This window comes from Gossypium raimondii, chromosome 4 (genome assembly GCF_025698545.1).
Source record: "Gossypium raimondii isolate GPD5lz chromosome 4, ASM2569854v1, whole genome shotgun sequence".
Taxonomy (NCBI): Eukaryota; Viridiplantae; Streptophyta; class Magnoliopsida; order Malvales; family Malvaceae; genus Gossypium; species Gossypium raimondii.
Genome location: NC_068568.1, coordinates 46,375,473 through 46,436,420, shown reverse-complemented (window position 1 = coordinate 46,436,420; position 60,948 = coordinate 46,375,473). Strand labels below are relative to the sequence as shown.

The 60,948-nt window shown below is 32.4% G+C and overlaps 1 protein-coding gene, 2 long non-coding RNA genes and 1 pseudogene across 3 annotated transcripts; all 4 read right to left on the bottom strand.

Moving 5' to 3' along the window:
• Nucleotides 1-2,060: 2,060 nt before the first annotated feature.
• Nucleotides 2,061-7,310, bottom strand: LOC128040507 (ABC transporter I family member 10-like). Its single transcript, XM_052629280.1, has 3 exons — nt 7,110-7,310; nt 2,767-2,818; nt 2,061-2,248 (listed from the first exon to the last, which is right to left on the bottom strand). Exons 1-3 carry the CDS (start codon nt 7,308-7,310, stop codon nt 2,061-2,063), a joined length of 441 nt encoding a protein of 146 aa, XP_052485240.1.
• An 11,736-nt stretch (nt 7,311-19,046) lies between these two features.
• On the bottom strand, nt 19,047-20,304 carry LOC105779579 (uncharacterized). Its single transcript, XR_001129070.2, has 4 exons — nt 20,096-20,304; nt 19,650-19,890; nt 19,470-19,516; nt 19,047-19,387 (listed from the first exon to the last, which is right to left on the bottom strand). It is a non-coding gene; the product is annotated as an uncharacterized LOC105779579 (long non-coding RNA).
• A 13,153-nt stretch (nt 20,305-33,457) lies between these two features.
• Nucleotides 33,458-34,744, bottom strand: LOC128040599 (uncharacterized). Its single transcript, XR_008195390.1, has 3 exons — nt 34,632-34,744; nt 34,318-34,482; nt 33,458-33,628 (listed from the first exon to the last, which is right to left on the bottom strand). It is a non-coding gene; the product is annotated as an uncharacterized LOC128040599 (long non-coding RNA).
• A 22,252-nt stretch (nt 34,745-56,996) lies between these two features.
• Nucleotides 56,997-58,168, bottom strand: LOC105779577 (ABC transporter I family member 10-like; annotated as a pseudogene).
• Nucleotides 58,169-60,948: the final 2,780 nt, after the last annotated feature.

Below are 60,948 nucleotides of genomic sequence, written 5' to 3'. Positions count from 1 at the left end.
CTATCTCATTTATAAAAATTGTATTTTATTAAAGCGCTACAATCATTCAATTTCACAATTTCTGAAAAACTTGGTGTCTATAAGTTCTCGAAAGAATTGTGCCCTAACTTACTCGGCTTCAATTCTTCTCGATGAATTTGAATAGCCAAGTGTTTATTTTGGTAAAACCATACAATTTTAAACTAGCTTTTGAGACTTCAAAATGTTGGATCCTAACTTACTGGATATGACATTTTGTTATCCTGTTTTTAAAATAAGGGCAATGTTTGATGTTTGGGGAATTTCGAAAAATTTAACCCTAACTTACTGGATTCTGATTTCTCGTTTGACTTGAATGACCAAATAACCTTCTCAAAGTACATGAATTTTAAAAAAAAAATTAAAAAGACATATTTAATTTTGACGATTAAATTGTTGCACCCTAACTCATTGAGTATGGCAATTTATTTCTTCGAAATGAGTGCGTCTTATTATTCAACTTGGTTTATTCAATTTTAAACTTCAAAGGATCGTATTTTAAAATATGTTTCAAAATTTTGACCCTAAGACACTAAACAATCAATTCGGTACTAATTTTGGGCGTCACGAGGGTGCTAACCCTTCCTCGTACGTAACCGATTCCCGAACCTGTTTTCTCAAAATTCGTAGACCTAAAATTACTTTCAAGGTGATCCAATCACACCTCAATAAAAGATCGGTGACGACTTCCATTTTACTTTCAAAGTCGAAATCGGTTTTTCAAATTTAACAATTGCGTCATTGGATTTAAGTGTACAACAGCATTTCTTATTCCTTGGTCTTAATGTGGGCCCGCACAGAAAAAGAAGCATAAAAGCATCATTTATCCGTCAACGTCAACACTTCTTATCAATGCCACTTTGTCAATTCCTTTTTCCTTGTTATTTTCAAAAAACTGTCAAAGTTTTTTTAACGCGGTGCATGTATTATTTATTGATTGAATCTAGTATATTTGTATTTCACAAAAATTATAAATTTTAATATTTAAAATTAACGATATTAACTTTTTAGTGTATCAAAAAATAATGGTACGGTTTTTTCATTTGATGTAATTATGCATGAGGTTGAACAGAAAAAGAAGAGAGAAGCCGGCAAGCTGGATGAATGCCATAATTTTAGTGTCACCCTCCATGTTAATGTTGCTGGAGAAACCCAAGGAAAATCTTGATGATGAAGAATCCAGAGAAAATGCCATTGTTTTTCGGTGCTTATTAGGTTAAGAAGAAAGATGTGAATTCACTAAACTCTGTGCAACATGGAATATTTGGTAAGAGACGAAGGCTTTGATACAGTTTACTCGTAAATTGAGAAGGGAAGTTTTACAGGCAAAATTGTGCTAAGTTGTAACACCGAAAAAAGGAGGACTAAATGTGTCATGGGATTTGTATGACAATTTTGTTTTCTTACATCAATGTGGGCCCGCCCTTTAAAGAGAGTATCCGCCCTTTAAAGAACAAGGAATATTATATAAGTTGTTACATCAGCATTTTAAAGTCATGTGTCGACGAAAAATAATAAATATGATATAATAATATAAATTATATTTATATGTAAGTTAATTTTAAAGGTTTTTTGTAGAAATAATTTTAAAGGTTAACAATTATTAACATAAATAATTTAATTATATCAAACTATAATATATTATATCAAATTATATTAAAATATAATATATTGATTTTAAAAGCTATAATAATTTATTGTCGTTTTTGTAACAATTAAAGGTTAAATTTTAAGAGTTAAAGCAATTTCGGAGATTAAGATTCAAAAAGGAATTTAATTCCATCTATGAAAAGGAGCTTTTCTATAAATCTACCGTATCAATAAATTTGAACCCAAGGGAACTTGAAAAAAGATTTGAACCCAAGGGAACAAATTCCATTTATGTAAGACTTTATGCTTCGTTCTATAATGGTGTTTGACGGTGGTACAGTAGCTCCGGTCAGGAGAGTTTGATGGTGTGTTTGGAATGACAATACGGGTTAGTTTCCCCTGCCCCTTGTTTGTATTTCTTGTAGTATAAGATTTTAAGTGTATCATCATAACTATGGTTGCTTGGCTTTGATGAACTTACTTATGCTTGCTGCATCACCATGCGTAATCACTCTTCCATCTTCCATGTATACTGCACCATCGGCATACTCAAGTTCTTCAAAACAATGGGTCACCCACAATGCTGTCCTGTGACTTCTGATATATCCAAAAGATTCTGAACCGCTTTTATCACCCCCATCTAATCAGATCATACCAAGAGTTTTGATTCAGACAAAAAGCTTGAACCATCGAGGAATAAGTAACTGTTTGCTCATTTATATAATCAGTTATGTAGAAACATCCAATCGAAGGAATATCCAGGATCACATATAATACACACCACTCTTAAAACTTAAACTGCAACTGTACGGACCAGATGAAGACTATGGGTTCATTGTTGTTTCCCTTTTATTCCCTTGTATAGAATTATGAAAGTAGACCTCTAAGTTACTTAAAAGTAAAAGAAATATGCTGTTTAATCTATACAGTGCTTAATGGTGCGTTCATAGATAAGGCAATAACTGTTACTAGGCTTGTCTAACTATATGTTTTTGTTTCTTGTGCATTTTAACATGTTGTACACTTATGCAAAACTTGCTTCAGTAAATATTGGTACACATTCTACCTTGTGTCTACTATTACTCACCTGATCACTTTCATCCAAAAAAGTCATAAACTCATCCAGAATCAGAGCTTTACATGCTTCAGCTCAAGCACCTGCAATGGCAACCCTTTGCTCTTGACCACCGCTAAGTGTTTGAACTGGCCTCTGGAAGAAATTAAAAATGATAAACCTTGAGTAAGCATACAATATTCAACATCCTGTATTATTCTCCAAAAGCTGTTGCATACAAAATTTTACCTGTAGGCATTCAGACATGCCAACGGCATCCAAAGCTTTGGACACCCTGGATCTAACTTCAGAACTAGTTAAGTTTTAATCTCCCAAGGCCAAATGCAACATCTGCTTCAACTGTAGGCATCACAACCTGCATGGTGAGAGATGCCTCTGGTGCTTGTAAACTCAGGTTAGTTCCGTTTAAAAATCCACTACTAGTATAAAAGATTGTTCATATCCGTATTGTTGCTCAGCAAAATCATTAAGAGACAAAATTTCCAATATATTGAAATGCCTGAAAAGCCAAAAGACCCAAAAGGGGTCATTAAACAAAATGCAGTCATTAAGATAGCACATACACATTATAAAGGCTGCAGCATAGAAGAATAACTTCAAGGGAAAGGCAGTAGCAGCTACTAAGATGACATTAAAAGTTATTTCTTCTAAAAAGGGAAAATGACCCAGGACATAACCATTGGCATGTATACAACAGAGCACAAGTGGCAGCACTAGAAGTAATAGTGCTGAAGCTGGTGTTTGATGGCAGCAAAGAAAATTTTTAAAAAACATAAAATTTTTAAAAAATTTTATACTGAGAGTTATGTTGGAATACCTACCGCTCTTGAAGATATACGGATTCTATTAGACAAACGGTCGTAAGCACTTGTAAATATTAAATAAAATATATATACATAACATAGTCGTTTCATATTTAGTATTTAGTATTACGTATATAACTAATATTTTTTTCACGGTCATATAATTTCAATGGACACCATACGAGGATCCGACAATTCGGGCAGTAATTCCGGATGAATTCTTTCAAAATCCAAACATTTGGCATGTTAAGGTCCCATTGGTCAACTATGCTACCATCGAGATGCACCAGACAAATAGAGTGTTGAGCAATTTGGATTCCGACAACTGATTCCTGTGACACCTGAGGTGCTAGATGATGAACACGAAATTTACTTACGACAATCGAATATGCATTGGCCGGTATTCTTCTCGGAATATATCGAAATTTAGGAAAATCGGTATAATCATATACCTACTCGCAAACCGATCATCGTTCTAGAGTTAACGTGCGCGCCGGGTTACATGTAATTATTTAGGATCTATGGCAACCCATATTTGCTCTCGGAAGAGCAGAGGCGTCGGCAAATCTGTGTTTAAAGGGAACGACGGGGCCCTTTAAATCCAAGGAGAAGGGATGACGGAACGGGCCCATCAACAGCGCCTACACAATCACCGAGCCCAACGCCTCAAGCAATGACGCCCACACCATAGCCCCTTTAGATTATGCTAGGTGCGTATCCTAGCCCTTATATGTGTCCTAACCCTTATATGTTTCCTTTTCCCAGTCCTATGCCAGGTTGGAATACATGGCTCGGTGCATCTCCTTTCCCGATAACTCCGACTCAATCGACAATATATAGGCCATCATCACAGGAGGGATCCCACGAGGCACCGTGTAACACCTCTTACCCGTATCCAACACCAGAATAGGGTACGAGGTAATACCAGAACACATACACTTGTAAACATATTTAACCGAGTTAAAAAATTTCATCTAAATTAAAACTCTCAAAATTATTAACATGCTTTTATAACTCTTCACAATATATTCTCAAAATTATAATCTTAATAAATAGAGTCTATGAGACCCGATACATACTCATGCAATTCAATGCTTCATTTCCATTTCATTCAATTCGCAATTTCTCATGCTCACAATTTAAATCATATCACTAGCAATTTCCATTTAATTCACGTACAATTCAATGTTACACTAATACGTATTTACCATTTAACTCAATGTTTAACGATTATACCATTCATTAACACATTTATGAAATTCTCAATTTTGCAATGAAGATATCACTTTAGCTTAAATAACAACATCATCTTGGTATAAATACACTACCACTTATCCATTTGCTTTAATTCTTTTGGGCCCATTTGTCACTTACCATCTTAATCAAATTAGGGAACGGTTACGGAAAATTGAGTAATTCACTTCCACTTTGCCATAGTATAACTATGGTCTTACTTATGATCACTTATCACTTGTCCCTGATCAGATAAGTGTAGCTAGACTACCACTTATCACTTTGTCACTTGATCAGATAAGTGTAGTTAATGCTACCACTTATCACTTTGTCACTTGATCAGATAAGTGTAGCTAATGCTACCACTTATCACTTTGTCACTTGATCAGAAGTACTCAAATCCGGCGTTTCGCTCAATTTGATCATTTATCCATATATCAGGCTTACCAACATGTGTTAATTCATAAACCATTCATGACATTATTTCATGCCAAATCATATACTGAATATATCATACACACATACTATGAAACTTTATTTTCACACATGAGCTTAAACCATGACCAATAATGCACAAATATAAGCATCATTCATATTTCATCGTTTATCAGTTATAATCAAACATATGACCATTTATACACGAATCATTCATATATTTCCCAATTTTCCTCCTCCTCCTCTCCATTCCACATCCTTAATGTGTATAACACAGTTAAACAACATTAACTATAATTTCACTATTCACTCACATGTATATTCAAAGTTGTTTATCCGAGTCAGAGTCACTAAATTATTTTTATCCGCAGCTACAGAGCTCCAAATTAAGATCCGTAAATTTTCCCTGAAACTAGACTCACATATATTCTTTCCATAAAATTTTTAGAATTTTTGGTTTAGCCAAATAGTACAGTTTATTATTTAAAGTTTCCCCTGTTTTGCTGTCTGACAGTTCCGACCACTCTTCACTAAAAATTAATTATCTCATTGTACAGAATTTGTATGATGTTTCCGTTTATTTAATTTGAAAATATATTAATTAAGTATTCTAATCATATAAATTATAACTCATAATTATTTTTCTTCAATTTTGATGATTTTCCAAAATCAGAACAGGGAACCGAAATCATTCTAACACTGTCTCACAAAATTTATTATATCTCATGATTTGAAATTCTATTGCTTACATCGTTTATTCTATGAAAAACTAGACTCAATAAGATTTAATTTCATATTTTATTCATCTTCTAATTCAATTCCCACAATTTTGGTGATTTTTCAAAGTTAACCTACTGCTGCTGTCTAAACTGTTTTAGTGCAAAATATTGATTACTAAGTTTATAACACTCTTATTTTCTTTCTCTACACTATTTCTAATCACTTTCTCTTATTTTCTCTTCACTAACATACCAAGAACATAAAACCTTATATAATAAAACTCTACATTAACATCAATTTCATACCTTTTCAATAATATCAAACTCAAAAATATATTGAAATCTTGATGTTCTTACCTTGCTCAATTGATTTCAATCTTTAACTTGATTTTCTCTCTTCTCCAGCTTCTATTTCTTGAATCTAACTTGATATTCTAGCTCCCCATAGTCTCATTGTCAATTTTCTCTCTTGGTGGCTATGAAAATTTCTTTGATTTCTAAGTGAAAATGGTGGATTTTTGGTGAAAGGACCAAATTGTAAAGAAAACAAAGATTTCTTTCTTCTCCTCTTCTCCTCACGTTAATGCATGCAAAAATGGTGGGGATGGATGCTTTTCATCCTTCTTTCCACATATATATACTAAATAAATTAATAATAATAAAATAATATCATTTAAAAAAATCAAATTAAAATATTAATAAACTAATATTTATTTATTTATTTATTAATCTAAAATATCTCCAACATCATCATTATCTTCCAGATTTCTCTCTCTTCTAATTGACCATTTTGCCCTTCATGATCTTTTAAAATTTCATCCTTGAGTCATCACTTAATTTGGTAAAATTGTGATTTAGTCCCTCAAACTTCTTCACCTTTTTCAAATTGGTCCCAATCCATCCATTTTTCTTAGTTTCTAGATTATTCTACCCTTAAAATATTTACACCTTTGGTCCTTCAACTTTTTTATATTTACACTTTAAGCCCTCAAATTTTGAGTATTTACTCTTGGGCAACAATACTTTTCTCACTTTTACGATTTAATCCTTCCTTGCATTAATATGTCATAATATACTTCTCAATGTTGACATAACTCAAAGTTTCCCTTTTTGTTACTTTATTTCCTTATTTTACTATACCAAGGATAATATCTTACTGTAGAAATTTTCAAAATATTACATTTGTGGTCCCGAAATCACTGTTTCGACTAGGCCCAAATTCGGGCTATTACATACCGTCGGGAAGCTCATCTCATTTCCAATCCCCATCGCCTTATGGGATTCAAATATCTCCGCCGTGAGTGATGCAAACACCTCCGCATCCTTTATTCTATCAAGGTGGGTCATCCTCTCAATACCCATAACCAGAACAACCACAACTCCCGCAGGAAGCTGAACCAAGAAGGAATCTAGCGCATAATTATTGACCACCCCCATGTGGCACTGATTCTGACCGGTACATACATTGAATTTTTTAAATATATTTGTACAAACTATTTTTATATTGTTTTATATTGTTTTATTTAATAAAATAAAAGTTGTTTTGAATATTTTAATAGTAATTTATTTTTATATTTTTTCCTATTTAATAAAATTGTTTTGAATATTAACCATCTTCTCAAAATTATAGAAAATAAAATCTTTCTTGTCAATATAATTTTTCTAAACCCTTACCTAAACCCTTTTACAAAAACCCTAAAAGCTAAACACAAAATTATTTTTTTTAAAAACTAAACCCTAATTTAATTAATTTTCTTAAAACTTTAAACCTTAATTTAATTAATTAATTTAATACCGCTAAAACCTAATTTAATTAATTTTAAAAAAAACTCTAAACCCTAATTTATTTTTTAAAAATTCTTAAACCATAAATAAATAAAACCCTAAATTATTTTAACAAAAACACTAACACCACAACCCTAAAACCCTAAACCCACAAACCTTAGGGAATAAACATGCAAATAGCCCTAACCCTAGAAAAATACAAGCTAAAACACGTCACTGAGGGAGTGATTTTGCCACGTTAGCAAAGCATGTCCACGTCAGCGCGTTTTGTGCTGACATGGCAAAATCGCTCTCTCAGGGACGCATTTTACTGGAATTTCCCTTTAAAACGCTCCTACGTGAACGCGTTTTAGTGTTTTCGGCCCGTTCCAATAAATAATAAAAAAATGACCCATTTCCGTAAATAAAATTGGAAATTGGCCTTTATTGGTAAAATATCCAAAATGTGCCAATTTTTTATATGAAAATTATTTAAATTCGTAAAACACGTATTGGGTGCCATTCCTTCATAGCAAATATCCAAATAATTCATATGAAAATAAATCTTTTATTTAAAAAAGAGAGAGAGAGAGAACAAAATCTTGGATTATTTTTCAACATTTGATTTATTGAGTAATTTTCCGTTGTGTCTCATTAAAAGGGACATTTGAATATTTATATACATAACTACTATTCATGGAATTGATGTTTTTATTAGACTCTATGCATGCTGAACACGTGTACTATTCTAGGTTGTCTGTTGGACTTCGCAGTTCCCACATGTGAACTCCTGTGGGGCTTGCTCGCATCCATCTGGTGGGTCCTAGTTGAGTCGCGAGTAGACAACCCGAACCTTATCTGATTTTTGGGTTGGTGATCATGAGTGTATAACACGATTCAATTGTTGAATTAAGTTTTTTTTTGTTTTTGTTTTTGTTTTTGTTATTCAAAAAGCTTAATTCAAATTCTATATTTTTTTAATTGGTAAATATTAATTATTTTTATTTTTATCTCTATTCTTTTCCTTTTCTCCATTTTATGAATAAAAATTTATTTATGAATTATAGATATTTATTTACATTACTTAATTGAGAATTTATTTTATTTTATTTTTCGTTTCATTTGTTTTTACTTTTATAAATTAAGTTAGTGCAAATAAATTTGTATTAACTAATATAAAATATTACTTATTTTTATTCATATTTACGTATGAAATGATAAAAAATAAGATTACAAATATATTTAAGACAATTAAATAATATATGTTTATCTTTATGAGCCAATATTTTTTTAGTTAAGGAAGAATTTTTGCCAAGAAAATAAAGAAGGAAAAATGTTACTAAAATAGAAAATATAAATTAGTTCAATAATTTATTTCTATTAAAATATTAATTTACATTGTAATCTAAATAATTATTTATTTATTTTTCATTTATTTATATAGAATAAAAGAAAATTACAAAAATAAAATAAAATAAAATATTTTGTAACTAATTAAATTTTAAATTTTGTTTTCAATTATAACATAAATTTATATTTTAATTATTTATCTATGAAAAATAAGAAAATAGAAAGAAAAAAAAACAAAAAAGGACAATGGTTAATCTAGATGGAGAGAGAGGATCTTGATAGTTTGAGAATTTTAAAAAAAAAAAATGCTTTGAAGTTTATGGATAAAATTAAGAATGTGAATAGGGACATGCAGTGAAATTAACCCGATAGAAACCGACACTTCATACATATATATGTTCATCTTTAAAAATGTTGAGCAAAGTTAAGACTTAAGAGGTGATCTTATGAGTGTTAATCTAATACGAAAGTTCCCTTCTTTGGCTTTGTCTTTGTCTTTCTTTACTTGGTCTCCAAGAGCAACCCAAGCTTTGTGTTCTTCCTCCATTTGTTTACCCTTTCAGTTCATTCTGCAAAGTTTTTGACCAGGTGTTCTTTCTTACTTTCTTTGTGAAGGTGATTTTTTTTGAATTTTTTTTCTGAGTTTTATTGTATCATTGAATCGAATTAAAAATATTAATTGAAACATAGATTTCTTTTCTGGGTTTCATTTGTTTTTTTTAATCTAATGCCAATTATTAGCATTTTTTATAGTTTAAGCTTGATATGAGTTTTTGAATTGTCTGACAAGTGAGACCTGTGTAGAATCATGGAGGGTTAAAGTGTTTAAGAGTTTGTTCATAAGGTGCTTGTCTTTTTAAAGTTTGATAACAAAATTCTGTGTGCTATATTTCCTCAGCTGATGAGTTTATATGTTCTAAGTTCATTCCCGTGTTGGGATTTTTGATTTTTGACACAATCTTTCGAATTTTGAATCAGGGAATTCAGTTTGGGCAGTCAATGACTGCAATTAAGTTGTTGTATTTGGTGATTTTATATGGGGTAATATATCAAAGCTGCCTTTTTAGAGATGATACTTTCAGCTCTTTTAACTTCTATTGGGATCAATATTGGTCTTTGCTTTTTGTTTTTTTGCTTTATACTCGATATTGAGGAACCAGGCAGGTAATATCCCCATATATTCGCCTCGGTTGTTCAATAAAAAAAAAGCTCAGGAAGAGGATGAGTTCAACTTGGAAAGACTTCTACCATCATCTGGTTGGTTGAAAAGGGCATGACAACCATTTGAGGATGAATTATTGTCTATTACAGGCTTGGATTATAACACCCCTAACCCATATTCATCGCCGAAACAGGGTTACAGAATATTATCAGAGCTTACAGATCAAATATAGTTAATTCATAACATTTACTATTCATATCAGAAACCAATCATATTCAATCATAATGTCCCTTATATGGGCCATCGAGGCCCAAAATATGCATTAGAAACAAGTCGGGACTAATCCGGGAACTCAGAGAAATTTTCGTAAAATTTCAAAAAAAAATTTAGGTGCAGGGGACACACGCCCGTATGGCTATGGTCGTGTGGCTCACACGGCCAAGAGACACGCCAGTGTTCTAGGCAGTATGGGCATTCAAAATAAGGGCACACAACCGTGTCCCTGCCCGTGTCCAATTTAGGTTGCTTAGTGACTTGGGTCACACGGCCAAGCCACACGCCCGTGTGCTAGGCCGTGTGATCAATTTAATTTGCATTAATTAGGTGCAGTGGTCACACGGCCAAGACACACGCCCGTGTCTCTGCCCGTGTGACAAATCCTGAGTATTCTATTTCTTAATTTCAATGATGCAGGGATACATGGCCAAACCATACGCCCGTGCGCATGGCTGTGTGTCACACACAGTTGAGACATAAGCCCATGTCTCTGCCCGTGTGAACGAAAATAGGTCATTTTCAATGCCACTTTTCTCACCCAATTTGCCTTCCACCGACAACAACATGTAAGCCCATTCACAAGCCAATTCATAACCCTTAAATCCAGCCAAAAATTAATTCATAACCCTTAAATCCAACCAAAAACTAAGTCTTATGCATGATATATCATCATATTTATTCAAGTATCCAACTTACCAAATTGATCAAATACTTATTTAAGCATGTTTATACCTAACATGCCAATCCAAGCACACACACATACCAAACATAATATGGTCTCATACATATATACATCAAAACATATTCAATGGCTAATTACGACCAAAATATTCATTTGTTAACATTGGTATATCAACCTATATATGCCATTATGCCCAGAAGAAATTTTGCTAATTATATCGAAACAAACCAATAGATAGTATGATGTATCTCTGACCAGCTTCTAACCTTTATGAGCTTTTGAGTACTATTAAACAGAGGAAATGAAACAAAGTAAGCTTTTAAGCTTAGTAAGTTCGTATAACGGGAAATTAACTTACCATACATTTACATTTAAAGTGAGCATACAAAATACATCCAAATCAATTTAATCAATCATCTAAACACACATCCTCATCAAACATGTTAGTTATGTATTTCATGTAAATAACAAGAATAAGGATAAGCTCATTAAATATTATACTTCCATGTGTTTTCAAGTAAATATGAGTGAGTCATTCAGAATTCCTCTTAACTTATATAAGAATTTCACCCGTTAAATCATTTGAAATCTCGATGGATACATGGTAGTACACACGAAGTGCACAATACTGTAAATCCATCAACTCATATTTAGGAGTGCTCATAGGACCACATAAACGGGAAGCTCATGTGAGCTATGTAACGAGAAGCTTATCCAGACTATAACAGGAAGCTCATGTGAGCCAATAACAGGTAGCTCTGAAGAGACATTAATCGGGAAGCTTTGGATAGCCATATATCGAGAAGTTCAAGCGAGCCATATCGGAAAGCTCCAAAGAGCCAATTAACAAGAAGCTCACGAAGAGCCATATATTGGGATGCTCATAAGAGCTAAGGTGTGTCCACAACATATGCATGATCACAACCTATCAGGATGCTCAAAAGAACTATAACAAAAAGTTCATAAGAGCTAATAACGGGACTCATAAGAGCTAATAACGGGACTGTCTTTCGAGCTATGGTGTGTCTGTAACACATGCAGGATCACAACCAATTCGAAAACTTTGTATCCACCAAATTTCATTTATCCAAATAGGACTTAATACTTGTCAATTATTGTCGGGCATATAATCAATTTCATATGCATATCATCTACACAATACTCATACATAAAATTCAATTCAAATATATAATTATACAATTTAGTTACACAAACTTACCTCAACAATGTTCGTATTCGAAACTCTACTAATCCAACACTTTTTCTTTTCATTGATCTAACTCATTATTTGCTCTTTTCGGATCTATAGAAATGAATTTAACATCAATTTAATACATTTCATATTCAATTCAATTCAATTCACATTTTAGGCAAAATACCATTTTGCCCTTATACTTTTGATTAATTCTAATTTCGTCCCTAGTCTCGGAAAATGAAATTCATACAATTTAATCCTTATTCCAAGTCGGCGAATTTTTCATATAACAATAATAGTCCATGTATTTCACAAAATCAAAATTTTTCTATGAATTTTACATCTTTTCAATTTAGTCCCTAAATCACAATTTCATGCAAATTTCCTTTACAAAAGTAGTTTATCTATCATCAACTTTCCTATTTCTACTATAAAACTTCAAAATTCATGCATATTCATCCATGGAAAAATTTAATACTTTGATAACTTTACAAATTAATCCCCAAAATAGCTAGATTAAGTTATTACGATCTTAGAAATATAAAATTACTAAAAAGCTGGACAAAATTACTTACCCAATCAAGTCAATTAAGCTTGCTTGAACTCTTTTCTCTTAGCTAGGGTTTCTATGTAAAATAATTTGGGGAAAGATGATGAAAAGATGATATTTGTTATTTGATTATTTATCATCTTTTATTATTTCCACTTTCTATTTTAGTCCTTTTCTTTAATCAATTTTCCATGGATGAATCATCATAATTATCTACTAACTCCTCTTAATGGTCTATTTGCCATATAAGGACCTCAAATTTTGAATTCCATAGCTATTTGATACCTATAACTACTAGAACTCAACTTTTACATTTTATACAATTTGGTTCTTTCCTCCTAATTAAACATGAAATCAGTAAAATTTTCTTAAAGAAATTTTCATACGTCATTCCTATCATAATGTAGACTATGCAATACTATTAAAATAATTTTTCTTTCTGACTCAAATTTGTGGTCCCAAAACCACTATTCTGATTTCACTTAAAACAGACTATTACATGGATGCTCTCGTGTTTATGCATATTTTTATCTTCTAGTAGTTATTAAATGTTTCTTTAGTTTAAAAAATAGAAATAGAACCTGCAGGTCACTTCTATGGGTTGTAACATATAGTGATCCATTTCTTTGAGAGACTTGTAGCTTTGATGCTATAAATTCTAGCCATTTATCAAGGCAACCTTTAGTGCAAGATTGACCAAATTATGATATGCAACTATGTGGATCTGACTCTTTATTTTCTTGAACACCCACATACCCATGTCCCTAAACCAACACACTTGAGTCCGAGTAACATAGGTCTTCAAGGCCGATATTAAAAAATATGTCAGCTTTGGCTAAGCAAAAAAACTGCACTATAAGTTGTGTTCTTGCTGAAGTCCATTTAGTATAAACTCATACTGGTGAGATTACAAAATTCCTTTTGATAGCAAGACTTCTTTATGAGTTCAGCTACTCATTTAAACTTGTTTTAATGGACTATAGTCTTAACTTTGTTCTGCTTGGTTTGGTTATAATTGAGCCATGTGAAGTTTATTTTAGTGAGTGTTCTGCTAGACTGATATCTCTAATTATAGGATCATTTCGACACACTACTTCATGTTTAAAATTATAGTGTCTATTTTTTCCAAGCAAAGGAAACCTTTTTTTTTTGGTTGATTTTTTCAAGAGGATGAACTTGATATTTTTGTGGCATAGTACATTATTGTACTACTACGTTTCTTCTTGATCTATCTTTTTGCATGTCATCTTCAATTAATTTCTAGTGATTTTTTTTCAAATGTAGTGTTAGAGTGTTTGCCTTTACCTGTGTCGTCAGAATCTTTGATCTTCTGCCAGTTAATTTTTTGGGCGACCAATTAACCATTGATTTATTTAATTTGCCGAACAAAACTCTAGAGTCATTCAGTGTTTCAAATGTGAATGATGGTTCAACAGATAATTATTATGTAGTTAGTTAACTTAAGTTCAGTTTTTTATATTAAAACTCCTGAATAACTATTGTTATGTCAAAGAAGAAAAAACCGTTGCAACTGAGACTTAACCAAATGCAGTCGAGGCAAAAACTTCTTACCCAAGGCTCGGCCTATTTTCTAAACGAGACTTAGTTTTTTACGTAAGTCTATTTTTTAAATCTATATTTTTGTTCAAACCTTCTCACTTTTCAAGTAAACCTTCAAGTCGAACCGAGTGGCGAGACCCATAGACAACTTTAGTGCGACCCACACAAAAGAATCACAAAACATATTAACAATAGTTTTCCAAAATATATATAAAAACATTTTTTGGTAATTATTTTTATTTAAAACATTTTACTTTTTCCCAAAAAGTTCTAGACTGTTTATTACAAGCTTTAAAAAACATATTTTTAAAATAATTCTATCATTTCATTTATGTAAAAAACACTGGATATTTATTTGAGAAAATAGTTTTTAAGTAAAAATACATTAACAAATTTTGATTTAGAAATGAATAGTCTACTATCCTAACAAGTTACTATTTGCCTTCTCTGGCATGATTTTAGGTTTTTCTTGATTTTTAGTCTGGTGTTTGCTTTGGCAGCAGCTATTTAGCAAGATTTTCTCTATTCTCCTTGAGAAGTGATTCCTACATTTTTGGAATTTCTAATTTGCATCTATGGAAAATGAATTTGCTGGATTAACGCTTAATAAAGAAGAAGAAGCGATGCTACAAGTACAGATTGAATCGAACACATAAAATAATATACGGGTTTTTCGTCTGGTGGGGTGTTTCCTAACAGCTAGTGTTATTCACTTCCCAGCAATAAGAAGCACAATGGAAAATCTGTGACATTCTTTTAGAGGCATCCAAATTTCGGATCTAAGGGAAAAAAGGTTTTTGTTTCAGTTTTTTCATGTCATGGATATGGAGAGGGTTTTGAAGGGATCACCATGAACTTTTAACAATCATTTGCTGGTGCTACACAAGCTGCAATGGGGGGAAGACCCCTTATAAGTCCCTTTAATCTTGACATCCTTTTGGGTATAGATTCATGATGTTCCCACAGGTTTTTTCTCTGAGAGTTTGGCAAAGCAATTAGGCGATTTCATAGGTAAATTCTTAGAGTATGATGGTTCAGATCTGGGGAAAAGATGCTGAAATTTTATGCGAAGAAGAGTCCAACTTGATGTTCGTCGTCAGTTAAAGAGGAAGAAATAGGTTATGGTCTTTGAAATTTGCTGAGGTTTAAATATAAAATACTGACACTTTTCTGTTTCTACTCTGGTCGATTGGGTCACAGTGACTCATTTTGTGAGGCAAAAATAGCGTTAGGTGTGGAAATTACTGTAATGGGGTGGGGTTTGTAGTTGCGAGCACAATTTAGAAGAGCTTTAGCTTTTAGCAGTGTCTGGTTACGTAAGGATAGGGATGAAGAAAAGGGTGAAAAATTTGATGGCAGTCAGGTTCCAAAAAGTAGGTTGTGGGACGTGGAAAATAATTTGGGATATCGAAATGTCATTGACCCTGTATTAGAAATCAATTTGGAAGGGAATTCGAACTCTTCCTTACAATAGGGAGGTAACTCATCTACCAGACAGTTTCAATCTGTAATGGGTTGCGATTTGGAAGAAGGTGTGTTAAGAGGAGAAGAGGGGAAAAATAGGCCTAAGGGGGAGATTGAGGAGTCGATAGCTAGGGAAGAAATCAATATTTCGAAGGTAAGGAATAGGAGAATGTTGGAAAGTAATCTTTTATCATCGGTGGCTGCCAAAAGACAAGCCAATCGGGCGTAATAAAAATCTTAAGTTGGAATGCCTGTGGTTTAGGGAATCTATGGACAATGCGATGACTTCGGTATTCACTGAAGATATATAATCCCCAGATGGTCTTCTTTATGGAGACAAATATTAGCAATACTCAGATGGAAAGAGTTCGACAAAGTTGTGGTTTTGTTAATAGCATTGATGTTGACTCTAATAGTTTTAGAGGAGGGTTGTGTTTGGCATAGTGAGGTGATGTTACTATTACACTTCGAAATTTCAAAAAAGGCACATTGATGTGATAATTTAAGACTCTGAATACGGGAATAAATAGAAATATACAGGTTTCTAAAGCACCCCTTATGCACAGGATAGAGATGAATCGTAGGCTCTTTTGAAAGTCTTTGTAGTAATGAGGGGATCCCTTGGTTTTTCTGTGGAGATTTTAATGAAATTATGTATGGTTTAAGAAAAAAAGGAGGGGTACCTCGAGATAAAATAAGAATAAAAGTATTTTAAAACGTGTTGGAGGATTGCCATATGATGGATATGGGTTATTATGGTAATTGGTTTACATGGGAAATAGGCAATTTGCCAGAAACGAATATCCAAGAGCGTTTGGATAGAAGAGTGGCTACTGAAAAATGGATGTTTATGTTTCCTGAAGCATCAATTCAACATTTTGTGCACTCTTTTTTCGATCATTGCCCACTTTTAATTACTACGAAAAGGGAAGACAACTGGTTAACTGATAAAAAGTTTAAGTTTAAAGCTTGGTGGGTATTAGAAGAATCATTCACTGCCAAAGTCAAACACATTTAGGAAAAACATGGGATTTGTTGCAAAAACTGGAAAGCTTAAGAAAAGGTTTAGAGAGATGGGCTGCTCGAATACGACAAAAAAAAAGAGAAAGGAGTTTTTAACATCAAGACTGTCAAAGCTGATTGGAGCCGAAAAAGATGATAATAATCTGACTGAAATTATTGATATGAAGATTCAACTTAACTTTGAGATTGAAATGGATGAATGTTACTGGGAACAAAGGGTTCGAGTGAATTGGCTGAAACTTAGGGACAGTAACACATCTTTCTTTCATAGTCAAACGACTCAGCGACGGAGGAAAAATTCCATTCGTAAAATACAGTATGAGGATGGAAGGGAAACGGATGCCATACGGGAAATGGAAGTAATTGCTAGATCTTATTTTTAGAATTTATTTTCAGCTAGTGATAGGGGAAGTTATGACCATCTTTTGTCAGGTATTGATTGTTGTGTTTTCAAGGAGGACAATCAAAGGCTCACAACGAAATATACAAAGAAGGAGATTTAATTTGTGCTTTCTGAGATGGGGCCTATAAAAGCACCAAGTGAGGACGATTTTCTGGCTTTATTTTATCAGAAGTGTTGGCATATCATTGGGGAAGGTGTCACATCCTTTTGCCTACAAATTTTGGAGGTAAGGATGTTAGTTCGATTAATACTACTCGTATTGTGTTAATTCTTAAAATTGCCAATCCTTCTAATATCACTCATTTTCAGCCCATTAGTTTATGCAACGTACTTTATAAACTGATGGCAAAGGTTATAGTGAACCGGTTTAGAGAAGTGTTAGAAAAGTACATTGATGTTGCACAAAGTGCTTTTGTACTGGGAAGGTTAATTTCAGACAATGTTTTGTTAGCTTACGAAATATTACATACTTTAAAACAGAGGAAAAATAGGGGAAAAGGGGTTTATAGCGGTGAAACTTGACATGAGTAAAGCATATGATAAGGTTGAGTAGAGCTTTGTGAAGGAAATGATGGAGCGAATATGTTTTGATCCAGGCTGGACTGAATCTTTCATGAAATGTGTATCCATAGTTTCTTATTTAGTGGTCTTTAATGGTCATGTTAGAGAAAACTTTCGTCCAACTAGAGGACTAAGAGAGGGTGATCCTTTGAGCCTATTTTTATTTTTAATATATAGAGAGGGTTTATCTTGTCTTATGCGACTTGCAATGAAGGAATGATTATTAAGAGGAGTTAAGGGCAGTAGCAGTGGTCCACAAGTCTTGCATTTGCTATTTGCAGATGACTATATTTTGTTTGGGGAGGCAACAAGAAGAAGAGCTCATTTGTTAAAGAGAATTTTGATTTAGCATGGAAATTGTTTAGGTCAGTGTGTTAATTATGACAAATCAATTGTCTTTTTTAGTACTAATCCGCATGAGGAAGAAATAATAATAGTTGCTAGTATACTTGGTGTGCGCAATTCAAATGACCCAAAACGTTACCTTGGCTTGCCCAAAATGGTGGGTAGAAAGAAAAAAAGTCTTTCCCAAATTTAAAGGATAGATTTAAGCAACGAATTTATAATTGGAATGTTAGGCATCTCTCTTAATGTGGAAAAGAAGTGTTCATAAAAGCTATTCTTCAATCTATACCAACCTATACAATAGTTTGCTTTTTATTACCCAAATCCTTATGTGCTAACCTAGAGACTATTATTGCGAATTTTTGGTGACAGAAGGGTCGGGATAAGAGGGGTATTCACTGGTGTGTTTGGAGGGGTCTTCGCACTTTAAAAGAGAACGGTGGTTTGAGGTTTCAAAATCTTGGTCAATTTAATATTGTGTTATTAGGCAAGCAAGGCTGACGTCTCGTTAACTTTCCAAATTCTTTGTTAGATAGAGTTCTGAAAGCCAGATACTACCCGAATTCGAATTTTATTAGTGCACAGTTAGGGAATTTACTTTCGCTTACTTGGAAGAGAGCTTGGGTAGCAAAGGGTCTTCCGAAAAGTAGATTATGCTAGAGGGTCAGTAGGGGGGATCAAATATTTGTTTGGGATGATCGGTGTATACCGGGAGTCGATACAGATAGAATAAGCAACATTTCTAACAATGAAGAACTCAAGTTAGTTTTGGATCTAATTGATGTCACAAATAAAAATTGGAAGGTTGACTTAATCGTTAATACCTTTTAAGCAAACATTGCACAGAAAATTCTGCAGATTCCTTTGGCAAAAGCAGTACATAATGATTTCCAAGTTTGGAAAGGAGAACCTTCTGACAAATTCTTAGTCAGAAGCGCCTATAAACTATTACAATAAGCTAATTTGGGTCCTAGTAAATACAGGCCGAGATTAAAGATTTCTACATAAAAATATGGAATTAACATATTCCTTCAAAAATTACAATCACAATATGGCAAATCTCCTGGAACTACATTCTTACTCTAATTAATCTCAGAAACAAAAGAGTGGCAGTGAATGTTTCTTGTCCTCGGTGTCGTAGTTCGGAAGAGGATAGCAATCATATTTTTCGACACTGCCCTACAATAATAGAGGTATGGCAGAACTTAAAACTTTATTGGATTATTAATAATACGATTCAAAGTTTTTAGGAGTGGCTTACTTGGGTATTCAGCATGGGTACTAGTAAACAATGTCGACTCTTTTGCTCTGCATTATGGTTAATCTAGAGTTCAAGAAATCAGTTGATACATGAGGGAAAAATCATGACAGGAAGGGATTTGGCGAAACGATTCCATAGTTATATGTCAGAGTTAGATGGGCTAGAGGAGAAGCCGCTTACCTTAAGAGCTGATAGAAGGCAGAGACAATCCGAGGGAAACACGAGGGTGACAATTTATTTTGATGTAGCCTTTGACAGACGATCTTCTAAATCGACTTGGGACTGGTGGTTCGGGGCTTGATCGATGAGATTTTAGCCTCGAAGACAGTCATACATAGCACAATCTCATCTTCGTTTGCGGCAGAAGCACATGTAGGTTTATAAGCCATTCAATTAGGAATCTCAATGGGGTTTAATTCAACTGCAATTGTGGGGGATTCAAGAACGGTTATTAAGAAATGTCAAACTACGGCTCCAGATAAATCAATTATTGGGGAGCTCATTAGAGATATTCAAAGCAAAAAGGTCCATTTTCAAGAAATTGATTTCCAGTTTGTTCATAGATCGAAAAATGAATGTGCCCATAATCTTGCGCATGAAGCGTTAAAAAGGGTGAAGAAAAGTACTTGGTGGGAGCAGTACTGGATTACATCCGTCGCACACCGGAAGAAAGATGGCCGATACACCCAGATTGAGGCAGTTTCATGGGAGAACTACAAAGGAAAAGATATTAGAGAAGGAAAGTTTTTGGAAATTGCTATCGATTGAACTGCTGGGACAGGGAAGTGAAGAGGCAACAGATTTGTGGAGTCTAGCTGTTGGTGTTGACTGGACTAGGGATTAGGTTTCCTTTTTATTATTTTGTCTTTTTGTTTTTGTTGGTTTTTTTGGGCCTTTCTCTGTTATTACATTGATTAGGCCTGCACTTTGCATTTAGCTTTGATTATTTCTTTTTAGGATTAAGTCCAGTGATGTCTGGAACCAATTTCATATTGTTTTGGCATATCCCGTCGATTTACTCAAAATAATTTTGATTTAGAAATTTTTATGCTTAGCATTAAAAAATTCATGTTTTGAAAATAATGGATTATTTGTAAAATTTTGTATTTGATTATGATTAAAATATTGATCTGAATTTTAATAGCGTTAAAATTCTTTATTAAATTCATATCTATTTCAATATCATTTTTTATATCATTGTCAAGTGAGTATGTTTTAGGCTTAATATATTATTTAGTATTCGGGTTTGACAATTTTTCTAATATGATGCATGTGTTATTTGTTGGTCCAATTTTTCTAAAGATTTAATTGCAATCAACTCTTGTTATAACCATCCCATAAAATTTTACATCAATATTTTAATCATAATCAAATACAAAATTTTACAAATAATCCATTATTTTCTAAACATGATATTTCTAGTATTTTAATAAATGTTTTTAAGATGCTAAGCATAAAAAATTTTAAATCGAAATTTGTTAAATGTATTTTTACTTAATTTGAATAATGTTTAAAATAAATATCGCCTGTTGATTCTTTTTTAACTTGGAAAATATGGCCTGTTAGTTCTCTTTTTTTTGAGACAACGGTTAATGAGACAAGAAAAGACATATCAGCGGTCGCGATCAATCTACCATAACTTCGCATCTATCAAAAATTATTTTCAGTAACGGTCAAAAAGTTTGCCAAGCAAAAGTTTGCAGTGGCCAACAGTGAGAGAGGACTTTTTATTTACGCTTTGGTTTTTATGTAATTTATTGAACAGTAACCAAACTACTACTAAGCTCAGAAGCAAAAACTCGATTTACGACAACGGAATTTTTATGCTTAGCATCTTAAAAGCCTTTATTAAAACATTAGAAAATAAATACATAAAACTTTTTTATGGTGTGTGATATAAAAAATTATTTTATTATTTTTTTACAATATTATTAGTAAGTTTAAATATTTTATTATGATTAAAATATTAATGTAAAGTTTTAATATCGTTAAAATTTTCTGTTACAATATTAATTTTTTGTTGCATTATTGTTAATAATATATTATTCAGTATAGTTTGACACTTTCTAATCTAGTGCATATGTTATTTGATGGTCACATAGCAACAATTATAAATTTTGATACCCAATCAATAAACCAAATCAGACACATTCCTTTCAGTTAGCAATGTACACATTCCTTTCAGTTGGGCGTGGCCCACAAGAGAGGAATATCTAATTTCATAAAGCTGCTACTAAGCTCATAAGCCGCGTCATACCTTTTTCCAATTACGTAAGCTAATAAGCCACGCATAACTTTTCCAACTGTGTAATTTCCACTGAGCTCATTACCCTTTCATACTATAAAAGCCTTGTCAATCCATCTTTGCTTCACATACTTCTTCTTAGCCTAATAATCTCTGAAAAACAATGAAATTTTCTGACAACTCTTCATCGTCAACATTTTCCTTGGGTTTCTCTGGGGACATTGACATGAAGGGTGACACGAAAATCATGACACTGGTCCAGCTTACCGGCATCTCTGCTATTTTCTGCTCAAGCTCGTGCTAGTTTGCATCAAACGACGAAGACGTGCCACTACCGCTTCGAATCATCTTGCTAGCATCTCTGGGGAAGACGAGGTTGATGTAGAACTTCCCTAGGTATCATGGTAAAACGTTCATTTCTCTTCCCTTTCTAGCTTTTGTATAAAGCATATAATCTTGGAATTTTTATTTTTATTTTTATAAAACAAACGAATTTCTCAAACATGTTTAGCATTTTTTTTTTTTTTTTACTTTGATGAGATATGGGATAATGGAGCAGCCTGAGGGAGGCAATAGTTGTTGCTGTTTAATCAAATATATTTTAAGATGGTTAAATCATGATGACCACAATATTTATAATATACTGTATTTATTTGCAGATTTCTCGCCGTCGGGCCGGTGGTACGGTAGCTCCGGTCGGGAGAGTTTGATGGCGTTTAGAATAAAGTTGTGAGATTATGCTGGCTGCTTCTATATTGATTTTTATTTTTTATTTTATTTTGGTGAACAGTAACTGGGTTTTAGTAAGACTTTGAGCTACATTCTATGGTGCTATTTGATTTAGTTGGCTTTAAATATGATTTGGGTGTTTTTGGTTTTAATTATGTTGTACTCCTTGATTTTGTTTATCATTATTAAATTATTGATTATTGTCTTAATAAAGAAGGTAATTGAGTAAAAACTATGTCACATAGCCAGTGGAGGGGATGTGAATCTAATATTTTCAATCTATTTCAAACTTGGGTGGTTAGTGTTAAGAGATTAGTAAGATCTGAAAGAAGTGAAATGTAACACTCCTTACTCGTATTCGACGCCGGAATAGGATACGAGACACATTACTAGAACACATACATTTGCATACATATTAAATCGAGTTACAAAATTTCATTCAAATTAAGGTTTTCCAAATTATTAATATGATTTTATAAATCTTCACGTTATAACTCAAAATACTATAATTATAACAAATATAGCTTACGAGACCCGATACTTACTCATATAATTCAATGCTTCATTTCCATTTCATTTAATTCACAATTTCTTATGTTCACAATTCAAATCAATTCGCAATCCAATATACATTTCAATACCACAATAATTCTTTTAATTCAAAACATATCACTAGAAACTTCCATTTAATTCACGTACAATTCAATATCATTAAGTTCAATACTAATATGTATTCACCATTTAACTCAATGTTTATCGATTTTACCATTCATTAACACATTTATAAAATTCTTAGTATTGCAATGCAAACATCACTTAAGCTTAAATAGCAACATCGAATCAACTCATCATCCTCTTTTCATCATTTTACTCTTCAAGTGTGAATTTAGTATTTCATTTCCTTTCCATCCATTTCCTACGGATATCACACAAAACAATAACATATCGAATAAAGTTCACAATTTATATGAAAATATTGCTATTATTTACACATAACTTACCAACATGAGTTACTCCATATACCATTCATGGCCTTACTTCATACCAAATCATATACCAAATATACCATACATAAATACTATGAAACTTTATTTTCCCATATGAGCTTAAACCATGAACAACAATATATAAATGTAAGCATCATTTCTATTTCCACGTTTATCGATTATAATCGATCATATAACCAATTATACACAAATCATTCATATATATATATATATATATATATATATATATATAATTTTCCTCCTCCTCCTCTCCATTTCACATCCTTAGTGTACTTAACACTCTTAGAAATAACATTTTCTATAGTTTTATTATTCACTCATATGTATATTCAAAGTCATTTATCCGAGTCGGGATCAGTAAATTATTTTTATCTGGAGCTACAGAAATCCTAATTAAGAACCGTTAATTTTCCCTGAAACTAGACTCACATATCTTCTTACCATAAAATTTTCAGAATTTTTAGTTTAGCCAAATAGTACAATTTATTCTTTAAATTTTACCTGTTATGCTGATCGGACAGATTCGACCACTCTTGATAAAAATGAATTATCTCATTGTACGTAATTCAAATGGTGTTCAGTTTGTTTCTCTTGAAAATAGACTTATTAAGGATTCTAAGAATATAAATTATAACTCATAATTATTTTTTACAATTTTTAATGATTTTCCAAAATCAAAACAGGGGATTCCAAAATCAATCCCACCCTGTCTCATTAAAATTCAAATATCTCAAAACATATAACTCTTTTGCTTGCTCTATTTCTTTTATGTAAAAATAGACTCATTAATATTCACTCTCTAATTCAATTTCCACCATTTTTGGTGATTTTTCAAAATTACACAACTGTTGTTGTTTAAAGCTGTTTTATTCCTAAATTTACTCTTTAATAGTTTTATTACTTCTTTTCATCTTACTCAAGGGTTTATTAAATATCGTACCCAAGATTCATCACGTAATCTTATCCATTTCCACATGTTCTTTCACTTGTCCAATTTCCCCGATGAACACTTTGGAATATTAACCGTTACTCGGTGGAATCAGCACTTAGCAACCACCTTTAGAATCAATAATTCAGAGAATCTGCACTTAGCAACCCCTTTTTATCAGAGTTTCGGGGAATCTGCACTTAGCAACCCCTTTTTCATTAGTGATTCTGGGAATCTGCACTTAGCAACTCCTTTTTCATCAGTGATTCGGGGAATTTGCACTTAGCAACCCCTTTTTCATCTAATGAATCTCGGTCTATTCCGAGTGTTCAATCGAGAACCTTATTTTACAACATTTTACAACAAAAAAATTTCACTTTTCTTTTCACTAATCAATGTCAAATTCTAGTCTTTCTCAACTTATAATAACATATTTAACTTATTTAACACTCACATTCATCAAAACAGTCATTGACTCAAACTTTAGAAAAATTATGATTTTGCCCCTAAACTTTTACATATTTACACTTTTGCCCCAAAACTCGGAAATTAAACTTCATCTCTTATTATTATGTTTTATGACATGCTGAGCATTTTTCCCTTCTATGGCAACATTAATTTCCCACTCTAACACTTACTATTGAACATTAGGTATTTTTACCGATTTTGTCGTTTAACTCGTTTTCACTTAAAATCGCTTAGCAAAAGTTGTTTAACATAATTTCTAGCTTCGTATTCTACCATAAAACATCAAAATAAACACATTTCACCTATGGTTATTTTTCCAAATATAAACCCTAGGTTAAATTATTGCTAGAATAAGCTAAATCAAGTTATCAGCACTCAAAAAACGTAAAGAACATTAAAAACGGGGTTAGAACGGACTTACAATCGAGCTTAGAAGCTTGAAAACCCTAACCATGGTTTCCCCCTTGCTAATTTCGGCCATGAGGCTGAAGATGATGATTTTTGGCTTATTTTATATTTTTAATACATTTTAATTACCAAATTACCAAAATGCCCCTAACTTAAAAATTTCCTATTTCACTTATCTCATGTCCATTTTTGTAACCAATGGTCTAATTACCAGTTAAGGACCACCAATTTAAAATTTCATAACAATTGGAAACTTATAACATGTAGAACTCAACTTTTGTACTTTTTACAATTTAGTCCTTTTGGCTAAATTGAGTGCCCAAACGTCGAAATTTTTGAACGAAATTTTCATGAAATCATCCCGTGAATTTATAGACCATAAAAATATAATAAAAATAAAATTTTATTCATTGGATCTGTGGTCTTGAAACCACTGTTCTGACTAGGTCCAAAATCGGGCTGTTACTTGAAAACTTGATTCCAGCTTTGATAAAATATTTTTATTAATTTATTAATTTATATTCTTTATGACTTTGATACTTTATTTTATTTTGATATTATAGATGAAAACGATAACAAATGAATAGATTTAAGCCTCGTTTAGAAAACAGGCCGAGTCTTGGAATTTAATCAATATGAATTACTAAATTAAATTAATCAATTTAATAAATTTATGATGTTTCAAATTCATAATAAAACATTTAATTATGGAATTTAATGGTTATGTGAATTCCAGAATTTCAAAGCTTTTGCAAAAAAGAATTAACGACTGTTTGAGACTTTTCCATGACAAGCATTAGAATTTCTTGGAGCAGATAAAGGAAGGAATTATATGTATATTTATGACTGTTTGAGACTTTTCCATGAGCAGATAAAGGAAGGAATTATATGTATCTATCATTTTTTTTCTATGTAATTTAGTATAATAATATCTTTTTATTCGCAGAAAAAAAGAAGAAGAAGAAGAGAGAGAAAGAGATTTTGTCTTCTTTTATGTAAAAGTTTACAAAGAAAATGGAGTCGCTACGCCCAACTATTGAAAAGGAGTCGTTCGCTCAGCCCAACCATGGAAAAAGAATGAGATTCTGTTTTCATTTATGTAAGAGTTCACAAAACTGGACAATGGTGCTTGCAATATCTCTCACTCCATTGCCTACCATGGGCAAAACTAGGGGTCTGATAGGGCACTTTACACTTAAGAAACTTTTTCTTTGTTTTTTATTATTATTTTAAATTAGTAATAGTAAAATTATATTTTGATCCTCTTAAAAATATAAAAATTAAATTTAATCTTTTAAAAATTATAAACATATAAATTATTAAAATAATAAAATTATATTTGTACGCTATATAATGCATACATAAACGAACTTATAGTCTTATAAAGTTTGAGCGTTGTGCGACACATAGACAATTTCAGTATTTTCTTCTTGATCTTCTTTTCCATATCTTTCAAGTTTTCATTTTTATATAATTTGTAATGGAATGTTCATATAAAGATATAATTATTTTAAAAAGAATAACAATAAAATTTAATTTAATTAATTAATTTCGAGTTTTGGTTTTTGTAAATTGTAGAAGTTGAAGCAATTGATATAGAGGAAGGGTAACTTCTTAATCTCATTTGTACTTGTTACAGATATTTTACAGCATACAAAATATTTTGTGGAAATATTTGTGTTCGACAAATAATCCATTATTATATAATCGGTCATTATTTTTTCTATCTGCACCCCATTTAGGAGACAATAATTTCAGAAAATAACGATTATCAACTATTCTTTCTTAAACCCCCTTCCCAAAGGAAAAAGGCTAAAAAGAAAAAAGAAGAAAAAAAGGCCAACTTATAATGATTATTTATAGAAGGCAGTAATAGGTGCGCGGGAATTCGTATGCAAGCAACTTATTGCCTTACCTATGAACGCACCATTAAGCACCGTATAGATTAAACAGCATATTTCTTTTCCTTCTAATTAACTTAGTGGTCTAATTTCATAATTATACGAGGGAATAAAAGGGAAACAACAATGAACCCAAACTCTTCATTTGGCCCGTACGGTTGCAGTTAAAATTTTAAGAGTGGCCTGTGTATCCTGGATATTCCTTCAATTGGATGTATCTACATAACTGACTGTAATCTTCTCTCATGGTGCCATGGGGTCACTGTTATTGTCGTTGAACATATATTCTCTATTCAGAATAAAAAGGGGTGTATTATTTGTGATTATATACTTAAATTCTTATACTACAAGAAATACAAACAAGGGCAGGGGAAACCAGGACAAATTACCAATAAAAGCTTTTTTTTTTAAATTACCGAAATGGGCTAATTATTTAATTATTTATCGAAATGGTCCATTTTCCGCGAAATCGCGTCCACGTCAGCGCGATGTCAGGGTACGCGCCAGGAACTCGCGTCCACGTCAACGCGAGTTGCTGATGTGGAAGCAAATCGCTCCCTCTAGGACGCGATTTGCTGACGTGGATGAAAAGTTTATGTTTTTTAGCTTGAAAAACTTTGAAATGCCATAACTTTTCGCTCGGTTATCCGATTGAGACGATTTTTTTTCGATTTCGAATAAATTTTCGAGATCTATGCGCTGACAAACCGCCGAAAGCGGTTTGCCACAGTTTTCGTCGAAAAATAAATACAACAAGTACAAAAAAGATTCAATATTGTTACCAACAAAATTGAAACTTGATGTTATGTTTGAATATATTGATGTAATATTATATTAATATATTGATGTAATATTGAAGAGTTAATTGATTAAAAAAATAAATGCAACAAGTACAAAAAAGATTCAAAATTGTTACCAACAAGATTTGAATCAAGGTACTAAGGGAAAAGAGCAAGCATCTTTTTTGATGAAAACTACGGCAAATTGCCTTCGGCAGTTTTTCAGCGCGTAAATCTCAAAAAGTTATTCGAAATCAAAAAAAAAATCGTCTCAATCGGACAACCGAGCGAAAAGTTATGGCCTTTCAAAGTTTTTCAAGCTAAAAAACATAAACTGTTCATCCACGTCAACAAATCGCGTCCTAGAGGGAGCAATTTGCTTCCACGTCAGCAACTCGCGCTGACGTGGACGCGATTTCGCGGAAAATAGACCATTTCGGTAATAATTAAATAATTGGCCCATTTTAATAATTTTTGAAAAAAAAAAGGCTTTTATTGATAAATTGCCCGGGGAAACCATTCATTTTTTCTTAAATTTGGTTTTTATGCTTAGCATCTTAAATGCCTTTATTAAAACATTAGAAAATAAATACATGCAACTTTTTTATGGTGTGTGATATAAAGAATTATTTTATTATTTTTATAATATTATTAGTGAGTTTAAATATTTTATTATGATTAAAATATTAATGTGAAGTTTTAATACCGTTAAAATTTTCTGTTAAATTCATTTTCATTACAATATCAACTTTTGTTACATTATTGTTAGGGTTTTTTTTGCTTAATATATTATTCAATATCCGAGTTTGACACTTTCTAATCTGGTGTATGTGTTATTTGTTGGTTCAATCTAGTACTTGTATATAACAACAATTATAAATTTTAGTACTCAAAGGTAATGATATTAATTTTTCATTATCTAATTTGAGTATTAATACCAATTTAATAAAATTTAGTTCCTAATTCTGATTTCATCTTTAACTTATGCTAAATTTAAATAATAAAACGTTTTAATATATTTTTATTATAACTTGATATATTAAATTTTCTTTAATATATTTTATATTAACATGCATAAAATTAATTAAATATTTATATGGTAATATAAATTGCTAAATAAATTATATTAAAAATTATGTAGGTTAATTTTAAAGGGGTTTTTTTTTTGAAAAAAATAAATTTAAAGGTTAAAAATTTTTAAGGTAAATATATTTGTCGAAACTATTTTTTTGAAAACAAAAATTAGTTGTTGATTTTTAAAAATGAAAATTGGAGTCGCCACCGATCCTAGATTGAGGTGTGATCAGCTCACTTTAAAAACAATTTTGGTCTACGAAATTTGAGAAAACAGGTTTGAGAGTCAGTTACGCACGAGGAAGGGGTTAGCACCCTCGTAACGCCCAAAATTGGTACCAAATTGATTGTTTAATATCTTGGTGCCGAAAATTTGAAAAGATTTTAAAAGAAAACTTTTTATCTTGAATGAATTAAAAATATCTTGGTGCCCAAAATTGATTGTTTAATATCTTGGTGCCGAAAATTTGAAAAGATTTTAAAAGAAAACTTTTTATCTTGAATGAATTAAAAATAACAAAACATTCTTATTTCAAAGAATTAAAATGTCACACCCAGTGAGTTAGGGCGCAACATTTTTAATCTTTAAAGTTAAGTTTGTATTTTGATTTTTAAAACTCATGCATTTAAACCTAAGAAGGATATTCGGTTATTTAAGTCAAATGAAGAAAATCGAAACACAGTAAGTTAGGGCACAATTTCTCAAAATTTCAAATACCGAATATTGCATTTATTTATTCACTTTTAGAAATTCTTATTTCGATATGACAAAATGTCATGTCCAGTAAGTTAGGACCCAACATTTTTGAATTCCCAAGAATCATGAATACCAAATATTTCAAAACAATTTACGAAATAAAATGATTTTCATGCTTTAATAAAATACAAACATTTTAAAAAACAAATATACAAATATGTTTCTTTTAAAATGTTTAATAAAACTCATTTAATAAATAATAGAAAATTAATGTTATATGAAAATAATTTTAAAATAATTAATATATAAAACACCTTGAAATAAAATTATACTAAATAATTATAAAGTAAGATAATATGTAGTAAAATGATATATACATATGCTTGAAAAATAAGTGAAAATATAAATAAACATAACAATAATTAATAATACTAAAAAATAATAGTGATATATAATACAATAACAATAATAAAAGTGGCTTAATGATAATAATAATAATAAATGATAATAAAATAACAATACGATATTAATGATGCAATATAACAGTAAAACAAAAACCCTAAAATGACAAATTAAGGGTTAAATTAATAGTAACCGGAATTTAAAGGCTGAATTCAAAAATAGAAAACATGAAAAGGGACCAAATAAAAACACGCCCAACAGTAGGAGGACCTAAAGAGAAATTTACCCAAACATCCTAAAACGCTGCGCAACATTGGACCAATTTGAAACAAAAATAAAATGTGCAGTAAAATTTTAAAAAAGTAATAAATTTAATTCAAACACACTGTAAAACAGGGGGACAAATTGTGAAAATTTCCCATTGAAATAAAAACGCAGGTTTTATCGAGTTTTTGGGTCGGGTCACACAGGCTATTGGGTCCTGGCTTATACGACGTCGTTTTGCCTATAGTGTTGAAGCTAAAAACTTCCTTTAAAAAAACATTTCCTTTCATTTTTTTCCAAAACAGAGAAGGGGAGGGAGAAAATCTCTGCTAGGGTTCCAACCCTAGCACCTTCATGCTGCCATCGTCGCGCCACACCGCGTACGGCGCTCGAAACCAGGTGAGTTGCCCCTTTTCTTTTCATTTTCGATTATTTGTTTTAAGAAACAAGGAAGAAGAAATAAAAAATATAAAAAAACAGTAAAAAGAAAAGAAAAAAAACTAATCACCTTCGAAACTGTTTTTTGATTCTTTGTTTTTGTATTTCAATATTTTTTGCAACATTCGTCCTCCATTACAGAAATCGATTGGCTTTTTATAGCCAAATCTTTTTTACAATTTACTGTATGTATCGTCCTATTTGTGCTATTCGTGGTTTGCAGGTGTACTGGATTAGAGTACGTGGGCTGTGCGAGGGCGACATGCGCCACATGCGGGGCTGTTGTGAGTTCGTGCTTGGAGACGGTTGCTGCGGCGCCAAAGCTAGGAAGAAGGCTGCTGCTAGGGTTCTTTCTGGCTCTGTTTTGTATTTTGGGCTAGTGCTGGGGTTACTAATTTTGGGTCATTGGGCCAAATGTATTTAACCTCTATTTGGGCTGCGTAAATGGGCTGGGTATTTTGTCATTATTTGGCTTTTATTTGATTTTTTAATCAGGCCAAAATTGGCCTATTACAATATTAATTAGAAATTTTTAATTATATCAAACTATATCAAATAATATTATAATATAATATATTAAACTATATGTCGAAACCTTTTTTGAAATCGAATTTTTATTTTAAAACAAATGAAAATGGAGTTGTCACCAACATTTTTATGAGATATGATCGAATCACCTCGTAATTTGATCATTATTTATTAATAAAAGGTTTGGTTTACTAAAACAATGTTTTTCGATCTAGAAAATCCATAAAATGGGTTCGGGAGTCGGTTATGCACGAGGAAGGATTAACACGCTCGAGACGCCCAAAATTGGTACCTATTTGATTACTTGATGTTTTGGTGTTGAGAATTGAAAATTTGAAGAGAAGTTAAAACACGATCCCTCTTTGTATTAAGATATTATTTAACTAAATTAAATTAAATAGAAATGGCTTTATTCTGAATTAATCGAGAAGAAGATCACGTCCCGTGAGTTAGGACATGATTTCTCTAATTCTCAAACACCAAAATAATCGTCGTTTGATCTAGAGGTGCTCATGGGTTGGATCGGGACGGGCCCATAAAAAATTTTGGCCCGTGTCCTAGGCTCAGGCTCAGCCCGGCCCAAAATATTGGCCTAAAATTTTGTCCAAGCCTGGCCCGGGGAAAAATTCCTAAGCCCGGGCCCGACCCGGCCTATTTTTTAAATAAACACCAAAAAAATTTAAAAAAATTAAAAAAGTATTTTAAAAATATTTTAAAATAAAAAATAAAAAAGTATTTTAAAAATATTTTTTTATTTTTAAAATATTTTTAAAAATAAAAAAATAAAAAAAAATATTTATTATATCGGGCCGAGCTCGGGCAAAAAAGTGGTGCCCGAGGCCCGATCCGTTTTCTAAACGGGCTTCATTTTTTTGCCCAAGCCCATATTTCGGGCCTATATTTTTACCCAAACCCTCCCATATTTCTGGCGGGCCGTCGGGCCGGGCGGCTCCATGAGCACCTCTAGTTTGATCATTACCTAAATCTTTTTTTTTTTTACTATTTTAAATAGGACATTCAATTACTTTGGTTTTAAGAAGATGTCATACTCCGTAAGTTAGGAGCACAACTCCTCGAATTTCAAAAATAAGCCCATTTAAAATATGGATTGGGCTTGTGCTTAAACATCCAAGGCCCAAGCCCAAGCTCAACCCGACCCATTTTTAAGTTTATACTATTTTATATTATGTTATTTTTATATATGATGTTATTTAGAGCACATTAAAAAAATAAACCTACACTAAATATGTAAAATATAGGTATAATTATATAATTTAATCTAATTTTCATTTGAAATAATGATTTAACTTGTCACTTTTTGTACCATAACACCGTTAACGACAATTAATGGCTCAGAGACTAGAATGTTACAACACAATAACGTAAGTAACTAAAATGTAACATTTCATACATAAGTGACTAAAATATAACATGAGATAAACAAAAGTGACTATTTTGGTAGTTTACATTGTTTCCAGTTATATGATTTTAAAAGAGTTAACCTATTAAAATCAACGGTCAAAGGGCTTTTTTAATGCATTTTGACGATTCAAGTACTCAATTGAGTGCAAAAAAAAATGCTAGAGCTCAATTGCTTTTTTTGAAAAAGTTTAAGGGCCTTTTTGATACATTTTGAAAGTTTAAGTACTCAATGAGTAAAAAAAAAACGGAAACTTAATTAGTTTTTTTTTTTTTAAATTGAGAGCTTTTTACATCCTTAAGGTTAAAATTAATTAAATATGATATAATAATATAAATTGTTAAATAAATTATATTTATATGTATTAAAGGTTAACAATTATTAACATAAATATATTAATTATATAAAATCATATCAAATTCTAGTATATTATATAATTGGGTTCATTGAGAGTGAAAGATCTTGTTAAGATGTGGGATACCATTGCCAAGTGCCAACCATCCAACCTGTAAAATGGCTAGCCATACACTCATGCTTACCGCTTAATCGGCTTCTTCCCAAATTGGATGTTGCTACTTACTAATCTCCTAACACTAAGCACCCAAATTTCAAAGGAAAAAGAAGCTTCAAATAGATTGACACACGTGACTTGGTCCACTTCCCTCCACTCTTTTCACTTAATTACATCAATAATCAACACTTTAATAAAATAAAATACCATTTTTATTGCATCATAGAACCAAGCACGAAGTCTTACATATATAAAAAAAAACCAATCGCAGCAAAAGCACCCAACTTTATTCCCTTCAACACCATAGAACTCTTCTGACCACAGCTACTGTCCAACCGCCCGACGAGGAGTGATCTGCAGCTATTGAAAAAAAAAATTATAATAAAAATGAATTAATATTATTAAACAGTAACAACTCATTGAAATTTCATCTAGAACCCATGAGTTTTTGAATGGATGAATGTTGAGGCAGATTCAAGGGCTCTCATCAACCCAACCCAAGCATGAAAAATAAAATCTACACAAATCAGAGTGTGTGGACTCCAACAACGAGGCAATAACTATTCGGAGAAGTTCATTATGGTTATGTGCGGAAGTCTCTTTGGGCAAAGGCAAATCTAACTTTTGTCGGAAATCCAAAGCAACATTTGGGCAGCAACTTTTAGGCTCTTTGGACAAAGACAAATCTACCTTTTGTCGGAAATTTAAAGCAACGTTTGGGCAGCAACAGCTTAATCTAGTTTTGTTTTTTTAATTACGTGTAGATATTACTAATTCCATTTACAGGTCGCAGTTTAAAACTTGTGATATAATTTAAAGTATAATATAATGATTTTTATAATGTTTTTATCATTAATAATTCATTTTACAACTAAGGGATTAATTTATTAATAATTATATTACATTTATATGAATATATATTTGGTGAAAGAATTATTAATTTACATTTAGCTTGTCGTTTTTTATATAGTAATTCATTATTTTAAATGCTTTTAGATCATCAATGCTTATACTGATATAGGGTAAAAAAATAAATTTTGGGGACGTACCTTTAAAGGGGTAGATTTACCACAACCATTAGGTCCAAGAAGCATCCACAACTGTCGGAAGGAATTGAACAATCCTTGAGAATTGGCACCATTTTGCCTTGCCTCGTATTAACCGAGAAGTTAGTATTACCACCCTCGATGGCAACACTTTCAGTTGCATTATCCCTGCAACCAAACAACACAAACTGAAACACCCACGAGAAGAAAAAAGCCAAAAAAAAGGAGGGGGGGGGGGGGGGCAGCATGAAGTGTTCGAGAAAACGCGTAGCTGAAAAGAATTTGATGGATAAGGGAGCCAATGGGGGATTTTGAACCTCGTCAAAGAAGTTGAGCGAAGAGGAGATAGATGGAGCAGAGAGGTACGAGCAAGAGTAGACAGACTACTCTTTGCTATGGTCGAATGAATCAGGCGGACCATATCATCCCGAATCTCATCCCAATTATTTAATAATATTTCTTCAAATTTTAAGCTTAAAAATTTTAAAATATAGACTTGCTAATAACAAAAAATTTGATAAAATATGAAATAAGATATGTTATGGTATCCAATCCTTTACAAATAAATGTAATTAAATAAATAAAATCAAAATAAATACATTACATAAATAAAATTAAAATGATCAAAACTATAAACTCGAAGGTTCTAATAGCCCATGAAATTTATTGTGTTATGCTCATTAGCAGTGTCGGGAATTTTGGGACCAATTAAAAGATTAAGATTTAAAACTTAACAACTAAGATAACAATTTACTATATAAAATGAAGAAAAATGACAAGCTAAATCTAAATTAATATTTCTTTCACCAAATATATAATATCTAAAAAAATTAACTCAGTAAATTTTTTTAATAAACAATAGTATGAAAAATTGAAACCTTGAATTTATTCATTAAATATGTTAGTAAAAGTTGATTGAAAAAAATCAAAAGTTAATGGCCAAAAAAATTAAAAATACAATTAAGGTCATTTTGACAAAACATGTAAACGTTAGTGACCAAATTTATCATTAAGCCCAAAATATATTAATAATTCTAAAATGAATATAAATAAAAATTATTACAAAAGAGTTATAAATTTTTTTATTTAAAACATTTTAATTTTTTCCCTAACACCTCTAAACTTCTTATTACAAGTTTTAAAAACATATTTTAAAAATAATTCTATGATTTTATTTATGTAAAAAGGCTCTATATTTATTTGAGAAAATAGTTTTTAAGTAAATATACAATAACAAATTTTAAAGGGTTTTTAAGAAATAATTTTAAATATGATATAATAATATAAATTGCTAAATAAATTATATTTATATGTAGGTTAATTTTAAATTTTTTTTGAAGAAATAATTTTAAAGGTTAACAATTATTAAAATAAACATATTACTTATATAAAATCATATCAAACTATAATATATTATATCAAATAATATTAAATTTTAATATATTAAACTATATATTAATTTTAAAACTATGATAGTTGTTTTCGATTTTGTAATTAACAATTTATGGTTTAATTACAATTAATCTTGTCTTAACTCCATTTGTGCCTTAAATTTTGTCATTATAGAAAAGTGATTGTTATACACCTATAACAATATGTTGTTATAGAGAGATAATTGTTGTAAATTTATTATAAAATTTTATAAATATCCATCAAATAAATAAAATATGGCAGATGCATGTGTTATTACTTTTATACATATTTCATTTTACATTCATGGGTTCGGTTTCGCTTTCTATTTTTACGTCCTCGGGTGAAACGAGATAAACTTTATATTAGATTTTACAATTATTACATAGATTTAAAATATAATTTTATGCTAAAAATTTATTTAATTGTGTGGAACCTGTAACACCCCCTACCTGTATTCTTCGCTAGGATTGGGTACGAGGTATTACCAGAGTTTACTGAATTAATTTTCCGTTATTATGAGTTAGTTACTAATCATTTAATGAAACATATCATGACATCATTTAGATGGACCTCTAAAGCCCAAAACACACTTGGGGACCAAACCGGGATTAAATCGAAACCATAGGGAACTTTTCGCAAAATCCCAATTTTTTTTATGAACTCAATATGATCCCTTTATAGATATCCAACCTTCCCTGAAATTTTAAAATCGAGATCAATCCAAACCAACCAATCCATTTCAATAAATTTGATACCAAATCATACTTCTATTATAATTATACCATTTAGCATATAGTTTTGGCATTTATATAATTATCAAACCATATGCATGCCATATAAATAAAAAATGAAATTTAAAAAAGCTACCGGAGATAATCTTGATAGTGTGATCCTTCGTGTTGATCTGACTATCCATATATTTTCATGTCAATCTACAATAGACATTGAATACACTCAAGTAAACTTATAGAAACTTAGTAAGTTCATAGGCATAAAACATAAATCTTACCAAACATTCATACACTAAAACATTATACACAATTACTAAGTTCACCTGTCAACCACAATCATTGGTGAGTCCCCTTGTATAAACTCACTACCATTTATCCATTTACTATAATTCTTTTGGGCCCATTTGTCACTTACTATCATTAATCAAATTAGGGAAGGGTTACAAAAAATTGAGTCCTTCACTTCCACTTTGCCATAGTATAACTATGGTCTTGCGTATGATCACTTATCACTTTCCGAAGCCATAGCCCTGCCATGATCTTACACGGATCACATTTATCACTTGTCACTGATCAGATAAGTGTAGCTAAAGCTACCACTTATCACTTGTCACTTGTCACTGATCAGATAAGTGTTGCTGAAGCTACCACTTATCACTTGTCACTGATCAGATAAGTTTAGCTAAAGCTACCACTTATCTATTATCACTTGTCACTTGTCACTGACTGCTAAGAAGTTTAAGTTTGAAACTTGGTGGATATTAGAGGAATCGTTCACTGCCAAAGTCAAACACATTTGGGAAATGTCAACAGGAGATTTGTTGCAAAAACTGGAAAGCTTAAGAAAATGTTTGGAGAGATGGGCTACTCCAATATGACAAAATAGAAAAAAGGAGAAAAGAGTTTTTAACATCAAGACTGTCAGAGCTGATGGGAGCCGAAAAGGATGATAATAATTTGACTGAAATTATTGATTTGAAGATTCAACTTAACTTTGAGATTGAAAAGGATGAACATTACTGGGAACAAAGGGCTCGAGTGAATTAGTTGAAATTTAGGGATAGGAACACAACTTTCTTTCATAGTCAAGCGACTTAGTGATGGAGGAAAAATTTCATTCGTAAAATACAGTATGAGGATGGAAGGGAAACGAAAGTCATACAGGAAATGGAAGTAATTGCTAGATCTTATTTTCAGAATTTATTTTCGGCTGGTGATAGGGGAAGTTATGACCATCTTTTGTTAGATATTGATCATTGTGTTTTCAAGGAGGACAATCAAAGGCTCACGGTGAGATATACAAAGGAGGAGATCTGATCGACACTTCTGAGATGGGGCCTACAAAAGTACTAGGTGAGGATGGCTTTTCGGCTTTATTTTATCAGAAGCGTTGGCATATTGTACAGTCCAATTTTGCCCAGGCAAATAAATAAAATAATAACCAATACCCAATTACAAATAAATAAAATACCTAAGCCCAAACCTAACCCTAGTAGCCCAAAACCCACAAACATAAAAAATTTTCAGCAAAAGACAAAACCCTAGTTGCCATGCTAGCCGCCGCTCCTGCCCTAGCCTTCTGACCCTTTGCCGACGCCGTCTGTAGGCTACCCCGTCTGCGTCACGTCTCCTCCACCGCCCTACACCTGTAAAGTACCCATAACACCCAAACAAAGAAAACAAAAAGAAAAACAACAGAGACGAATGCCAAAACAGTAAAAATACAAACGAAAAAAACAAAAAAAATAAAAGATAACAGCATGTAGTTCGGCTATAAAAGCCGAAAATGAAACCTTTGTAGTTTCTTCGAAAATTAATACAAAAAAAAGAAAGATCTGAATTTTTTTAAGTTTTTTATTTGTGCATTTTAGGTCTAGGGTATTTATTTATCTTTATTTATGTTTTATCTACGAAAAAACAAAAAAACTTACCCGAAACCTCTCGTCCACGTTCTCGGGGGTCTTCTCTCCATCGTCGAAGTTGGCCTTAAGGACGAGGTGAGGAGTCCCCTCTTTCGTCTCTCTCTCTTGGGTTGAGAAGGATTTGCCTTCGAGTCATTGAACGAGGGCTAAAAAGCCTATCTTTTTCGTCGCCGGTCGTTGGCCACAGTGGCGGCACGACCGTTCGACGGCGGAGGCTTAGGCTGATTTAGGGGGAGGGCTGAGAGAGAATCTCTCTCTGTTTGTTTCTTCTAAAATAAGAGGAGAAATGAGGGTTCTCTAAAAAAATTTAGTTTTTATACTATTATAAAACGACACCGTTTTGGTAAGGTAAGGAAAGCCCCAAAACGACGTCGTTTTGGGCTCCTGACCCAATACAGACCCATTTACCTGGAGGATCCGTGCGTTTTATTCGATGGGATATTTGCGCTCCAAGCCCTTCCGCATTCTTAGCCTGTTTCAATTTAGTTCTTTTGCCCTTTTTGTTCTTTATTTTTTATTTGGACCGCAAATTCGTCACGGTTTTACATTTCATTGGACCCCTGGGGGAGGGACGCGTGGCTTGAGATCGGGTTTATTAGCAATTCGGCCCTCCGTTCTTTCACACTTTTCCATTTTGGCCCCTCCGTATTTATTTTATTACAATTTTGGCCCCTTAATTTTATTTTTATCTCTAATTAGTCCATCTGTGACATTTTTGTATTTTCTTTTATCCTTGTCTATTCATTATTATTATTATTATTATTATTATTATTATTATTATTATTATTATTATTATTATTATTATTATTTATATCCTTTAATTCCAAATTTCATTATATGTATACATATACCTACGTTTTGTTATATATACATATATATCCATATATCTATATCCATCATACATTTTTATAATATGTATATATATATACGTCTATATTTTTTATTTCATATATATATACATACTTATATATTATTTATACTTTATATGTATACACATATATACATATACACACTTGCACATTTTATATTTCATTATTTTAAATATATACGTATATTCTTCTTATTTTTTATTTTATTTTTACGTATATACACATTTCTTTTATCATTTTATAACTTACATACAAATACACATTTATATACATTTCTAATTTTTCATATATATATATATTGTTGACACTATTTTTTTTGATGAAAAACGGGGTCGACTTGGATTTTGAAAAATGAAAACGGGAGTTGCCACCAATCCTTTTTTTATGAGGTGTGATTGGATCACCTCGAAAAGTGGTTGTTTTTAATAAACGGTTTGATTTTATTAAAACAACAAGTTTGGTCCACGAAATTCAGAAAAACGGGTTCGGGAGTCGGTTACGCACGAGGAAGGATTAGCACCCTCGATACGCCCAAAATTGGTACCTAGTTGATTACTTAATGTCGAATATTGAGAACTTTGAAGAATTTAAAACACGATCCTTGTATTAAAATGTTGAAATCTTTTTAGAAAATGGGCATATTTCATGTTAATCGAGAAAAAGGATCATATCCAGTAAGTTAGGACACAATGTCTCGAATTCCCGATACGCGAATGAAAAATGCTAAAATTTACTTATTTAAAAGACATTTTAGCCATCTCGGACTTAAAAATGAGATCACGGCTAGTAAATTAGGACGCGATTTTTTTAAATCACGAGATCATTTAAAATTTGAGTTTGAAAAGATTCGTGCATTTAGATTTATCGTGAAAATTGAAACCCAGTAAATTGGGGTATGATTTTCTCGAATCTAAACACGAAATGCTATTTTTTTAAAACAGAATTGGTTATATCGAGTAAAATAAAATACGAAGTCGTAGTAAAGAATGTGAAAACAAATTACATTGTTGTTATGCATGGCAGAACCATAATGAATACGAAAGTATAAAAATGATACGAGCAATAGCACGATATAAGATAAATAAAAGATCAAATCTACAACATACAAAATAACAACGTATATAAGCGAATAAAATTAAAACATTCATTCAAGATAATAATGAAAATGAAATAAATAAAAAGTGAATGCAATTAAAAATATAAAGGGATATATATGTGTATAGATATAAATTAAAATATGTATGCATATGTGAATTATAAAATATATATATAAAATGCCTATGCATAAAATATATTATAAAATATAAAGAATATAAACAAAATGTACATTTTGAAAGTATGAAGCATAAGTAAGTATATATATGTATATATATTATAAAGGTGTATGAAAGCATATTTTATGTACATGTATTTTTTAAAATGTGTATAGATATATATAGGCCTGCAAATATATATGTATATAAATTATGGAATATAAAAATATTTATATATATGTTTGTATGTGTATAAAATAAGTTACTATAAAGACATGTAAATGCATGATGTATATGTGTATGTATATATAGAGAGAGAGATAAAGCTAAAAATAATATGCAACTAATTAACAAACAAAATAGTAACGAATACGTATAAGAAAAATAAAACTAATAATATTTAATAGTAATAATAATAATAATAATGATAATAGAAATTATCATAATATTAAAATAACGAACAAAATAGCAAAAGTACTAAAAAAGAGGACTAAATCGAAGTAAAATAAAAAATACTGGGCAGATTCGAAATAAAAAAGACTAAATTGTGACAGGCGCAGAAAGAGGAGGGACTAAAATGGAAATATTCCTCGCTGACCAAACGACGTCGTTCCAGTGAAACGCACGCACATGGTCAAGGGACCAAATCGAAACAGACGCAGAAATTCATGGCCAAAATTGCAAATATGCGAAAAACTTCCTTGAAAGCGCCACAAAATTGGAGGGACCAATTACGCAAATAACCCAAGAGCCAAAAACACGCGGATCCTCCCCCAGGGTCGGGTCACCGCGCGAGTCAGAGACCAAAACGACGCCGTTTTTGGTCTCTGAACCCTAAGGCCAAACGGCGCCGTTTTATACTAGTATAAATATAAAAAAAATAAAAAAAAATTTAGTTTCATTTCATTTTAAAAAAAAAACCAGAGAGAAAGCTCTCTCTCTCTCTCTCTCAGGCCTTAAATCTGGTTAGGCTTTCGGCGAGCCACCGCCGTAGCGCCACCGCGTCGGCCACCGTGCACGGTGGCCGAAAAACTCATAAAAGGTATAGATATATTTTTTGCTCTTTCTCTTTATTTTTTTCCTTTTTTGCAAATGTAAACTGTTTTTTTCTAAAAAAAATAAACAATAATAAAATAAAATAAAAAAGAAAAGAAATGCAAAGAAACGGAAATCACCTTTGGAGAATCTATTTTTGGTTTTGAATCTGTTTTTGTATATTTTTTTAAAAGTGTTCTTACAAAAAATGGCCCCCTTTTACAAAACAAAAAGATCGGTTCCCCCCCTTTGTTACAGATCTTTGATGGCTTTTATAGCCAACTCTATTCTATTTTTTCTTTTTTGTCAAATATTGCTGCTACTTTTGACTTGTTTGCAGGTACTTGTGGTGGTGGCGAAGTGACAGTAGCGGTGCAAGTGGGCGACGTCGGCAGAGGCTAGGTCTGGCGGCAAAAGGCTAGGCTAGGGTTAGGAGGGATTAGATTTTTTTAGGGTTTGGGCTGATTGGGTTTGTTGGTTATTTGGGCCTAGTTCTGTTTGGGCTTTGGATGTTGTAATTGGGCCATTAAGGTTTGGGTTTTAGTTTGTTGGGGCCGGGCAATATTGGGCTGTACATATATATCTTTATATATTTTTTTAATTTATATATATATATATATATCTTTTTTATCTACATATCTTTACATACATATTTTCAATTTTCATATACACATGCTTGTATATTCCTTATTATACATACTTTATATACATATACATATACATATACATATACCCTTTTGTATTTTTATAATTATACTTACTTATTTATTTGTTTATTCACGCTTTCATTATTATATTAAATGTTTCATTCTTATCTTCTTATATACTCGTTATTTAGCATGTTATTGATTCGTCTTTTTTTAATCATTATCGTTCGTATTACGTTACGCTATCGTATTTATTATTGTTTCGTATGCATATTCGCAATGTAATTTGTTTTCGCATTTTTTTGCGACATCTTGTTTTACTTTACTCAATATATCAAAATTTGTTTTTTGTATTTTGATATTTAAATGGTCGTACCCTAACTTACGGGGTTTCGATTTTCTCGATAAATCTAAATACGCGAATCATTTCAATCAAAATTTTTAAATGCTCTCTAAAATTAACGAAAAATCGTGTTCTAACTGACGGGACATGATCTCTTTCCTAAACCCGAGATAATCAAATATCTTTCAAAATAAATAAATTTTGGCATTCGTACGCGCATCAGGAATTCAAGACATTGTGTCCTAACTTATGGAACGCAATTCTCTTTCTCGATCAATGTGAAGTATGCCCTTTTTCTTTTCAAATATTTTTCATATTTCAATAAAAGATCGTATTTTAAATCTCTTCAAAGTTTTCAATCTTCAACACTAAGACATTAATTAATCGACTAGGTACCAATTTTGGGCGTTACGAGGGTGCTAATCCTTCCTAGTATGTAACCGACTCCCGAACTCGTTTTTTTAAATTTTGTGGACCAAAATCGTTGTTTTAATAAAATCAAATCGTTTATTAAAAACAACCACTTTTTAAGGTGATCCGATCACACCTCGTCAAAAAAGATTGGTGGCAACTCCTATTTTCATTTTCATTTTTAAAATCCAAGTCGACCCCGTTTTCATCACAATAGCTTGGCGACTCCACTGGGGACTTTAAAAAATATATAAGAGAGTCAAGCCATGTGTTGATTATTTTTGTCTTTTGTCGAAGACTGAAAACTTGACACGATCGTTTTATTGTATTTCATTTGTCTTTATTTCGGCCTTTATTATTTTGTTTATAATGACTGCTTTATTTTGAGTTTAGATGTATATTTCTGCAGATTGCATTGCATGACCGTAGGTCACACCCTTTTAAGTGGGAGTGAGAAACCACGTCTTCGTGAGGTTTTCACCTCCGCATGGGATAGTGAATCGCTTTTGGGATACATCCGTACTTATGTCTTCGTGAGATTTTCATCTCCGTACAGCCATAGGGAAATGTATTCCCCTGAATCGAACTCGGTCCGTATGAGCCTATAATGGGTGAGGATAGAGGAATCTGCTGGTTCGGGTACCCTTACTTTAGAACCAAACCACATGTAGAAGACCTTAGGAGCCCACCCTAGGTAGAACCACTTTGAACCCCTAGTAGTTACCCGAGTAGGTGCTCTTTTTGTTTCTTTCTTGTTTGCTTTTGCTTTGTACTAACCTGTTTTGTTTTGGTTATGACTGCATTGCATTTTCATCATAGAAAAGAGGTGTTGATTTAAATTTGATTGCTAAATAGAAAAGCTTGTCATGGAAAACGAATTTCTTGATAAAGCAGAATATGATGCGACTGCCCGACTATGGACTGATTAAAAACAACGAGAGAAGGCTAGTAGTCCATGGAGGAATATACGACTATGCTTCGCTACCTGGGGATTCAAACCGACAAAGATCATTCGAGAGCTGTCACGAAACTAAAGAGCATCGTGGGGGAGCAATGGGTCGTGGCTCGGATTGAACAAAGAGGGGATAGTAAGGACGAATTTTGGGAAATTCACAAGATTTAATCCTAACATCCGGATATGATGAAGAGATCGATGTCTTCACCTAGAATATGAGGGCAAAGCCGCATACGTAATCCATTTTATATAAAGAAATTTGTTCTCTAGAAAAGTTGTTCTAATGTAATTGGGTTCAGAATCAATACCTTTTTTTCTTTTTGCATTCATTCATTTGCATTACATTGCATCATAAGCATTAGATTTTCACAAAAGGACCTTAATTCGGTAAAATTATTTCAGTTACCTTGGAAACCAACAAAAATTTGTCAACTAGATATCATTACGATAGTCGTCGTAAAACCAAAAAAATGGATCAGAGACTAGAGAAATTAGAACAATTGTAAGAATAGATGCAAGCTCAAATGCAAGAACAACTAGAAAAGATCCAACAAGGCATGCAAAAATCCTAAAGGAGATTGATGAGCCAGTTAGCACAGCTATCGGCTAGAGATAAAAAGAAAAACCCTGTAGTCAATTCTAGGGATGAATATGAAGACGCTGACTTTTCCCTAGGTTTTACCCCAATAAGCGTCCAGGCCCAACCCGACGCACATCAACAAGGGGCACCCGCTACTAACACACCCCAACGATATCAGGTCGGTACTTCTGTGCCAATGACCTATCCGATAGACTCAGGTTCCAATCTAAGAAATGATCAAACCTATCTTGTAGTTCTTGATTTAGACGAAATGGCAGACGCAAGGGTAGAACTACCAAAGCAACTCGAAGATCGGTATAGGTGGTTGAAAGAAAAACTCAAAGCAATGAAAAATGATGATTACCATTACGGGGTTGACACCAAGGATCTAAGTTTGGTCTCAGATCTAGTACTCTCGCCAAAATTCAATGCTCCAGAATTCAAAAAATAAAATGGGACTAGTTAACCTAAAGCTCACATCACGATGTTCTGTCGAAGAATGACAAGATACATTGATAACGATCAGCTATTAATTCATTGCTTCCAAAATAGTCTGATTGGGTCGGCTGCCAAATGGTACAACTAGTTGAGCCGTGTGAATATCTGCTCATGGAAGAACTTGGCACAGGTTTTCATGAAGTAATATGGCCACATAACAGACATGGAACCTGATAGAATTACACTGTAGAACATGGAAAAGAAGCAAAGTGAGAGCTTCAGGTAATATGCCCAAAGATGGAGAGAGGTAGCGACACAAGTCCAACCACCTCTTTTGGAAAAAGAAACCACGGTGCTTTTCGTCAACACTCTGAAAGCCCCATTCATTAACCACATGTTGGGAAGCGCTACCATGAGCTTCTCAGATATAGTAATGTCTGGTGAGATGATTGAAAATGCCATAAGAAGTGAGAAGATAGATATGGGAGAAAGCATCAAAAGATCAACCCTAAAGAATAAAGAAAATAAAGTGAGCAACCTGAGCTTGTATAATAAAGGGTATTCAAAATCGGTCACTGTGGGCCAACCGAGGGTCGTAACCGTCGGCTATCAAATCATTAACATCGTATCCAAAAAGGGGGTCGGTGAGGATTACATACTTAGGGGTGTTTTACGCAATGGGACTGTGGAAGAGATCCCTATATTTTTTAGAGCTAATTTGGAGTAATGTCTAAAACACACTTATTGTTCTAAGCCTAGGGGCAATAAGAATCATTTTGTGAGATAGGCTTATGTCCAATATCTTTATTTCAATAAAATGCACCTTTGTTTCTCACTTCGAGCAAATATTCCTTTATTGTTATCATTTCATTCATAATCATACTATACAGATAAATATTCGTAGATTCTTTTATTCTTTGGATCTATTTTCTTCCTATAACAGGTCTCCAGATATCAATAATATGAGTGACACTACTATTGACTCAGAACCTCCTTTTGAGCAGGATATGTGTCTAAATTAAACCTTAGGACTTTGGAGATAACTGAGACTGTAGCTTATCTCCTGATTTGTTAAGGACGGGAGAACAAAATCCTACCTTACAAAGAATCAATGGAAGCCATGGCCTTTCTCTATATGGTGGCCTTTATCTATGTGGGGCACAGATGTCATAGGGCGGATCTCACTTAAGGTTTTTGATGGTTATTTTTATGATCATCGATTACCTCACTAAGTGGGCAAAAGCTGCTTCATATGCCAATATCGCAAAACCGACAGTCTGTAAATTCTTGAAAAATTATATGTCAGTATGGAATGCCAAAAAGGAGTATATCTGACAATGCACGAAAATTGAACAACGGCACGATATCAGAAGTTGGCAGTCTGTTCAAGGTCCCCAATATGCACGGTGTAGTGGGAACAAAAAAAACAAAAAGAAAAAAAAATTCTACCATGGCAACGTCTTGGCTTATTGCGGTTTTGCTCATTGAGGTCAAGATTCCTTCTCTCTGAGTGTTGGATCATATCTCTATTGAAGAGAAATGTTCAAAGTTATCCATCTTGGTCAAATGCACCAAAAATAAAAGACGCGAGCTCACCAAAGAAGGTCTGCCCTAGAGAGTTCTATGAGGGGGACCTAGCGTCGAAAAAGATCCACTCCATACAAAAAGGACTTTAGAAAAAAAAGGATATCAAACTGAAAAGGAGCTTATGTGGAAGGCTTTATTTGGAGAAGTGTTGATTTTGACTAGAAAGGATAGCAATGACTCACCTGATCCTACGAGTTCGAATTCAATCAAAGAATGTTCAAAAACCAAAAAAAAAAAAAAAGAAAAAAGAACAAAAAAGAAAAAATAACAAAAAAGAAAAGAAAAAAAGAAAAATAAAAGAAAAAGAAAAAGGAGAGGCCAAGGTGAAAACCCACAAAGGGCACCTTGAGACCAAAGGGGTTTTGAATTGAAAACCCAGGAACAAGCGGTTCAAATTTTGATCAAAGGTGGGGCATGCGGTAGCCTTGTTCTCTCTGATTTAGAAAGAAGGTGAGACATTTTATCTCGGCGTATCAACAAATTCTTTTGGGACTTCTAAACACATATCAAATTTAAAAAGGTCTTCAAGAAGCTCCTGCAGAGAAGCTCATGCTACGATATCTGAGGCACCTGTTTTCATCTTATTCATTTCGTATCTTAGCAAAATTTGTTATCTTGATTAATTTATTCATTTCGATCTGTGCTCTCAATAAATTTCATCTTATCCATTGTGATAATCTTTTTCATCTTATCTTAGCAAAATTTGCTATCTTGATTGATTTATTTGTTTAAAATTTCATTTTGTCCATTTTGATATTTTTTTTCAAGAATTTTTCATTGAAATAACGATTAATGGACTGAATATTCAAGCAAAATGAGTTTTGCATGTTACTCTGAAAGCTTCTAAATAATACAGGAACCTGAAATAGGACTATTGTTTAGAACACACCAAGTTTAAAGGTTGAAATGTCTAAAAAGGAAAAGTTTAAATTAAGACTATCTTTTCTAATTTTGTTATCCAAACATTGATTGAACAAAATGTCAAGATGTCGTGTTGGTGACAAAGCTTCAATGAACAAAAAAGTAATGATTACCGAGTGATAAGAAGAGGTTTTCTCGGAGAAAATTTTTTTACAATTGTGTATATACATTTGGTACGACACCTTGTGAAGGGTAAAGCCAAAGAGATTCACATCCCGTATCCTTGAATTACAGTGGGAGAGGATTGAGAAAGAGCCAGATCTTATACTCAGTGGGAAGAAGATGGCTCAATTTTTATGTCCTAAAATTATAATGGACTGAACCTTGAAGATTATAGCGGATTGAACTTTGAAGATTACAGTGGGGGCAATCCGTTTAAGTAAGAGATGAGTGTTACCAGCTGAACAAGATGGCGTTCTGACGTGTTGGCAATAAAGCCTTATTGAACAATAAGCAATTACGACTCAAACATTAAAAACGAATCAGTCTCATGACATTCTGCATTCATGCAAATATCATACACATTTAGTTAGGAGCATTTGATTCTTTCTGATCATGTCATCCTAAACACTAAGCATAAATAGGTCCATAAAATGGATTCTACAGGTCATATTCCCTAGAGAACAGATCAGCGAAGTCACAAACCTTGTCTCTCTAAAGTTGCAGTAGAGCAGGTTGAAGTCACTGACCTTATCCCCCTGAAGTTCTAGTGGGGCAAGTTGAAGATATAAGTCCTATCTCCCTAAAGTTATAGTGGAGCAGGTCAAAATGATGGATCTTATCTCTCTAAAGTTGCAGTAGAACGGATCACATCAGACTCTATTAGAAATTACGAGTCTTATATCCCTGAAGTTGCAGTGGAACAGATTGAAGATAGCCAGTGGGATGGATTGAAGTCATCATATCAAGTTCTATCTCCCTAAGCAGTAGTGGAGTAGGTTGAAGATTGCAGATCTTATCTCCCTAAGCAGTAGTAGAGTAGATCGAGAACAACGAATCTTACCTTCTCGAGATAGTAGGAAGCAGATTTGAGCCACCAGTCCTATCCCCCTGAGCAGCAGTGGAGTAGGTCGAAAATTGTAGATCTTGTCTTCCTGTACTGGCAGTGAAGCAGATCGAAAATACCAGCCTTATCACCCTAAGCGGCAGTGGAGTAGGTTGAAGATTGTAGATCTTATCTCCCTAAGCAGTCGTGGAGCGGATCGCATCAAGTCTTATCTCCCTAAGCAGTAGTGGAGCAGACAGAAAAAACCAATCCTATCTCCCTGAAGTTGCAGTGGAGTGGATTAAAACCACAGATCTTATCTCTTTGAAGTTGCAGTAGAGCAGATCGCATCTAGTCTTATCTCCCTGACATTGCAGTGGAGCAGACTAAAACCACAAACAACGTCCCCCTAAAGTTACCGCGAAGAAGATTGAAGCTACAAGTCAGATTTTTCTGAAGTGCAGTGGAATGGATCGAAGCAACAAGACACAGTGGATTGGAACGAAGTTATTTGAAGAAAAGAAGCATCATGAGAAGTCAAGACTCAACGAGACCGGGCAAAATTTGTCCTTTTGAAGTCTTTGCTCTATTATCGTAAGACGAAAACGAGCAAAGAGGGGCAGCTGTACAGCCCAATTTTGCCCAGGAAAATAAATAAAACAATAACCAAAACCTAATTACAAATAAAAAAATACCCAAGCCCAAACCTAACCCTAGTAGCCCAAAACCCACAAACTTAAAAAATTTTCAGCAAAAGACAAAACCCTAGCTGCCATGCTAGCCGTCGCTCCTGCCCTAGCCTTCTGACCCTCTACCGACACCGTCTGTAGGCTACCCCATCCGCGTCACGTCTCCTCCACCGCCTACACCTGCAAAGCATCCATAACACGCAAGCAAAGAAAACAAAAAGAAAAACAACAGAGACGAATGCCAAAACAGTAAAAATACAAACGAAAAAAAAGAAGATAACAGCATGTAGTTTGGTTATAACAGCCGAAAATGAAACCTTTGTAGTTTCTTCAAAAATTCATACAAAAAAATTTATGGCGATAAAATGCATGCACCTCCTACACATCTTCATGATATGACTTCTCCATGGCCTTTCTCTATGTGGGGTATGGACGTCATTGGGTCAATGTCGCCAAAGGCTTCTAACGGGCATCGCTTCATCTTTTTGGTTATTGACTACTTTACCAAATGGGTGGAAGCTGCTTCATATGCAAATGTCACGAAGTTAGCAGTTAGCAGATTCTTGAAAAGGGAAATTATATGTCGATATGGAATGCCTGAGAGGATCATATCTGATAATGCGCTGAATTTGAACAATTGTGCAATAGTGGAGGTCTGCAGTCAATTCGGGATCAGACATCATAACACGTCGCCATACCGCCCAAAGATGAATGGTGCAGTAGAAGCAGCCAATAAGAATATCAAGATAACTGTGGGAAAGATGACCGAGACTTACAGGGATTGGCATGAGAAATTACCGTTCGCTCTCTTTGCTTATAGAACGTGTGTCAGGACGTCGACTTGGGCAACACATTTCTCTTTGGTTTATGGCATGGAAGCCGTTTTACCTATTGAAATAGAAATTTCTTTTCTCCGGGTATTATTTGAGTTAAAATTGGATGAGTCAGAATGGGTTCAATCTCGTTACGATCAATTGAACTTAATAGAAGGGAAAAGGCTAAAAGCTGTTCGGCATGGGCAGATATATCAAAAGCGGATGATGCGAGCCTATAACAAAAAGGTTCATCCCAGAGAATTTAATGAGGGGGAACTGGTGTTGAAGCAAATCCTTCCTATACAAAAGGATTTTAGAGGAAAATGGATGCCAAATTGGGAAGGTCCATATGTTGTAAAGAAAGCCTTTTCAGGGGGAGCTTTGATATTGAGTGGGATGGATGGCAAAGATTTGCCAAACCCTGTAAACTGAGATTCAGTTAAGAAATAATTTTCTTAAAAAAAAAAAAAGAGAAAGGAGAGGCCAATCCCGAACCTGTTTTCTCAAGTTTCGTAGACCAAATTTGTTTTTAAGGTGAGCCGTTCACACCTAAATCACAGATCGGTGGCGACTCCAGTTTTTGTTTTTAAAGTCGACAACTAAATTTTTGTTTTCAAAAAAATGGTTTCGACATTATTGATTCGTCTTTTTTTTATCATTATCGTTCGTATTACGTTACGCTATTGTATTTATTATTGTTTCGTATGCATATCCGCAATGTAATTTATTTCGTATTACTTTACTCAATATATCAAAATTTGTTTTTTGTATTTTGATATTCGAATGGTTGTACCCTAACTTACGGGGTTTCGATTTTCTCGATAAATCTAAATACAAGGATCATTTCAAACAAAATTTTTAAATGCTCTTGGGAATTAACGAAAAATCGTATTCTAACTTATAGGACATGATCTCTTTCCTAAACCCGAGATAAACAAATATCTTTCAAAATAAATAAATTTTGGCATTCGTTCGAGCATCAGGAATTCAAGACATTGTGTCCTAACTTACAGGACGCAATTCTCTTTCTCGATCAACGTGAAGTATCCCTTTTTCTTTTCAAATATTTTTAATATTTCAGTAAAAGATCGTATTTTAAATCTCTTCAAAGTTTTCAATCTTCGACACTAAAACATTAATTAATCGACTAGGTACCAATTTTGGGCGTTACGAGGGTGCTAATCCTTCCTCATACGTAAACGACTCCTCGAACCCGTTTTTTTAAATTTCGTGGACCAAAATCGTTGTTTTAATAAAATCAAATCGTTTATTAAAAATAACCACTTTTCAATGTGATCTAATCACACCTCATTAAAAAAGATTGGTGTCGACTTCTATTTTCATTTCCATTTTTAAAATCTAAGTCGACCCCGTTTTCATCAAAAAAATGGTGTCAACACATATCATTGGGGAAGATATCAAACTATAATATATTATACCAAATAATATTAAAATATAATATATTAATTTTAAAAACTATAATAATTTGTTTACGCTTTTGTAAGAAGGTTAAATTTTGAAAGTTAAAGCAAATTGGGTCAAAAGGATGTACGTTGAGAAAATGGTTAAGATACAAAAGGAATTTAATTCCTTCTGTGTACGTCCATTTGCGACCCACCCGCCCCCCAAAAAGGAATTTAATTCCTTCTGTGTACGTCCATTTGCGACCCACCCGCCCCCCAAAAAATATGGTTGATGCCAGATTCGAAGAAGTTGGTTGGGATCGTTTTCTAAAATAATTTTAGATCTATACATTATTTTTTTAATTTTTAAAAATATATTTTATTTTAACATTTAATAATTTTTTATATTTTTTATTTACTGAAATTTTTTATATAGTATCGTAATATTATTTTAATATTTATATTGAAGTAGTATTATATACTTAATATAAGTTTAGTTTTTAAAGGTGTTCTAAATTATATAATATAAAATATTATAAACTTAAAAATGAGTAGGGTTGGGCCGGACTCAAGCCTTGAAGAAACCTATGCCCGGCTCATATTTTAGATGGTCCTAAATTTTTTTACTCAAACCTTTTTTTAAGTTTATTTTTTTTAAACCTTTCTAAATTTCGAACAAAACTTCTGCGAGTAACCTAACCTATGAATAGGTCTTGATTTTTAAGTTCACCATATGAAATTAAAACCAAAAGATGAAAGGTGGATAAGGCAAATGAGATACCACAACCTACCTATTTTTTACTACAAAAGTCTGGTTTTAGATGTGAAGTAACAATTCCAGATTGGGAAAAGGACCATGAAAACCTGTATGTACACACAAGGATATCTTGCATTGACATTTGCTTCTAGCTAGTTTCTCATTTTGTTGGTCTGTTAAAAGTTGTAGGCCACCAGCACCCAGTCAATTCGATTAACCCACTCCAAGAAAAAGCAATTATCATTTGATGAAAAGTTCGAGGGGAGAGAAAAATAAAGGGAGGAAAAAGTAAAAAGGATAAATTAAATTGTTTAAAATATAAAATAAAGAATTTAGTTTTAAGAATTTTTTTATAAATTTGGGCCAAGTTGAGATAAAAAATTTTACCCAACAGTCGATCTGTTTTCTAAACAAAGCTTAAATCTCTTCATTTGTTATCATTTTCATCTATAATATCAAAATAAATTAAAGTATTAAAGTTATAAAGAATATAAATATATAAATTAAAAAAAAGCCTGGAATATTCAAGTTTTCATTTCTTTCAGATCTTACTAATCTCTTAACACTAAGCAAATAGATTGAAAATACTAGATTCACATACCCTCCACTGGCTATGTGACATAGTTTTTACTTAATCACCTTCTTTATTAAGACAATAATCAATAATTTAATAATGATAAACGAAATTAAGGAGTACTACTCAATTAAAACCAAAGACACCCAAATCATATTTAAAGCCAAATAAATCAAATAAGTTCAATCCATTTTTGCACCATACCACGTGCCTCAGTTTCCACATACAACAACGAGGACTAGTATAAAACTCAATAAAAGCAGCCAGCACAATCTCACAATATTCTAAACGCCATCAAACTCTTCCGACCGGAGGTACCGTACCACCGGCTCGACGGCGAGAAATCTGCAAATAAATACAGTAATATTATAAATATTGTGGTCATCATGATTTAACCATCTTAAAATATATTTGATTAAACAGCAACAACTTTTGCCATGAGGACGCAATGCAATTGTCCCATATCTCATCGAAGTGAAAAAAAAAAATGCTAAAAGTGTTTGAGAAATTCGTTTGTTTTATAAAAATAAAAATTCCAAGATTATATGCTTTATACAAAAGCTAGAAAGGGAACAGAAATGAACGTTTTACCGTGATACCTAGGGAAGTTCTACATCAACCTCGGCTTCCCCAGAGATGCTAGCAAGATGATTTGAGGCGGTAGTGGCACGTCTTCGTCGTTTGATGCAAACTGACACGAGCTTGAACAGAAAAATAGCAGAGATGCCGGTAAGCTGGATCAGTGCCATGATTTTTGTGTCACCCTTCATGTTAATGTCCCCGGAGAAACCCAACGAAAATGTTGATGATGAAGAGTTGTCAGAAAATTCCATTGTTTTTCAGAGATTATAAGGCTAATAAGAAGTACGTGAAGCAAATATGGTGGACAAGGCAGATTTATAGAAAAATTCGGTTGTCGAAATTGCTATACGACTGAAATTCGGCTGGTTAAGAAAACACTGTCCAGTAAAATTACATAAAAACCAAAGTGTAGATAAAAAGTCATCTCTCACAATATATATGGGCCCATGCAAACTTTGATAATTTCCTAAGAAAACACTTTTTGATAAATGCAAACTGCTAAACATGCATATGCCAAGTCCAAAGTCCTAAAGTTAAAGCAATTTATCATTAAAATAATATTTTTATTTAATAATTGATAATTGATATTTTTAGGAACTTGACTGTTATAATAAGTGGTTAAGTATATGTATTAAAGATAATTCTGTGATCATAATTGGGATATAATAATGTCTTTTATTAAAACAAAATATAATTCCCTCGAGGCCATTTCAAATATAAAAATAACTTCAAATTTATAATTACGTTATTTTAGATAAATATAAAATATTATATTACCAAGGCTTTGATACTTCATTCGAAACTAACAAATTAAGGTAGTTTTATTTAAGCAAGGTAGTGCATAGAAAAGACATGATGTATGCTAGTCAATTAGGGTGGGAAATACCCACGTCTACATATTCAGGAAGTAAATTGGTTGTATGTAGCACCATTAGTCTACACTATAAAATGAGCTTTAAAAATAAAAAATTTGTTTGTGGATAATATGAAGCTGCCAAGAAGTTGTTTGCATATGAATTCCCACACACATAATATTTCTCTTCTACAAATAATCATTATTTTCTGGCTATCCTCTCCTTTTTTCTTGGTTGGGAATGAAAGAGGAGAGTTCAGCTTGCTTGGGTTGGGGGAACAATTAGAGAGAGGAAAAAGAAAACATAAAGCTAACATGGAGAAGAAACAAATAATAAACTAAATCATATAAAATTTAGAATGAAAAATCAAAATTGCAAATCATTCAAAATATAATTAAATTAACTAAATTAAAATATAAAATAACATCATAATTAAAATCTAAATTTAAAACTTAAAAATAAAAACTAAATTATTTTAAAATAAAAATAAATAGAATTAAAAATAATATAAAACATATAAACTAACTTACATATATAAACATATAAAAACCACTCTAAAATAGGGAGCTAAGAAATTAAATGAGTATTCCATTTCCATCGATGGCTCCCACATGGTTGGAGCATACTTCTTCAGCGTAGGTAATGGGACATCCACTCCTGTGGAGATATTAACGTTAACTCTGATCTATTGGAAGGAAAAAGTGAAAAATGATGCTCCAGATGCTGGAATAAGAAAGGAGAGGAAAGATGCTGTACAAAAGGTTAGGGCCAACAGATGGCTCCATAACCGTACCAAAATCAACTTCATGCATGAAATGTTTTGTATATGCTGTATTGCTAAAGACGGCCTTTTAGAGCACACAGCAAGGCTACATATATAATTTAATTCTTATCCCCCAAATAAGTGCCCCACACAACTAGCCATAAATCCTACATGTCCTTCATAATCATATCGAGCAGATTTCTTAGCTCACTATTTTAGAGTGTTTTTTATATGTTTATATGTAAGTTAGTTTATATGTTTTATATTATTTTTAATTCTATTTATTTTTTATTTTAAATTTAGATTTTAATTATGATGTTATTTTATATTTTATATTCTAATAATTTAGTTTTTGAAATGGTTTCTTATTTGTTTCTTCTTCATGTTAGCTTTATGTTTTCTTTTTCCACTCTCTAATTGTTCCCGGCCCCAACCCAAGCAAGTTGAACTCTCCTCTTTCATTCCCAACCCAAGCAAGCAAGCCGAACTCTCCTCTTTCATTCCCAACCCAAGCAAGCTAAACTCTCCTCTTTCATTCCCAACCCAAGAAAAAAGGAGAGAAAAGGCCAACTTAAGAGCAACAAGTTTAGAAAATAATGATTATTTGTAGAAGAGAAATATTATGTGTGTGGGATTTCATATGCAAGCAACTTCTTGGCAGCTTCATATAGTTTTGCCCCTCCTCCTTTCATCTCCCCCCCCCCTCAAAAAAAAAAAAAACAGAGCAAGGTATCAAAGTCTATGATTTTACTTGGGCTCATTGACTCTGAAGAATTTTGTTAAGATGTGGACGATCGGTGCAACGTGCTAATCATCCAACCTGTAAAATGGTCGGCTATGCACTCATGCTTATTAAGACAATAATCAATATTTTAATAAGAAAAACAGTAAACAAAATTAAGGATCACAACGCAAATAACCCAAATCATATTTAAAACCAAATGAATAAAATAAAGTTCAATCCATTTTTGCATTATAGAAGGAAGCACATAAAATCCAGTTACGATTCACCAAAATAGAAAAATCTTCATAGCAGCATAAGCACCCAACTTTATTCAAAACACCATCAAACTCCTCCCACCGCAGCTACATACCACCCGCCAGAGTGATCTGCAGATAAATACATTATTAGAAAAAAAAAATTTTATAATATAATAAATTTTATTTGATTAAATTATAATAAATATAGCGGTCATGATTTAACCACCTTAAAATTTATTTTATTAAACAGTAACAAGTATGGTTTAGATTGGCTGGGAAAAGGATCAAAATTAAACTTTTGTCTATTTGCATATTAAGTTTTTTTAATTAAATTTAAATAGCCTTTAAAAGATATAAAATTACAAAATAAACCTTTCTGATTTTTTATTTTTAAAATAATAAACTTAAAATTATATAAAATTCTTATTTAAATTATTCAATATATCCTAAAAAATTTCCTCAAGTTTATCTAAATTCAAATATGCTAGGGCATGAATTGGGTTTAGATTTAGATAAACTTGAAAAAAATTTGGAGGAATATATTTGGGTAATTTAAATAATAATTTTATACATTTTCTAAATTGTTTTATTTTAAAAAATATAAAAATGAGAAGATATATTTAAGGGTTAATTCAGTTTAATTTTAAAGAGGACAGATTAAACATATAAATGGACCAAAAGTTTAATTTATACCCCGATTTTACTTACAAAAGATAATTACTTCATTAGGTCCTTGAATGTTTTACCTTTGTATACTTCAGTTCAGTGTCGTAAATTTATTAAACAATATTAAATGTGTCCATGAACCAAGCTGGTCGAACCAAAATTTTGTGAATCCCGTTTTCCTTAGTTATGGGATTTAAGTTTCTTTTCTTTGGTCTCAATGTGTCGACCAAAAACAATTGTGTCATGGGATTTAAGTGTACCACAGCATTTCTTATTCCTTGGACTTAATGTGGGCCCGCACAGAAAAAGAACACAAAATCCATCTCCATTTATCCGTCAACGTCAACACTTCTTATCAATGCCACTTTGTCAATTCCTTTTTCCTTGTTATTTTCAATGAATTGTGAGGCATGTATTATTTGCTGTTGCAATTTAGTATTTGTATTTCATAAAATTATAAATTTTGATATTTAAAGTTAATAATATTAATTTTTCAGTGTATCAAAAAGTAATGGCACGGTTTTTACGTTTGATGTAATCAAGTATGAGCTTGAACGGAAAAAGAAGAGAAGCCGGCGGGTTGGATCAATGCCATAATTTTAGTGTCACCCTCCATGTTAATGTTGCTGGAGAAACCCAAGGACAATCTTGATGATGAAGAATTCATAGAAAATGGCATTGCTTTTCGGTGCTTATTAGGTTAAGAAGAAATATGTGAATTCACTAAACCCACAATGCTGTGACTTCTGATATATCCAAAAGATTCTGAACCGCTTTTATCACCCCCATCTAATCAGATCATGATTCAGACAAAAAGCTTGAACTATCGAGGAATAAGTAACTGTTTGCTCATTTATATAATCAGTTATGTAGAAACATCCAATCGAAGGAATATCCAGGATCACATATAGTACACACCACTCTTAAAACTTAAACTGCAACTGTACGGACCAGATGAAGACTATGGGTTCATTGTTGTTTCCCTTTTATTCCCTTGTATAGAATTATGAAAGTAGACCACTAAGTTACTTAAAAGTAAAAGAAAAATGCTGTTTAATCTAAACAGTGCTTAATGGTGCGTTCATAGGTAAGGCAATAATGCTATTTCAACAATTCCCATGTCAACAGTTGTAACTGTTACTAGGCTTGTCTAACTATATGTTTTTGTTTCTTGTGCATTTTAACATGTTGTACACTTATGCAAAACTTGCTTCAGTAAATATCGGTACACATTCTACCTTGTGTCTACTATTACTCACCTGATCACTTTCATCCAAAAAAGTCGTAAACTCATCCAGAATCAGAGCTTTACATGCTTCAGCTAAAGCACCAGCAATGGCGACCCTTTGCTCTTGACCACCGCTAAGTGTTTGAACTGGCCTCTGGAAGAAATTAAAGATGATAAACGTTGAGTAAGCATACAATATTCAACATCCTGTATTATTCTCCAAAAGCTGTTGCATACAAAATTTTACCTGCAGGTATTCAGACATGCTAACAGCATCCAAAGCTTTGGACACCCTGGATCTAACTTCAGAATTAGTTAAGTTTTAATCTCCCAAGGCCAAATGCAACATCTGCTTCAACTGTAGGCATCACAACCTGCATGGTGAGAGATGCCTCTGGTGCTTGTAAACTCAGGTTAGTTCCGTTTAGAAATCCACTACTAGTATAAAAGATTGTTCATATCCGTATTGTTGCTCAGCAAAATCATTAAGAGGCAAATTTTCCAATATATTGACATGCCTGAAAAGCCAAAAGGCCCAAAAGAGGTCATTAAACAAAATGCAGTCATTAAGATAGCACATACACATTATAAAGGCTGCAGCATAGAAGAATAACTTCAAGGGAAAGGCAGTAGCAGCTACTAAGATGACATTAAAAGTAATTTCTTCTAAAAAGGGAAAATGACCCAGGACATAACCATTGGCATGTATACAACAGAGCACAAGTAGCAGCACTAGAAGTAATAGTGCTGAAGCTGGTGTTGATGGCAGCAAAGAAAATCAAAGCAGGCCCGAGAATGGCTCCTTTAGGGATGGGGGGAAAAAGGAGGAAAAAAGGTCATAATTCTTGTAAAAACAGCAGAGGGCTTTCAAACCAATCATATCTTGTCGTATTATGTACACATTCCTTTCTGTTAGCAGAGTACATTGTGGGTCACTGCAACAATGAGAGAGGAAAAATAAAATATAAAGCTAACATGAAGAAGAAACAAGGAATATACCATTTCAAAAACTAAATCTATCACCATGTTATAAAAATTATTTTATAAACGTAAATAAACTTTAAGAAAGGCACTCTAGGGTATCCACAATTTTCTTCCTCAATTCTCGAGTTCTACTTTTATATAGACATTCAATACCTTTAAGGTACATGTCAGATCCACAAAAAGGTAGAATTGGGAGAGGGGGAGATGATCATTCATCATTTCTTAAGCTTTGGTTTTCTGCAAAAAAAAAACCGTAACAGATGGTGCAGAGGTACCATGTTTTCAAGGTTACTTGGTCTCCTTATCCTATGCCTAGGATAAGAGAACATAGGCACCTTCAACTGGCAAAATAATTAGTTCATGCTCTTCATAAGGAAATTGAAGTTGAACCATTATCCGCGCCAGTTGAGGCAAGTAGCATTCTCTTTTAGATTATCAATGCTTATACTGATATGGGGTAAAACAATTAATTTTGGGGACGTACCTTTAAAGGGGTAGATTTACCACAACCATTAGGTCCAAGAAGCATCCTCAACTGTCCGGAAGGAATTGAACAAATCCTTGAGAATTGGCACCATTTTGCCTTGCCTCGTATTAACCGAGAAGTTAATATTACGACCCTCGATGGCAACACTTTCAGTTGCATTCTCCCTGCAACCAAACAACACAAACTGAAACACCCACGAGAAGAAAAATGCCAAAAAAGGGGGGGAAAAGCATGAAGTGTTCGAGAAAATGCGTAGCTGAAAAGAATTTGATGGATAAGGGAGCCAATGGGGGATTTTGAACCTCGTCAAAGAAGTTGAGCGAAGAGGAGATAGATGGAGCAGAGAGGTACGAGCAAGAGTAGACAAATTCATGCTACACTTTGCCATGGTCAAATGAATCAGGCGGACCATATCATCCCGAATCTCATCCCAATTAATTAATAATATTTCATCAAATTTTTGACTTGCTAATAATAAAAAATTTGATAAAAAATGAAATGAGATATGGTATGGTATCCAATCCTTTACAAATAAATGTAATTAAATAAATAAAATCAAAATAACTAAATGCAATTTAAAATATTTAAAGATAATGTAATTAAATAAATAAAATTAAAATAATCAAAACTATAAACTCGAACGTTGTAATAGCCCATGAAATTTATTGTGTTATGCTCATTAGCAGTGTCGGGGATTTTGGGACCAATTAAAAGATTAAGATTAAGATTTAAAACTTAGTAACAACTAAGATAGCAATTTACTATATAAAATGAAGAAAAATGACAAGCTAAATCTAAATTAATATTTCTTTCACCAAATATATACTCAGGAGAATTCCCATACAAATATAATATCTAAAAAATTAACTCAGTAAAAAAAATTTTAGTAAACAATCGAATGAAAAATTGAAACATTGAATTTATTCATTAAATATGTTAATAAAAGTTGTTTGAAAAAAATCAAAAGTTGATGGCTAAAAAGACTCAAAAATACAATTAGGATCATTTTGACAAAATATATAGACGTTAGTGATCAAATTTCTCATTAAGCCCGAAATATATTAATAATTCTAAAACATATATATTAAGCCCAAAATATATTAACAATTCAAAACAGACATTTATTACAATCCCAGTGTAATAATTTATAACTCATCAAAACACAAATCCTATTCACTTTTGAACTTAAATTTACTATATTATTTCCATTGGCATATTTTTAAAAAATAATTAGGATATAAATGTATTTATATCTATATACATATCATTACACATCATATACCAAACATATAATAACTATTTGTCATAAGCTAATTATTAAACATCTCATTTTATAATCTAAGCATGTTCACATATTAAAATCAATTCACAACCACACAAAATTAAATTTTGGTTAACTTACAATATGGCGAATATTTTAATAGTTATTAATAAACATGATACTCATTCATTTCAAAACAACATAACCCATAACTCAATTTGGGTATCACTCATTTATACGGCATGGATTTCATTTAACTACATGATTTGAAACCAAACTTACTTCCTTCCTAATCACCAAAACCATGCGCATATAACCTTGATATCTTAAGTTACTTAAGCACAAATAATTTTTATATACCAAATCAAGCTAAATTGCTTCTTATTCGGTCATTGTATATAACATTCAATACATAATATATATATATATATATACTTAGATTATCAAAGAAACCAAACCTCAAACATTAATAATCCACACCAACTTCATTTTATCTATAT

Coding starts and splice junctions, on each gene's coding strand:
- LOC128040507 (XM_052629280.1), bottom strand. CDS start 7,310: ATGGGGGTGGTCAATAATTATGCGCTAGATTCCTTCTTGGTTCAGCTT. Junction 2,819..7,109: donor ATGAGATGAGCTTCCCGACG/GTATGTAATAGC, acceptor AATTTCTTCCAG/AGGCCAGTTCAAACACTTAG. Junction 2,249..2,766: donor GCAAAGGGTTGCCATTGCAG/GTGCTTGAGCTG, acceptor TGATCTGATTAG/ATGGGGGTGATAAAAGCGGT.